We start from the raw sequence: 72,089 nt of genomic DNA, 5'->3' as shown, positions 1-72,089 counted from the left end.
GGGCAAGTGGGAGATTGTAAGAGTGGGTGCCCAGTGAGCCAACTGTGTGGCTATGGGCTTTGTTGACTCTTTGTATAAACAATCTTTTGTTTAATATTATTTACACTTTTATGGCAATGACTTTATATTACTTCATATTGTTATATTATGATATACTATTGTTGTTTTGATAAAGACCTTGAATATACTATAGTGTATGTAAGATGTGGTAGAACATGGAGATGTCTATCATGAAATACATCTTATAGTCACTGTATATTCTAAAACCGTTCCTAGTCGATTGAGCCGTCCGATAATAAGGATAAGGATCGCTCGAGTTTGAGACTAGCATTTGCGATGCGGAGTACCACGTTTCATTGGTAGGGAACATGGAGATGTTCGAAGCATGCAAATGGATATTCATAGGATGAATAGTCGAACTACCCTATCCGGACTTTCCAAGTGGTTATCACTTATCGAGTGGATAAAGTCCGCGGTTTTGGTTGTACACCATTAGTCCTTACGACTTGAAACATCATGGAGACTCTATATGCTAGTACTGTGCTTTGACTCGTTTACCGACTCTGAGGGGGTCATCAGGTGTCGAGATTGGGTACAGTTACGACACATATAGGAGTCAATGCATTGTTGTCAAGGATTCACCACATACTTGCGAGTGTGGATATCCTATGCGATCTGAGGAGATATTAGTGTGACAAATCTCTGGCCAGAGTACTTGATGTGATTTAAGAAATGGTTTCTTAGTAGCACATGCGATGTCACTAATTTGATCTTCAAGATGCATTGCATAGTTATCGAATCTTGAGCGACTCTCGATATACCAATGGTTGTTGATTCGATCGGGATATATGGATGAAGGGACCGTACTGTACGCTAACCAAAATCTACTGGTTCTTGTAGGCACTATCAGTGATACCTAGGGAATCATGGGGCGATGTTGCTAGGCGCTTTACCATGATTCGTTGGGCAAGTCGGAAAGTGTTGTTCCGAGTCACAAGGAGTTGTGAGCCCACGGCTAGCTGTATCCCTGAACCATTGAGGGTCACACAGTGTAATGGAGTTTTAATCCCCGTTGAGATAGTTAAATTTAAAGAGTTAAATTTAATGAACTAAGGAGTTGGACTTCTTAAATAAGAGTAAGGGAGTAGGATTTCCTAAAATGACATAGGGATGGACATTTTTGGAAACCACTGAATTCGGATTCAGGAAAATTTATTTTGACTTTAAAACGTGCAGAAATGGTTTCTGTGCACATTGGTGAAATCGTTTCATCAATCGGAGTCACGATGAATTTTATATTAATTTCTGAACGAGCGGGCTTTGCTTGTCGGGCCCCAGCTTATGACTAATGGGCCCTAAGGTGTTAGTGGCCTGCATTATAAATAAGTTATTTCAGTACAGAAATTACACACAACAGGTCATTATTTTGAGAGCAATTTTCGAAAACCCTAGCCTCTCAAAACGTTTTTTGGCCGCCCCCTCCCTACTCTGTCAGAGAAAATTCCGGTCTGTGATTTTGAATCGCAGTAAGGAATAACGAATCAAATTCGTGTATTCTCTTCGCAGAAAACTTCTGATAGATTTTCTAGTGCAATCTATCAGAGGGATTAAACCTCTGTTCGTGGACCTGATTGAAGGCGTTCATCGGTTCCAGGGAGAGACAACAAGAGCAGAATTGTTCTGTTGGTGTCCATTAATCTCGTTGCGAGATTTGAGGTAAAATTTATTTAATTGTTATTTAAATTTTACACACACGTAATTCAATCGATGAACGGTTGATACCCATACCATGGAAACGTTCCATGAAAAATTTTTAAACTTCCGCTGCACCGGGTATCAATCGCTATTGGTCTGGGAACTCGCCAGTTTTCCAACAAACAGGTGGGGCAGGAGCTAGTCTGAGACGACAAGGGTAGCTTGGGAGAGAGATTTAGCATGTGTGGACTCGGGTTTTAGATGTTGTATTGCTGTCACGAATTGAGTTGGAATCAAGTATAGCATGTTTATATACTTGTAGAACTTGTTGTATAACTAGTTTTTTGATAGTTTTTGCATCACTTGTTAATGTATAAATGCATGACATGGTTATTAGACTTGATTTACATATGTATACATGTTTTAGACTTGAAATAACATGTATTGGATTGATGAGTTGTAGTTAAGAATGCTTGGAATCAAATTTTGCAACAACAGAACAAGAGCAATTCTGCTGATTTTTCGAACAGAGCATGCCCGCTCGATCGGTAAGATTTGACCGATCGAGCGAGGCCTGTTTTGGCTGGAACCCGAGACTCGAGCGGTTGAAGTTTTTTAAAAAAAAAATTTGTTTTGCTCTTTTGTTTTAATTTACTCTTTAATGATATGATTAATTGTGATTAATCGTTAATTTCCCTAAAAACGAGATTAGCAACCCGAGGTCCCCACATACACTGTCCTGAATAACCACACACGATGTTATATAGATCTAGTGGGTGTCACACGGTTAAAATAAACAAGAGCTAAGCGACCCTAGCTATCAACTGACTATCTCAAAGGATATAAGGCTCAACGTGATTAGCACATGTTCATACATACATGACAAAATAAGCATGCATCATATGACAGATAATACTGCAACATATAAACATGCATACTCAGTTGAATATCGCATTCAGTACTTACGTACCTTTAAAAAATTGGTTTAGTAGCATAGAGTCTATAAAGTCCTAGCTTAAAGATAAGTGAATATCATATCACTATTTTTTAAAAGTATTCGAGACTATACTTTCATCTGTCGTCAGTCCGTAGAAGTCGAGAGCCCCGAAACTGAGCACAATTTTGTTACGACCTCAGTAGCACACTGTTCCTTGCTAGCCCTCGATAATATGGCTAGAAATACTCAAATATAGACCGAATAACTAATGAAACTCTGTTGCATTTAGGCATAAAAATCTCACATGTATTTGAACTTATGTGTTTAAATTAAAGGTTATTGCAACCAACATTTTGTTTTGATTTTTATTTATAAATCACTTAAATAAAACATAATAAAAGATCGTTTTGATATGATTTTTTTTAGAGTTTTTAATTTTATAAATTATCATTTTTTTTCCAACCAACGTTTTATTGTGATTTAAATTTATAAATTACTTTAATAAAACATGATAAAATATCATTGCGATAAGAATATGACAAAAGAAAATGATACGATAAAAACATATATGATAAAGAATTTAGTAGTTCAAATCTTTTTAAAAAAAACTAAAAAAACATGTTTTTTTTTCAAATTGGTTAATATGAGTAATTAACATGAATTGTTGAAATTTAATACTATTGTTGTTATCTTTTGTTGAGTTATTTAATTTTGGCGTAGGTCTTTTATGAGATGGTCTCACGGATCTTTATCTTTGAGACCAGTCAATCTTGTTTATATTTACAAATAAAAATAATATTTTTTACATAAAAATTAATTAGTAATTTTTCATGGATGACCTAGATAAGAAATCAATATCACAAAGTTGACTCGTGAGACTGTTTTACTGGAGTTTTGTTTTAGTTTATTTCGATTTTTAATTACTCCATCATATGTTCCCCACGTGCAACGCATGTGCGCGTTTTTAATATATATATATATATATATATATATATATATATATTTAGAGTTTTAGAGTTTTAATATGGTGAGCAAATATCTTATTAAAGTTAAGGATTTATATAACTAACTATCTTATTAAAGTTAAGGATATAAATAACTAAATTTTGTATCTTGATATGTTTTTTTAATAAAAAAAATATACATATTTTCTCAAAATAATAAAACATTCTAATTTTATTTAATAAATTTTTTTTTATTATGCTTGTTTTAATAAATTTTCATCTTTATCTATATCTATCATATCCTAATAAATATATGTTTATCTCTATCCGTATATAATTTTTAAGTCACCATTACTTGACTTAAGTAGTGTTTGAGAGAGCTTTTAAAAATCACTTCTCAGTTTTTCCTTCACAAAATTTCAGAAAAGTTGAAAAGTACTTTCTAGAAGTTATATCAAACACTACCTTAGAAATGCAAACATCTGGGCAAGGAAAAGCCCAGTGCAAGTGGCTTTCTTTTTTCATGATACACCCATCAGAATGGAGGGTCCTCCCTATCCCAATGTACATGATTGATAGAATCACTACGTAGTGAGTACAGGTATGAGTGTGGTTCTATCTTGGGATGTGTTTATAGTAGTGAGCAGGGCCTCTTTCTCGTTGATCAATTCACCTCCGCTCTATTGAAAAGTAGGAATTCCTACGTTGTCAACGAACACGTTTCGGGCCGTATTGCCTAGAAGAATGCAGCTCAGTGTATTTGCCTAGAAAAAATAAAATAAAAATAACATCAATCATAAGCATATAAAAATAATAAAAAAAAAATTTCAATCGCAAACAATTAGAAAAAAAATTAATATTTTTTTAGGGATGGTCATGTATGTTTGTCACTTTACGATTTCGATCTTCTATGTTTTATATTTCAGTTTTAGTATCGCATGTTTTGAATTTTGCAATTCAATCTTTTTTTTTCGAAAATGGTTACGTGGCACTATACACGTCAGCTCCACATCAGCGCTGCATCGGTGCCAAATCAGAAAAAAGTCTAAAATTTCCAAAAAAATAAAGATAGCGGACTAAAACTGAAATATGAAAAAATAGAGGACCGAAATCGCAAAGTGACAAATATACAGGACCAAAAAAACAATTTTTCCCTTTTTTTTTATAAAATAGTTATCCAAACTCATTCTTTCTAACTTATTAATAGGGTGGCAAATTTTTAAAAAATCCCAACCCGTCCCGATTCCCAACTCGTTCTCGTCCCGAATTTTTTCCGTCCCGAACTTTTTTCAACCCGAGTGTTCAGGATTTTTCCCGACCCGATCAATGTCGGGATCGGGATCGGGATAGGCAACCCTTCCCGACGGGATTCCCGACCCGACCCGAATATAAAAATAATATTTTTTAATAATATTTTTTAATTAAAAAAATTAATTTTTTTAAATTTTATGTTTTAATATTAATGTTTTATAATTATATACCATATAATTTTTTTTATATTTATATTTTTTAATATTAACATTGAGTTAGAATTTTTTATTTTGTTTTTTTTATTATTATGAATAATTATATGTTTTTTTATTAATCAAGTAGTTGTTTTAGTTTATTTGTAATGTACTAAAAAAATGTTTTAGTTTTTTAATGGTTATATATAAAGAAATTTTAATTTATTTGTAATGTATTAAGAAATTGTTTGATTTTTTTCATAAATTTTTTTCAAAAAAATATTTTCATAGAATTTCTTTTTAAAAAAAATATTATTCGGGATTACCCTCTCCTGACCCGACGGGATCCCGAATATCTAGAATCCCGAACATTCGGGTCTCGACACATCTCGGGTGCGGGATCGAAAGAAAAAAATATCTCAATTTCTATCGGGACGGGAATCGGGTAAGGGGGTTACGGGTCCCGACCCGATTCCACCCCTACTTATTATAGTCTAAAATAGTTGTCCAAATATCTTTTTAACTATAAAAACATTTTATAAAATAGTTATCCAAATGTTTTTATAAAAACTTTTTGAAAAATAATTTTATAAAAATATTTTTAAAGTTGTACGTTGTCTAGAGCCAAAGTTTTTTGAAAGCCACAACACCTTGTACGAAGTACGATCGAAGGTCACATTGCGAAAACTAGCGAACAAAATCACCAAATAAATAAAATAACAAAAAGGTATAAGATCATGGATGACCAAGAAAGTACTAGCACTGAAATTGAATATGATGATATATCATTTCTATTCACACTGGACAAAAAAAAAGGGGTTAAAATTTAATAACAAAAAAAAATAATGCAGGTTTTCAAAATTAGTGACATACTAGCTAATTATTACACTGATTACGCAATTGACATTTTCATTCATAGTACTAACTAAACATTTTTTCCAAATGAAGTTGTTCCAACGTGCAAGACACGTACATATATTTCTACATAAATAATCGACTTAAATTAGTCTATAATAATTAATCTCATAGCAATAATTTATCACTGACCAAAGCATACAGCAATTTGATGTGTTATGTAATTTTTTTGGAATGTAAATAAGTTTCTCGATCATGAGAAAGTAAAAGTGCTAAGCATTAATAAATACATTGAATATTTTAAATATATTTTACTGTTCTTGAGCAGATTCCAAATCTTTATCATTTGGCCAAATTGAGTTTAATTCAAATGTTATTTAATGAGATTAATATTAGCCATAATTTCTTGCAAAATATAATCTTAAAAGATTAGAAAATGAAAATCCCAATTGCTGCGCTTTGAAAATCAGTTTTGGTAGTCACTGTACTGGTGGCAGGTATTATGATATTAAAAGTTTTGATTGATATGTCATTCAAAATGCTCTCTTAAATATTTACATAAATGGCCCATGTTTGATACTAGGGTTTTGACAGTTTCGATCAGGAAATGCCAACTGATCAATTTCAGAGTAAGTGTTATCTCTTAGTATTTTTAACATTTCAAGACAAACAATGCAACGAAATGATTAACTAAAAATAAATAACACAAAGATATTTATGCACAAATACTAAGTACTTGCGCGATATCTCATGGAAAAATAATCAATAAAAAACAAATTAGTTACACAAAAACCAACTAGTGATTGTATATGAAAAACTATTTTTCTCAACAAGTTGAGAAAATAAACAACATCATAAAAACTAGTAGAAACTAGAATAGAAAAACCAATATAATGTTGAACACATGTGCCGAAAACAAACACCAAGGTTCCACTTTCAGAACAACACTTCACTCGCGTGTTTTTCAAGTGTCTCCAACACTTCACGGCAACACGGTTATTCAGCAACGATCGGTGATAAAGCTTCTTCAGGAAAATCTCAATCAACTCTCAAATATTGTAAGGCCCGAGTTTATTTGATTTAATTCGAGTATATTTAATTTGAGAATATTTAGAGTTTCAATTTAAATTCTAATATTCTTAAATTATTTAGAATTGAAATTAAATTAAAAAAAAGGCCGAGGACTGAATTATAATTTTTGAAGTATCAGGGGTTAAATTGCAATTTTACTTGAACATATCAGATTATTATTGATTATTCAGCATGTATGCGTGTGAAACTCTTGGTCCATTCAGAAAAGTAAACAGAGGAAGCCGAGATCTTCGTTTTCTTTTGATTTCAGATTTTCAAAACCCCGTAACTTTTGATCCGATTGTTCGTTTCGATTCCGAAAATAGTTCTGGAATCCTTGCGACGAGGACTTCGATTTGGTGTAAGTTTCTATTTATTTCGGCATGTTTTGAAGATTGAAATATTTCAAAAATCAGATTTTTATGCCTTGTGCATGTTCTTGAACGTTTATACTTTGTATATTCAAAACCGAATCGACGAACGACTATCGTTTGTGTTTGTTATGATTTCCAGCAGGTATTTCGACTTGTATAGTTTATGATTATGCTGGTTTTGATGGTTTATGACTGAGATGAATTGATTAGAAGTTGCATATGAAGTTAGAATAGTTTCGATATTATGTCGGTTACCGATTTTCAATCGCTACGCCGTCGATTCATGTTTTGAGACCGTTTTGATAGCCTATGATTGAGCTGAGATGTTCTTTGAGATGTTGTTGATGTTGTAGCATTTGTATTCTTCAATTTCAGAGTAGTATTGAAGGCTAACAACTTGAGAACATTATATTCGAATAGAAGAAGAAGCGATCAAGGTTTGAAGTCATTTGGTTGAAGATCTAATGATGATTTTGAACAGATTTTGGAATGATAGAATTGAAGGAAGATTGATATGAATGTTTTGATGTTATGTTTCAGATTTGAAGCGTTCAAAATCGAGAAAACCAGAAGGTATAAAATGACACACAAGTCAGGGATTTGAAACTCAAGAATGAAGCTTCTTGAGTTGTCCCGCTAAAATCACATACTTGGTTACTGTTTATCGTTTTATAATTGATGTTGTCGATCCATCACATGTAGTGGATCTTTGAGTTTAAGTCGATACGATGATGATATGATATGATATTGAATTGATTCTATGACGAGGTCTGAGGCAACCTTATTTTCTAGTCAAGAATGACTACGATAGATGGATATCCATATCAAGATCGGTTACGAATCTTGATGGCAACGACGTTATATGAATCAATTCTTGATCGATATATGCATTATTTACTCTACTGTTGAGTCGATTATGATTAGAGTTGATATAATTTATTTAACGTTTTATATGTCGATTATACTGGAAATGATTTTTCACCGGAGTTTATCCAGCTGTTGCTTTGTTTTGTATGTGTGCAAGACAATAGAGGGGGCTGGAGCTGGTCAGAGACGACATTAACAGCTCGGGAGAGAGTTTAGCACGTGAGGACTCGGGTTTTAGTTGAAGTTGTGTTGTCTAGAAACATCAAACATGTTAAAAACTCTTTTGGTTTGAAGTTCATGTACTAGACTTGATGTAGTTGTGTATTGTATCACCTTTTGAATGATCTGTTTGATGTAATATATGCATGAATTTATGCTCAAGATTTAATACATGTATATATGCATGTTTTAGAATTGTTAAACCATGATTTGAGTTGGTTTTTGAAGTGTTAGATTGGAGTTTACAATCTTTGACAGCAAAATGTTTCTGTTGTTTTTCTGGGCAGAGAGGCCGCTCGATCGGTTGAATTGTTCCAATCGAGCGAGGTCTGTATTTTGCAAAAAACGAAGTTCAATTTTGTGCCCGATCGATCGGTTGATTTTAACCGATCGAGCAAGGCCAACCTTTGCTCAAACCCGAGAAATGGATTTTCTTACCTGATCGATCGGTAGGATTTAACCGATCGATCGAGGTGCCCTTTTAAAAAAAAAAAAATTTAGTCTTGGTTTGAGTAATCTTTTTGTGTATGATTAATTGTTTATTAAGTGTTAATTGCTCTAAGATGAGATTAGCAACCCGAGGTCCCCACAAATATGTTCTGAATTAATCTCTTTGTTGATCTCGCTCCGTTGCCTACACAATAAGGAAACCAAGTTCATTAGGAAGTAAACTCTTTTAAATACAAAGGAATAATATCTTATTAATCAAGGATAATTATAAATCTAGAAAATAACAAGTCTAGAAAGGAAAAACTCATAATAAAATCTCATTAAAATTAGAAAAATATCATTAAGGAATTTATGTCTTGCATGACAAGTCATATTTCTTTTAATCTCCCCCTTTTTGCCTTTTTGGGACAAAACACGCACAAACGAGTTCCAGTAAACTCCCTCTTAGTTGAAAACCATTTCTCCCCTTGAATAAGTAAGTCTCCCCCTGAATTTAAAACATACACACAATGTTGTCACTCGTGTTGGCAACACAAGGGATAACATGTGTAATAGAGCAGCATGGGGATCCTATTCATATTAGAGCAATATGGAAGTATCATCAGAGTATTACTTAGGGAGTTAAAATTAAAGCATAGTAAAAAGATATAAGATCATAAAAATTAAGAGCAATGAGATTAGAGTAAAAGAATATAGAGACTAAGGATACTGCTTCTTCATCTTTAGCATTTTTGTAGTTACCCACACTATGATCACCTACTAATCAGAATCTTAAGCATGCATTTAATTACTTAATCAAATACAGATCAGAAAGTAACATCGGAAAACCATAAATAAATCCCAAATAATAAAATTATGATACAACCATATCAAAATTTGTATCAACTCAAATATAACATGAACAAAAGCCTAAAAAAAACTCTGCTGGCCATCCATCACTTAAGCCCTTCTGAAACCACCCGCCTCATCCAGTTGCAGACCTGCCTCATGGAATAGGGTGTCCAGATACAACAAAGTACGGGACGTGAGCATGATAAGCTCAGTACGAGAGTATGCATATAAAGTATTATATGTGCATGTATGCAAGTAAACTGGGTACCAAGACACTCAGGTCAAGAAACTGTTGGAAAACGTGTTCAGATCAATCAAGAATTGATACCCGGTGCAGCGGAAGTTTAAAATTTTATTTTATTATATGGAACGATTCCATATCAAGGGTATCAAATCTTTTACGATTAAATATGTGTAAGTAAAACAAATAATCACAATTAAATATTTTACCTTAAAATCTCGAAGCGAGATTATGGACACCAACAGAACTTAATCTGCTCTTCTTGTAAATTCCGGGAACCGATGGCGTCATGATCAATCACCGGAATTAGGTCCACGAACGAAAAACAGAAACCCTCTGATTTACTGCACTAGAAATCAATCAGAAGTTTTACGTAGAGAATAAACAGATTTGATCTGTTAATTCGAATTGTAATTTTTCACAAAAAACACAGTCCGAATTTTCTCAAAAGGGACAGAGGAATTTTCAAAAAACCTCTTGAATAATATAGACTGATTTTCAAAAATTGCTAGACTGAAAGCTTGTGTAATTTTTGAACACAGTACATATATTTATAGATAATTTCTAGACTAGATTAAGTTATAATTGCATTAGGACTCTAACTCCTTAGGGCCCACAATCCATAACTTAAGCCCAATAAGCCAAGCCCGTTGTTCTAGAAATTAATATAAAATTCATCGTGACTCCGATTGATAAACTAATTTCACCAATGTGCACAGAAACCATTTCTGCATCTTTTAGAGTCAAGATAATTTTTCTGAATCCGAATTCAGTGATTTCCAAAAATGCCCATCCCTATGTCATTTTAGGAAATCTCACTCCCTTTAGTTAAGAAGTCCAACTTCTCTTTCATTAAATTTAACTCTTTAAATTTAACTATCTCTACGGGTTTTAGTAATCCATTACTTGTGTAACCCTCAATGGTTCAGGGATACAGCTAGCTGTGGGCTCACAACTCCTTGTGACTCGGAACAACAATTTTCGACTTACCCATCGAATCATGGTAAGAGCGTCTAGCAACATCGCCCCATGATTCCCTAGGTATCACTGATAGTGCCTGCAAGAACCAGTAGATTTTGGTTAGCGTACAGTACAGTCCCTTCATCCAAATATCCCTAACGAATCAACAACCATTGGTACATCGAGAGTTGTTCGAGATTCGATAACTATGCAATGCATCTTGAAGATCAAATAGTGACATCGTATGTGCTACTAGGAAACCAAGTAACCTAAATCACATCGAGTACTCTGGCCAGAGATTTGTCACACTAATATCTCCTCAGATCGCATAGGATATCCACACTCGCAAGTATGTGGTGAATCTTTGACAACAAAGTATCGACTCCTATATGTGTCGTAACTGTACCCAATCCCGACACCTGATGACCCCAATAGAGTCGGTAAACGAGTCAAAGTACAGTACTAGCATATAGAGTCTCAATGATGTTTCAAGTAGTAAGGACTAATGGTGTACAACCAAAACCGCGGACTTTATCCACTCGATAAGTGATAACCACTTGGAAAGTTCAAATAGGATAGTTCGATCATTCATCATATGAATATCCATTTGCATGCTTTGAACATCTCTATGTTCCATACCAATGAAACGTGGTACTCGGCATCGCAAATGCTAGTCTCAATCTCGAGCGATCCTTATCCTTATTTGCGGACGGCTCAATTGACTAGGAACAGTTTAGAATATACAGTGACTATAAGATGTGTTTCATGATAGCCATCCACATGTGCTACCACATCTTACATACACTATAGTATATTCAAGGTCTTTATCAAAACAACAATAATATATCATAATATAACAATATGAAGAAAAATAAAGTCAATGCCATTATAAAAGTGTAAATTATATTAAACAAAAGATTGTTTTACATAGAGTCATAAAAGCCCTTAGCCACAAGTTGGCTAACTAGGCACCCACTCTTTCAATCTCCCACTTGCCCTAAAGCCAACTAGTCATACTACATAATCCCATTGCTTCGCGATGTTTGTCAAACAATGGTCCTGGCAAGGGCTTAGTAAGCGGATCAGCGATATTGTCTGTAGAGGCCACTCTCTCGACAGTGATGTCTCCTCTTTCCACAATCTCCCGGATGATGTGGTATTTTCTCAGAACGTGTTTGGACTTCTGATGAGACCTTGGTTCCTTTGCCTGAGCAACGGCCCCCGTGTTGTCACAGTACACCGGGACTGAACCAACTGCTTCAGGAATTACACCCAACTCTTGGATGAATTTCCTTATCCAAACCGCCTCTTTAGCAGCAGCTGATGCTGCAATGTATTCTGCCTCAGTGGTGGAATCCGCTGTGGTGTCCTGCTTGGAACTCTTCCAAGAGACAGCACCGCCATTGAGCACGAATACAAATCCAGAGGTTGATTTCAAGTCATCCACGTCACATTGGAAGCTAGAGTCGGTATAGCCTTCCAACTTCAATTCTCTCCCTCCATAAATCATGAATAAATTCTTAGTCCTTCGCAAGTACTTAAGAATATCCTTCACGGCTTTCCAATGCATTTGACCGGGATTGGCTTGGTATCTGCTCGTGACGCTCAGAGCATAGGCCACATCCGGTCTGGTAGATATCATCCCATACATGATACTACCTATGGCTGACGCATATGGCACGTGTGTCATCTTCTCTATCTCTTCGTCAGTCTTGGGACACATAGACTTGGATAGAGAAACTCCATAACACATAGGTAGATGTCCTCTCTTGGACCCATCCATTGAAAACCTTTTCAATATGGTGTCGATGTAGGTTGATTGAGTGAGTCCTATCATTCTTTTAGATCTATCTCTATAGATCTGAATTCCTAGAATATAGGATGCCTCACCTAAATCCTTCATCGAGAATCTACCTGATAACCATATCTTTGTTGACTGCAACATCCCTACATCATTCCCCATGAGTAGGATGTCATCAACATAAAGTACTAAGAATGTTACCGCATTCTTAACTACTTTCTTGTACACGCATGGTTCCTCCGGGTTCTTGATAAAACCAAAATCCTTTATCGTTTCATCAAATTTCTGGTTCCAACTTCTTGATGCTTGTTTGAGACCATAGATTGATCTCTGAAGCTTGCATACCTTATGCTCGCTTCCCATGGATGTGTATCCCTCAGGCTGCATCATATAGATCTCTTCCTTAATGTTTCCATTAAGAAATGCAGTCTTTACATCCATTTGCCATATCTCATAGTCATACCATGCTGCTATGGCAATAAGGATTCTTATGGACTTGAACATTGCGACTGGTGAAAAGGTTTCATCATAGTCAACTCTTTGTCTTTGAGTATAACCTTTTGCCACCAATCGTGTCTTGTAGGTCAATACCTTTCCATCATGCCCAAACTTTCTCTTGTAGATCCATTTGCACCCAATTGGAACAATTCCATCGGGAGGATCTACCAAAGACCAAACTTGGTTAGAATGCATCGAGTCTATTTCCGATTGCATAGCTTCAAGCCATAAATTCGAATCCGCATCAGAAATTGCTTCCTTGAAGTTTCTTGGATCACATCCAATGTCGGCTTCACTTTGATCCCCTTCAAGAAGAAGACCATATCTAATAGGAGGCCTAGAAGTCCTCTCGGATCTCCTAGTAATAGGCGTGTCTTGTGATGATTCTTGAGGTGTAGGATCGCTATTTTGTATCTCGGGTTTTTCTCGAATTTCTTCAAGTTCCATCATCTTGCCTTTCTTATCCAATAAGAACTCCTTATCCAAGAAGGTGGCATTCCTTGAAACAAACACTTTTGTTTCAGCAGGATGATAGAAATAATATCCGATTGAATTCTTCGGATACCCTACAAAATAACATAAGGTGGATCGACTATCCAACTTATCTCCCACTATCCGCTTCACGTAAGCAGGACATCCCCAAACCCTCAAGTACGAATACTTAGGAGCTTTGCCATTCCATAACTCGTATGGTATTTTATCTACTGCTTTAGTGTGGACGTTGTTTAACAACAATACCGCCGTTTCAAGCGCGTAGCCCCAAAACGAAGGTGGGAGCTCAGTGAAGCTCATCATGGATCGAACCATGTCCAACAAAGTTCGATTGCGATGCTCCAAAACACCATTCAGCTGAGGTGTCATAGGAGGATTCCACTGAGAGAGAATCTAATTCTCTTTTAGATAGTCCAAAAACTCGGTACTTAAGTATTCTCCACCTCGATCCGATCGAAGTGCCTTAATACTATTACCTAGTTTGTTTTCTACTTCAGCCTTGAATTCTTTGAACCTTTCAAATGCTTCAGACTTATATTTCATTAAATATAAATACACATACCTAGAATGATCATCAGTAAAGGTAATGAAGTAGGTGTTGCCACATTTAGTACCAATCCTAAATGGACCGCAAACATCTGTATGGATCAAATCCAACAGATTTTGACTACGCTCAGGTTTCCCTTTGAAAGGAGATTTAGTAATTTTTCCCTTTAGGCAGGACTCACAAGTAGGTAGAGAGTTAATATCAGACATATCAAACATGCCCTCTCCCACTAGCTTGTTCATCCTCCTTGAGGAAATATGACCTAGCCTAGCATGCCAAAAGTTTGTCGGGTTTTGACTATCGTTTTTCCTTTTAATTGTTGTTACCGGTTTATCAACATAATTAATTGGAACGTCTTTTAATTTTAAGTTATATAGATCATTTTCAAGTTGTCCATTTTCAATCAAACATTCATTCTTGTAAATATTGCAAATCTCATTCACAAAATTGCAAGAAAAACCATCTCTATCAAACATAGAAATATATATAATGTTTTTAACCAAATCCGGAACATATAAAACATCTCTCAAAAATAACTTAAAATTGTTCTGCAAAACTAAATAAATGTCTCCTATAGCTTTGGCTTCGACTCTAGAACCATTCCCGAGCCTTAGCTGGGTCTCACCCATCCTTAGCTTACGACTTCTTGTCATCACCTGCAAATCATTGCAAATGTGAGATCCACATCCGGTATCCAATACCCAGGAAGAAGTATTAAGCGAAACATTTATTTCAATGTAAAACATACCCTTTGCAGTTCGCAATTGTTCGAGGTATTCCTTGCAGTTACGTTTCCAATGACCGGGTTTCTTGCAGTAGTGGCAAACGTTATCATCTTTATTCACATTTGAAACCTTGGCCTTTCCCTTCTTATTTGGTACAATCTTCTTGGGCGGGGCAGAACGTTTCTTACCCTTTCCACTTGGCCCCTTCTTGGAGTAAGAAGAGGAGTCAACCAAGAGTACCGGTTTATCCTTCTTTAATGTGGCCTCATAAGACACAAGCATATTGACCATCTCTTCAAGGGTGGCATCTATCTTGTTCATATTGAAGTTCACCACAAATCCGTCAAACGACGAAGGAAGTGAAAGAAGTAATAAGTCCGCGTTTAGCTCATGCTCCAATGTAAAATCGAGTGTTACCAACTTTTCAATGAGCCTAATCATGTGTACCCCATGCTCACGGACCGAAGTCCCATCTCGCATGCGGCATGTCATGAGCTCTTTGACGGTGGCATACCTTTCCGACCTTGACTGAGCTCCAAAAAGTTCCTTGAGGTGCACGTGTATGTCAGCAGCATTCACGGCATCCTCAAATCGCCTCTGGAGTTCATCAGACATTGAAGCTTGCATATAGCATTTAGCCTTGATATCATGGTCCCATCATTGATCAAGTTTTGCCAATTCTTCCGGACTTATATTAGCCGGTGCTTCCTTTGGAGGATTCTTTTCTAACACGTAGAAAATTTTCTCCGAGTTTAGAACAATTTTTTAATTTACGAAATCATTCCGTATAGTTTGCGCCAGTCAATTTGTTTTGTTCGAGAATTGAGTATAGTGGATTTCGCGAATTCATCGTAATGAAATACTGAAAAGGAAACAGACAATAATCAGTGATTTGTTTAATTAATTTACTAATACATAAAATATGGCAAATTTTAATTTTATGAATTACACTCCCACTATTTTAACGATTTCACTACCCTCTAGTGAAAACGGAAAACCCTTTCCTTAGTGGGAACATGGAGTCCAATTGACAAATCATAGTCCCGAATAATATCAGTCAACCATAATTTTCAAAAGGTAGAGCCCAATTGCTTCCAAAGCAACCCCCATGTTTTCACCTCATGTCCAATAAGGGCCCAATAATATGACGCTGTTTATTGTGACATGTCAAGATGACCCATCAATATTAAGTTGTGATGGATGGTCGCCATGTGGATCCCCAATAATATGAGCCAATCCCATGGGAGTTTCACCCAACTTACAACATGTGCCGATCCAATGTACAGCTTTCCGACGAACGGGCCCCCCCAATAATATGAGCCGGACCGTATCTGCGGGTAGCATCTCATACATTGATCGTTGATGGAAGGTAGGAATATTTAAACAATATTTAAATTTCCTTTGTTTATCTTGATATCAATTTTAAATCATATTTAAAATGAGGGATTTTATTTTGAAAATTTGTCTCATCATGAAATTTATGTATGCTTGCGGGATTCATACAATTTAGTCTAAACATGCATACATCAATAATATCATATATTATTTAAGGATGATCGATCCCATTAACTAATCGACCCGTGGTTGTCAATCACGAGTCTAAGTCCAATCCTAGGTGATATGCAAGTATGCAATGCAATCCTATTACATTGAGCTTCCAATTTACATTTCTTTGGTCTTCATTGTCTGCTGGGCCCACCATTTCTTCAAATCTTTGTCTCCCACTAAGTCTAATTGTTGGAGAACGGCGATCAGATCAATCAGAATTGATACCCGGTGCAGCGGAAGTTTAAAAATTTTATATGGAACGATTCCATAATGGGTATCAAAACTTAACGATTAAATTGTGTGTGTAAAAATTAAATAAAAATTATAAATTTTTACCTCCAATCTCGAATCGAGATTATGGACACCAACAGATTGCTCTGCTCTTGTTGTATATCCCTGGAACTGATGGACGAACTGTTCTTCAATCAGGTCCACGAACGGATATTTAATCCCTCTGATAGATTGCACTAGAAAATCTATCAGAAGTTTCTACGAAGAGAATTAACAAATTTGATCCGTTAAACCAGACTGTAATTCAAAATTCACAGACTGGATTTTCCCGAGCAGAGGGGAGGGGGGCGGCGGCCACACTTAAGAAAAACAGGGTTTTCGAAAATTATTTTGTGACCTGTGTTGTATAATTTCTGTACTGCAATAACTTATTTATAATGTAGGCTGCTAACAGCTTATGGCCCATTAGTCATAAGTTCAAGCCTGACAAGCAAAGCCCGCATGTTCAGAAATTAATATAAAATTCATCGTGACTCTGATTGATAAACCGATTTTACCAATGTTCACAGAAACCATTTCTGAACCTTTTAAAGTCAAGATAAATTTTTCTGAATCCGAATTCAGTGATTTCCAAAAATGCCCATCCCTATGTCATTTTAGGAAATCTTACTCCTCTACTCTTAAATAAGAAGTCCCACTTCTTTGTTCATTAAATTTAACTCTTTAAATTTAACTATCTCAATGGGGATTAAAAATTCATTACTCTGTGTGACACTCAATGGTTCAGGGATACAGCTACCCATGGGCTCACAACTCCTTGTGACTCGGAACAACAATTTCCGACTTGCCCATCGAATCAGGGTAAGAGCGCCTAGCAACATCGCCCCATGATTCCCTAGGTATCACTGATAGTGCCTGCAAGAACCAATAGATTTTGGTTAGCGTACAGTACGGTCCCTTCATCCATATATCCCGATCGAATCAACAACCATTGGTAAATCGAGAGTCGTTCGAGATTCGATAACTATGCAACGCATCTTGAAGATCAAATAGTGACATCGCATGTGCTACTAAGAAACCATTTCTTAAAACACATCATGTACTCTGGCCAGAGATTCGTCACACTAATATCTCCTCAGATTGCATAGGATATCCACACTCACAAGTATGTGGTGAATCCTAGACAACAAAGCATCGACTCCTATATGTGTTGTAACTGTACCCAATCCCGACACCTGATGACCCCAATAGAGTCGGTAAACGAGTCAAAGCACAGTACTAGCATATAGAGTCTCAATGATGTTTCAAGTAGTAAGGACTAATGGTGTACAACCAAAACCGCGGACTTTATCCACTCGATAAGTGATAACCACTTGGAAAGTCCGAATAGGGTAGTTCGATCATTCATCGTATGAATATCCATTTGCATGCTTTGAACATCTCTATGTTCCTTACCAATGAAACGTGGTACTCTGCATCGCAAATGCTAGTCTCAATCTCGAGCGATCCTTATCCTTATTAACGGACGGCTCAATCGACTAGGAACAGTTTAGAATATACAGTGACTATAAGATGTGTTTCATGATAGCCATCCCCATGTGCTACCACATCTTACATACACTATAGTATATTCAAGGTCTTTATCAAAACAACAATAGTATATCACAATATAACAATATGAAGAAAGATAAAGTCATTGTCATTATAAAAGTGTAAATTATATTAAACAAAAGATTGTTTATACAAAGAGTCATCAAAGCCCTTAGCCACAAGTTGGCTCACCGGGCATCCACTCTTTCAATCTCCCACTTGCCCTAAAGCCAACTAGTCATACTACGTAGACCCATTGCTTCGCGATGTTTGTCAAATAATGATCCTGGCAAGGGCTTAGTAAGTGGATCAGCGATATTGTCTGCAGAGGCCACTCTTTCGACAGTGATGTCTCCTCTTTCCACAATCTCCCGGATGATGTGGTATTTCATCAGTACGTGTTTGGATCTTTGATGAGACCTTGGTTCCTTTGCCTGAGCAACGGCACCCATGTTGTCACAGTACACCGGGACTGGACCAACAACTTCAGGAATGACGCCCAAATCTTGGACGAAATTCCTCATCCAAACGGCCTCTTTAGCAGCAGCTGATGCTGCAATGTATTCTGCCTCAGTGGTGGAATCCGCTGTGGTGTCCTGCTTGGAACTCTTCCAAGAGACAGCACCGCCATTAAGCATGAACACAAATCCAGAGGTTGACTTCGAGTCATCCATGTCACTTTGGAAGCTAGAGTTGGTATAGCCTTCCAATTTTAGTTCTCTTCCTCCATATACCATGAACATATTCTTAGTCCTTCGTAAGTACTTAAGAATGTCCTTCACGGCTTTCCAATGCATTTGACCGGGATTAGCTTGATATCTGCTCGTGACACTCAGAGCAAATGCTACATCCGGTCTGGTAGATATCATCCCATACATGATACTACCTATGGCTGACGCATATGGTACATGTGTCATTTTCTCTATCTCTTCATCAGTCTTGGGACACATAGACTTGGATAGAGAAACTCCATGACACATAGGTAGATGTCCTCTTTTGGACCCATCCATTGAAAACCGTTTCAATATGGTGTCGATGTAGGTTGCTTGAGTGAGTCCTATCATTCTCTTAGATCTATCTCTATAGATCTGTATCCCTAGAATATAGGATGCCTCACCCAAATCCTTCATCAAGAATCTACCTGATAACCATATCATTGTTGACTGCAACATCCCTACATCATTCCCAATGAGTAGGATGTCATCAACATAAAGTACTAAGAATGTCACAGCATCCTTAACTACTTTCTTGTACACGCATGGTTCCTCCGGGTTCTTGATGAAACCAAAATCCTTTATTGTTTCATCAAATTTCTGGTTCCAACTTCTTGATGCTTGTTTTAGACCATAGATTGATCTCTGAAGCTTGCATACCTTATGCTCGCTTCCCATGGATGTGTATCCCTCAGGCTGCGTCATATAGATCTCTTCCTTAATGTTTCCATTAAGAAATGCAGTCTTCACATCCATTTGCCATATCTCATAGTCATACCAAGCAGCTATGGCAATAAGGATTCTTATGGACTTGAACATTGCAACTGGTGAAAAGGTTTCATCATAGTCAACTCCTTGTCTTTGAGTATAACCTTTCGCCACCAATCGCGCCTTGTAGGTCAATACCTTACCATCAAGCCCAAGCTTTCTCTTGTAGATCCATTTACACCCTATTGGAACAATTCCATCGGGAGGATCTACTAAAGACCAAACTTGGTTTGTATGCATCGAATCTATTTCCGACTGCATAGCTTCAAGTCATAAATTTGAATCCGCATCAGAAATTGCTTCCTTGAAGTTTCTTGGATCACATCCAGCGTCGGGTTCATCTTGATCCCCTTCAAGAAGAAGACCATATCGAATAGGAGGTCTAGAAGTCCTCTCGGATCTTCTAAGTATAGGTGTGTCCATCAATGGTTCCTGAGGTGTAGGATCATTATTTTGTATTTCGGGTTCTTCTCGAATTTCTTCGAGTACCATCATCTCGCCTTTCTTATCCAATAAGAACTCCTTCTCCAAGAAGGTGGCATTCCTTGAAACAAACACCTTTGTTTCAGCAGGATGATAGAAATAATATCCGATTGAATTCTTCGGATACCCTACAAAATAACATAAGGTGGATCGACTATCCAACTTATCTCCCACTGTCTGCTTCACGTAAGCAGGACATCCCCAAATCCTCAAGTACGAATACTTAGGAGCTTTGCCATTCCATAACTCGTATGGTGTTTTGTCCACTGCTTTGGTGTGGACATTGTTTAACAACAATACCGCCGTTTCAAGCGCATAGCCCCAAAACGATGGTGGAAGCTCAGTGAAGCTCATCATAGATCGAACCATGTCCAACAAAGTTCGATTACGACGCTCCGATACACCATTCAGCTGTGGTGTCATAGGAGGAGTCCCCTGAGAGAGAATCTCATTCTCTTTTAGATAGTCCAAAAACTCGGTACTTAAGTATTCTCTACCTCGATCCGATCGAAGTGCTTTAATACTTTTACCTAGCTTGTTTTCTACTTCAGCCTTGAATTCTTTGAACTTTTCAAATGCTTCAGACTTATATTTCATTAAATATAAATACCCATACCTAGAATAATCATCAGTAAAGGTAATGAAGTAGGTGTGGCCATATTGAGTACCAATTCTAAATGGACCACAAACATCTGTATGGATCAAATCCAACAGATTTTGACTACGCTCAGGTTTCCCCCTAAAAGGAGATTTAGTCATTTTTCCTTTCAGGCAGGATTCACAAGTAGGTAGAGAGTTAATATCAGACATATCAAACATGCCCTCTCCCACTAGCTTGTTCATCCTCCTTGAGGAAATATGACCTAGTCTAGCATGCCAAAGGTTTGCCGGGTTTTGACTATCGATTTTCCTTTTGTTTGTTGTTACCGGTTTATCAACATAATTTATTGGAACGTCTTTTAATTTTAAGTTATATAGATCGTTTTCAAGTTTTCCATTTCCAATCAAACATTCATTCTTGTAAATATTGCAAATCTCATTCACAAAATTGCAAGAATAACCATCTCTATCAAGCATAGAAACAGAAATAATGTTTTTAATCAAATCTGGAACAAATAAAACATCTCTCAAAAGTAACTTAAAACCGTTCTGCAAAATTAAATAAATATTTCCCATAGCTATGGATTTAACTCTGGAACCATTCCCGAGCCTTGACTGGGTATCACCCATCCTTAGCCTAATACTTCTTGTCATCATTTGCAACTCATTGCAAATATAGATCTACATTTGGTATCCAATACCCAAGAAGTAGTATTAAGAAAAACATTTATTTCAATGTAAAACATACCCTTTGCAGTTCGCAACTGCTCGAGGTATTCCTTGCAGTTACGTTTCCAATGACCGGGTTTCTTGCAGTGATGGCAAACTTGTTTAGACTTGTCCAATTTTGCATGTAACATTTGGCCTTGAGATCATGGTCCAACCATTTCTCTAGTTCGGCCAACCTTTCGGCAGTTACATCAGCCGGGGCTGTTTTCGGAGAAGCCTTTTCTAACACTTAAAAAATCTTTTCCGAACTTAGGACAATCTTAACTTATGGAATCATTCTGTATTGTTTGCGCCAGTAAGTTTGTTTTGTTGGAGAATTGAAACATGTGGATTACGAAGATTCATCATAATGATATACTGAGATGAAACAGACAATTATCGATGATTGTTTAATTAATTTACTAAGACATAAAATAGGCGAAATTTATTTTATGAATCTCACTCCCACTATTTTAACGATTTCACTACCCTCTAGTGAAAACGGGAAACTGTTTTCCTTAGTGAGAACATGGAGTCCAATTGACAAACTATGGTCCCGAATAATATCAGTCAACCATAATTTTCAAAAGGTAGAGCCCAATTGCTTCCAAAGCAACCTCCACATTTTTACCTCATGTCCAATAAGGGCCCAATAATATGACGCCGTTTATTGTGACATGTCAAGATGACCCATCAATATTAAGTTGTGATGGACGGTCGCCATGTGGATCCCCCAATAATATGAGCCGATCCCATGGGAGTTCCACCCAACTTACAACATGTGTCGATCCAATGTACAGCTTTCCGACGAACGGACCCCCCCAATAATATGAGCCGGACCGTATCCGCAGGTAGCATCTCATACATTGATCGTTGATGGAAGGTAGGAACATTTAAACAATATTTAAATTTCCTTTATTTATCTTGATATCAATTTTAAATCATATTTAAAATGAGGGATTTTAATTTTGAAAATTTGTCTCATCATTTTAAAATTTTGTATGCTTGTCGGATTCACACAATTTAGTCTAAAACATGCATACAACAATAATATCACATATTATATAGGATGATCGATTCCATTTCTCATCGACCCGTGGTTGCCAATCACGAGTCTTAGTCCAATCCTAGGTAATATGCAGTATGCAATGCAATCCTATTACATTGAGCTTCCAATTTACATTTTTTCTGTTTTTATTGTCTGCTGGGCCCACCTCCATCTTCAAATCTTCATCTCCCACTAAGTCTAATGTATTTACAATAAATAACCATGACAAGTAGGGGATACATTTCAAGAGGTGGGAACGGGCCATAAACCAGGCCCACTTTTATTACATATGACAATTCATATTGGGCTATAAACCAGGCCCATTAATAAATCCAACAACAATAAAAACAAATGTAAATTCCTAACATACACCTACAAAATTGGTCATGGCAATCGATCATCCTTATCCAATAACATTTAATTCAAAATTAATTTATTGGATAACATGCAATGGCAATTTAAATTAAAAGGATAAAATCATATTCCATATATAAAATCTTATTTTACATACAAAATCATATTTTATCTTTTTATCAAATAAAATCATATTTTACATATAAAATCCAATTTTATACATAAAATCATATTTTACTCAATATTTCCATAAGATCATATCTTATCATCAATTGTACCAAAAATAATTAATTTTCATAAAATCTGATTTAGCGGATAAAATATATAAATTTTCCATAAATTCAAATTTATCCAAAAATCAATTTTAAAATTTTCGGACTCGAACAATTCGATCCGACGCCTCGTGAACCAATCAAAAACAATTTTCGATCGGACCAAAAATAGAATTTTAACATATTAAAATTTTAATTTTAAAATTAAAAATTAATTTTTCGCGGGCCGCCCGGGACACTCCCGGGCTGCCCGCGCCCCAAAGGGCTCGGGCCGGGCAGCCCGGCTGCCCTGCGCAGCGCCCAGCGCTGCCCTGGGCAGCGACCATCGCTGCCCCCCCCGGGCAGCGATCCAATCGCTGCCCGGGTTTTGCCCGGAAAAAATTTTTATTTTAAAAAAATTTATTTTGTTTCAAAAACCGAGGCTTAAAAATTTTTGTACAATCGATTAATTTAATCGCTTGATCTGAGCAACCTGGCTCTGATACCACTGTTGGAGAACGGCGATCAGATCAATCAGAATTGATACCCGGTGCAGCGGAAGTTTAAAAATTTTATATGGAACGATTCTATAATGGGTATCAAAACTTAACGATTAAATTGTGTGTGTAAAAATTAAATAACAATTATAAATTTTTACCTTCAATCTCGAATCGAGATTATGGACACCAACAGATTGCTCTGCTCTTGTTGTATATCCCTGGAACTAATGGACGAACTGTTCTTCAATCAGGTCCACGAACGGATATTTAATCCCTCTGATAGATTGCACTAGAAAATCTATCAGAAGTTTCTACGAAGAGAATTAACGAATTTGATCCGTTAAACCAGACTGTAATTCAAAATTCACAGACTGGATTTTCTCGAGCAGAGGGGAGGGGGGCGGCGGCCACACTTAAGAAAAACAGGGTTTTTGAAAATTATTTTGTGACCTGTGTTGTATAATTTCTGTACTGCAATAACTTATTTATAATGTAGGCCGCTAACAGCTTAGGGCCCATTAGTCATAAGTTCAAGCCTGACAAGCAAAGCCCGCATGTTCAGAAATTAATATAAAATTCATCGTGACTCTGATTGATAAACCGATTTTACCAATGTTCACAGAAACCATTTCTGCACCTTTTAAAGTCAAGATAAATTTTTCTGAATCCGAATTCAGTGATTTCCAAAAATGCCCATCCCTATGTCATTTTAAGAAATCTTACTCCTCTACTCTTAAATAAGAAGTCCCACTTCTTTGTTCATTAAATTTAACTCTTTAAATTTAACTATCTCAACGGGGATTAAAAATCCATTACTCTGTGTGACCCTCAATGGTTCAGGGATACAGCTAGCCGTGGGCTCACAACTCCTTGTGACTCGGAACAACAATTTCCGACTTGCCCATCGAATCATGGTAAGAGCGCCTAGCAACATCGCCCCATGATTCCCTAGATATCACTGATAGTGCCTGCAAGAACCAATAGATTTTGGTTAGCATACAGTACGGTCCCTTCATCCATATATCCCGATCGAATCAACAATCATTGGTAAATCGAGAGTCGTTCGAGATTCGATAACTATTCAACGCATCTTGAAGATCAAATAGTGACATCGCATGTGCTACTAAGAAACCATTTCTTAAAACACATCATGTACTCTGGCCAGAGATTCGTCACACTAATATCTCCTCAGATTGCATAGGATATCCACACTCGCAAGTATGTGGTGAATCCTTGACAACAAAGCATCGACTCCTATATGTGTTGTAACTGTACCCAATCCCGACACCTGATGACCCCAATAGAGTCGGTAAACGAGTCAAAGCACAGTACTAGCATATAGAGTCTCAATGATGTTTCAAGTAGTAAGAACTAATGGTGTACAACCAAAACCGCGGACTTTATCCACTCGATAAGTGATAACCACTTGGAAAGTCCTAATAGGGTAGTTCGATCATTCATCGTATGAATATCCATTTGCATGCTTTGAACATCTCTATGTTCCTTACCAATGAAACGTGGTACTCTGCATCGCAAATGCTAGTCTCAATCTCGAGCGATCCTTATCCTTATTAACGGACGGCTCAATCGACTAGGAACAGTTTAGAATATACAGTGACTATAAGATGTGTTTCATGATAGCCATCCCCATGTGCTACCACATCTTACATACACTATAGTATATTCAAGGTCTTTATCAAAACAACAATAGTATATCACAATATAACAATATGAAGAAAGATAAAGTCATTGCCATTATAAAAGTGTAAATTATATTAAACAAAAGATTGTTTATACAAAGAGTCATCAAAGTCCTTAGCCACAAGTTGGCTCACCGGGCACCCACTCTTTCACTAATAAATTTAAAATAAATTTCGATGACAAATATGGGATACATTTTTAGGGGTGGGAACAGGCCATAAACCAGGCCCACTTTTATTACATATGACAATCATATTGGGCTATAAACCAATCTCATTAATAAAATCCAACAACAATAAGACAAATGTAAATTATCTAACATACACCTAAAACATTGGTCATGGCAATCGATCATCCTTTATCCAATAATTAATTTAATAATTAAATAATTGGATAAACATGCAAAGGCATCATAATTTAAAAGATAAAATCATATTTTATCTTATCCATCCATAAGATCATATCTTATCATCAATTGTACCAAAATAATTAATTTTATAAAATTTAATTTAACGATAAAATTTATAAATTTTCCAAAAATTCAAATTTATCCAAAAATCAATTTTTAAAATTTTCGGACTCGAACAATTCGATCCGATGCCTCGTGAACCAATCAAAACAATTTTCGATCGCATCAAAAACTAGAATTTCAAAAAAATTAAAATTTTAACTAAAAATTAAAAATAATTTTTCCGGGCTGCCCGGGACAATCCCGGGCAGGGCAGCCCGTTGCTGCCCCTTGGGCGCTGCCCTGGGCAGCGATAATCGCTGCCCCGGGCAGCGACGATCGCTGCCCGGTTTGCCCATTAAATATCAATTTTAAAATTTTTGTTTTGTTTCAAAAACTGAGGCTTAAAAATTTTGTACAATCTATTAATTTAATCGTTTGATCTGAGCAACCTGGCTCTGATACCACTGTTGAAAAACGTGTTCAGATCAATCAAGAATTGATACCCGGTGCAGCGGAAGTTTAAAATTTTATTTTATTATATGGAACGATTCCATATCAAGGGTACCAAATCTTTTACGATTAAATATGTGTAAGTAAAACAAATAATCACAATTAAATATTTTACCTTAAAATCTCGAAGCGAGATTATGGACACCAACATAACTTAATCTGCTCTTCTTGTAAATCCCGGGAACCGATGGCGTCACGATCAATCACCGGAATTAGGTCCACGAACGAAAAACAGAAACCCTCTGATTGACTGCACTAGAAATCAATCAGAAGTTTTACGTAGAGAATAAACAGATTTGATCTGTTAATTTGAATTGTAATTTTTCACAAAAAACACAGTCCGAATTTTCTCAAAAGGGACAGAGGAATTTTCGAAAAACCTCTTGAATAATATAGACTGATTTTCGAAAATTGCTAGACTGAAAGCTTGTGTAATTTTCGAACACGGTACATATATTTATAGATAATTTCTAGACTAGATTAAGTTATAATTGCATTAGGACTCTAACTCCTTAGGGTCCACAATCCATAACTTAAGCCCAACAAGCCAAGCACGTTGTTCTAGAAATTAATATAAAATTCATCGTGCTCCGATTGATAAACTAATTTCACCAATGTGCACAGAAACCATTTCTGCATCTTTTAGAGTCAAGATAATTTTTCTGAATCCGAATTCAGTGATTTCCAAAAATGTCCATCCCTATGTCATTTTAGGAAATCTCACTCCCTTTAGTTAAGAAGTCCAACTTCTCTTTCATTAAATTTAACTCTTTAAATTTAACTATCTCTTCGGGGTTTTAGTAATCTATTACTTGTGTAACCCTCAATGGTTCAGGGATACAGCTAGCCGTGGGCTCACAACTCCTTGTGACTCGGAACAACAATTTCCGACTTACCCATCGAATCATGGTAAGAGCGTCTAGCAACATCGCCCCATGATTCCCTAGGTATCACTGATAGTGCCTGCAAGAACCAGTAGATTTTGGTTAGCGTACAGTACAGTCCCTTCATCCAAATATCCCGATCGAATCAACAACTATTGGTACATCGAGAGTTGTTCGAGATTCGATAACTATGCAATGCATCTTTAAGATCAAATAGTGACATCGCATGTGCTACTAGGAAACCAAGTAACCTAAATCACATCGAGTACTCTGACCAGAGATTTGTCACACTAATATCTCCTCAGATCGCATAGGATATCCACACTCGCAAGTATGTGGTGAATCCTTGACAACAAAGCATCGACTCCTATATGTATCGTAACTGTACCCAATCCCGACACCTGATGACCCCAATAGAGTCGGTAAACGAGTCAAAGTACAGTACTAGCATATAGAGTCTCAATGATGTTTCAAGTAGTAAGGGCTAATGGTGTACAACCAAAACCGCGGACTTTATCCACTCGATAAGTGATAACCACTTGGAAAGTTCGAATAGGGTAGTTCGATCATTCATCATATGAATATCCATTTGCATGCTTTGAACATCTCTATGTTCCATACCAATGAAACGTGGTACTCGGCATCGCAAATGCTAGTCTCAATCTCGAGCGATCCTTATCCTTATTTGCGGACGGCTCAATTGACTAGGAACAGTTTAGAATATACAGTGACTATAAGATGTGTTTCATGATAGCCATCCCCATGTGCTACCACATCTTACATACACTATAGTATATTCAAGGTCTTTATCAAAACAACAATAGTATATCATAATATAACAATATGAAGAAAGATAAAGTCAATGCCATTATAAAAGTGTAAATTATATTAAACAAAAGATTGTTTTACATAGAGTCATAAAAGCCCTTAGCCACAAGTTGGCTAACCGGGCACCCACTCTTTCAGAAACAAGCTCATAGACCAGGCTCAGGGTATATAGCACACTGCGCCGTCGCATTAGGAGGTGACTCCTATACCCAGTGGATAATGGTGACCTGATACTAATACAAGTGTCCAACCATCACGGTGACCTGACACAAGACTTACATATTCAACCATCCACAAACTCGTAGGGTGAGCACCCTACTACAGGATACCTCTAAGATAAAGACTCATTATGCTCATGTATGCAACATACAGTCATGAAATTCTGTATATAAAGGCATATAAAACATGCTATCACATAATAATGCAAACACATAATACATGCATACTCAATCTGGATATCTTGAATATTACTTCTGTGCCTCATATACTAGGCAAGCTAAACCAGCTCTATGTCCAAGCCTATAATCCGCACTACAATACAAAGTACTCATGCATTATAATCTTATTCTAAAAGTCTTAACTATGCTATAACATATTCTTCCTATTTATTATAAGGAGTCAGAGCTATACATGTGTTCGTCGTCAGCCCGCTGATGATGACTGCCCTGGAACTTGGGCACCGCTCCGCAGCAACCCCGGAGAATCTTTCCAACCTCCGGACCAAGCCTAGGAAGGCTGAAAATCACCTAGGAAGCTCCTAAACTGAGAGAGAAAAAGTTGGATTGGTGTGAGAAATGAGATCTCGGAGGGTCTATTTATAGGCAGAGTTCGGACGATCCGATCGGGGAGTTTGGACGGTCCGAACCTTGCATGCACAACACGTCACAGCATGCACAGTTCGGAAGGTCCGATCCCGACTTCGGACGCTCCGAAATTGCTACGTGTTGGTCAGTTTTGACACCTCAACCCTTGCATGGCCTAACTGGGTTCGGACGGTCCGATCCCTCCGCATCCTCGTATCCCCAGCTCAAGCCTCCAAAGGGTTCGGATCCTCCGATCTTATAGTTCGAACGCTCCGAACTCACCTTGATCAAAATTTTGAAAATTGTCCAATTAATTCCAAATTAAGCCCTTAATCCATGATTAGCCATTTTTAATTAATTAATCTTATAAAATGAAACCGAGCTACTACAATTTACATCTTCAGTACAACATCCGAAGTCTCCAGTATCCAAAGTTTGTGAATTTGTGCCAATTATATCTCCATTTTTTTTTTCAGAAACATCCAATTCAAGCATCAATATATACTGAGTCAATAAGGCTTCATAGTACACAATGAGTTATCTGGAGAAATAAGTGGCAGGAGCAGTGTAGCGCAGAGTTTCAATAGTATTGGCATATTGTGTTGGCAGCACTCGACTCAACACCGAATGCAGACCAAGTTAGGTCTATATTTTTCAATGACAGCAGTAGTAGGCACAGGTTTAAAACCTTGTCCTTTTTCAAAATGATCAGAATTTACTTTAGTAAAATTTCCTCTCATCAAACAAACGAGTTAGTATCTCATGAGAGTAAAAACATTTTTCTTCCAAGTAAATGAAATAGAAATATTAAGCAGTGAGATAGAGATCAAATTGAACAACACAAAACAATGAATGTGATGTTAATCAAATTTGTGAAAAATATAGGGTGAACAAATCATCCAAAAAATCTACTATCAACCCTTCACCTTCCAAAAGACCCACGCAGAAACACTTTTAAAAAAAAACAATGGGTAAACCTTTGAATTTAAAGAAATAAAATCCAACCCAATTATGATAATAATCCAAGATTCAAAGAAACCCAAAAGTTCTCATAAATAACTCCACATCGACTCAACTCCACTAAATCATTACCAATCACATAATATCAATTTTTAGCAAATAGGATATTTCACTATATTTTGTCCGTTTAGAACTTACAATCCTGAACAAAAAAAATATTCACAATTTATGACATATGCATGACCTAAGTTATGCCTAAAACAGAATGTAATGATATTAGATCAACAGTAAAATGCATGTAGAGTGTCTGCAGAGTACGTGTTAAGAACTAGTGCTGGCAACACTTTCCAACAACACTATAGTCTTCAAAATATTTTAATGAATTTTTTTTCCCACTTCCAGAGCCATGTATCATTTTTTTTATTCAAAAGTGGTAGCGTGCATACTAAAATAACGATCTTCATTGGACTCCTTTAGGTAGCTTTTTCCAATTTTCTTCCATTTTTAGTTTGATTTTCAAGACATTGGTCACTGAAATTTTATCAAACTATATTCTAAATTTGCGAAACCACTTTTCACATGGGACAAGATCATGGAATACACGAATATCCCTCAACTACTTTGTGATTTAGTTAGAGCAAAATATCATGGCAAGTGTTTTTCTAAAATAACTTTTTCAGAATACTACAGTATGCTAGTTAGTGTTAACAATCAGTGCAAAACATAGGACAAAATGAAAATGCAGTATGCCTAAAGTCATAAAAATGCACATGCATGTTTGGTGTTGTTCTTCAGTGTTGGCAACACTTAGGAACAACAACCGTGAGTGATTATAATGAACACATGCTAAAAGATTTCCTTAGGTTGAAGAATCTCTCAAAATCTAATGATTTTTGTGAATATATCTGACTTTTGGTTATTTGTTCCAACAAACTCAATACGGATCAAACCATTCTCTACTAAATCTTGAATAAAGTGATGTCAACGACAATGTGTTTTGTGTGAGAGTGTTGAGATGATTTCTTTGAAATGTCATTTTCTCTCGAATTATCACAATAAACACTGGCACACAAACACATACTGAGCATAATATCGGGACGACTAACATTCAAATACAAAATACTACCAAAATCTTGCAGTATCCAATGTTGTCAACACAGTCTGAAACACTGTTCTTGCACATCTTTTTATTTGAATCCATAGATTTTTTCTTTGGCGCAATATCGGAGATAAAACAGGAGTGACTTACCTATGAGTACACGGAACTCATGCATACTAACCCACTCATCTTTTGATAGTCAACCTTTTATTTGGTGTGCTTGCAAGAAATATCCTCTCCAAGTTGATAACAATTGTCCGATGATCTGGTACTTGTCAAAACACAAGAATTATTCTTATCAAATACTTGACAAATATTCTTATCAAATTTAGCATAAAGATCATCATCACAAAGTTGACTAATGCTAATAAGATTAACATTTAATCCTTCAACATGTAGAATATTGTGAAGCTTGGACAGCCCTTCTACGTTCAATATGCCTCTACCAATAATCTTTCCATTGGCTCGTCCTCTATATGTCACTTTTCCTTTTTTCTGTTCAACATAATCCGAGAGGTACTTCTTCAACCCTGTCATGCGGCGTGAACTTCTACTGTTGAAGTACCAATGACCTTCAACATTAGTTTTTAAGGAAGTATAAACATCATTACAGTTGGATTTAGCTTTTGGTACCCAAACCTTTTTCTCAGAATTTTTCCTCCTGGCAGTGTTCTGGTTCAGTGTTGGCAAAAATGATGGCAAAACTTACCTGTTATTCCAGTACATATAGTCATACCTGAGCTTAAAACAGTAAGGCTTGATGTGACGTTGCTTGTGACAGTAATGACAAACAAACCTACACTTCCTTTGTTTGGTCCTCTGAACAGGAGCTTGTACTTTCAATGAAATTGGTTTTGCCTTAGGAGTTGCACTTGGAACACCAGTAGAGTTACTGTTCTCCTTGACAAAAATGGTTTTTGACGACTCCCCTACTTCAAACTTGTTGTTCTCAAATCCTAGACCAGCTTTGTCATCTTTTCCCATCATAAATATTGATTTCAGCTTGGTCTTGCTCGAATTAAACTTTGCGAGAGTTTCATTAGCTCTTCCAAGCTCTTTTTTGATCTTGCATAGTTTCACATCCTTTTTGCTCAGAACAACTTCAAGTCTAGCAACTGATGTCTTCAGTTCACTGTTTTCTTTTGATAAAGCAGAATTTGACTTGTTCCTTATCACCCAATCTGCGAATAGCTGTTCATACATCTTCTGGGCATTCTCTAAAGAAAGCTCTTCCCCACCAGCATCTTGATTATTCGAGTCTTCAATCAAAGATGCATTCAGACAAAGTATCTTTTGGACAATGTTGTGGCCAAGTGTTGTGACACCTGCAACAACACTGCTTTTCTTCTGCATCAGAACTAACAGTGCATTGTGAGTCTCTTCTTATTCTGGTTCATGATCTTCTTCAGACTCACAATCACTCCAAGAGGCATTCATACCCTTGCTAAATCTGTTGACACACTCATTTTCATAGTGCCCATATCCTTTGCGCACATGACACTGTACGGAGTCAACTCTCTTGGCTATGGTAAGGACACTTCCCTCAGTTTTTGGTTGAGATTGACCTTTAGCTGGTGACTTATTTTGATCTGGTACACAAATTCTCAAGGGAATGTTAGGAGTAGGAGAGACCGGGACTTTGGTTTTTTGTTCTGGTTTCTTGGTATCTCCCATCCTTCTGAGATAATCACCAAACTTTTTGGTAAGCTAGAAGATGGATTCATCCCCTAGATCAGACTAAATGACATTTTGTGTCAATTCAACAAGTGATAATTCTATCCTGTCAAAACACAAAAACCAGAATCACACTTAGTATCGTCAAGTGAATGGCTCTGATGCCACTTGTTAAGGTTTTGACAGTTTCGATTAGGAAATACCAACTGATCAATTTTAGAGTAAGTGTTATCTCTTAGTGTTTTCAAAACTTCAAGACAAACAACGCAGCGGAATGATTAACTAAAATTAATAACACAAAAATATTTATGCACAAGTACTAAGTACTTGTGCGATGCTTCATGACGAAATAATCACTAGAAAACAAATTAGTTTACACAAAAACCAACTAGTGATTGTATATGAAAATTATTTTTCTCAACAAGTTGAGAAAATAAACAGCATCATAAAAACTAGTAAAAACTAGAATATAAAAACCAATATAATGTTGAACACATGTACCAAAAACAAAAATCAAGGTTCCACTTTCAGAACAACACTTCACTCGCGTGTTCTTCAAGTGTTTCCAACACTTTACGACAACACGGTTATTCAGCAACGGTCGGTGATAAAGCTTCTTCAGGAAAATCTCGATCAACTCTCAAATATGTTCTGAATTAATCTCTTTGTTGATCTCGCTTCATTGCTCCCTCTTCTCTTCTATTCTATGCGTGCAGTAATCTTTAAATAGATAAGTCTTTAAGTCTTAATAGGATTCCTTAATTAGATTCCTACACAATAAGAAAACCAAGTTCATTAGGAAATAAACTCTTTTAAATACAAAGGAATCATATCTTATTAATCAAAGTATCTAGAAAATAACAAGTCTAGAAAGGCAAAACTCATAAATAAAATCTCATTAAAATTAGGAAAATATCATTAAGGAATTTATGTCTTGGAAGACAAGTCATATTCCTTTCAATACCAATGTTCTAAATTTGAGACGATATCTGGTGTTAATTATGTACATATTAGGTTACAATCGTTCGACGTTTTCTTTGTTGATTAGCTGATGCAGAAGGCCTAGTGCAAGGCAGAGTTTGCGAGGTTGAATTTAAGTATCCATGCATCAAACATATGTCTGGATCATGTGAAGCCGTCTCCAAGAGCTATATTATTTTCGCAAGTAATCATTTATATATTTAGTCGATGCTTCGTTGGGTCAGATTATACGACCTTTTTTTGCCGATGTTGGTTCTATTGCTAGACCAAAGGAATTTGTTATGCTTACAGTTTATCTATCCTCTTTGTTGATTTACTTTCATCTAGCTTGAAACTCTTCTTGGCCGGTGCTTAATCCACGCGGCTTAGCATTCATTTCGTCGTTGAACTAGATCCGAAGTTGAGATTGGAACTCTCAGATGATCCCAAGAATTTCAAGCATTCATCTCGAATAGTACTTGGAATTTTTCCAACTCTTACTTGTAACCACATTTGCTGGTTTCTCTCAAAATGAATTACTGTTACTGCTTCTTAACACAAACTTTTTGAGTGGAAGTAACTTTGTTTTTGAAAAATAGGCGTGATTTGGCTTCAAGAAAGATAAACGCCTAAAAAGGTCAAAAGCCAGATACTACACTTGATGGTATCTCCCAAAGTATATACATATTAGGTTACAATCGTTCGACGTTTTCTTTGTTGATTAGCTGGTGCAGAAGGCCTAGTCCAAGGCAGAGTTTGCGAGGTTGAATTTATGTATCCATGCATCAAACATATGTCTGGATCATATGAAGCCGTCTGCAAGAGCTATATTATTTTCGCAAGTAATCACTTATATATTGAGTCGATGCTTCGTTGGGTCGGATTATACGACCTTTTTTTGCCGATGTTGGTTCTATTGCTAGACCAAAGGAATTTGCTATGCTTACAGTTTATCTATCCTCTTTGTTGATTTACTTTCATCTAGCTTGAAACTCTTCTTGGCCGGTGCTTAACCCACGCGGCTTAGCATTCGTTTCGTCGTTGAACTAGATCCGAAGTTGAGATTGGAACTCTCAGATGATCCCAAGAATTTCAAGCATTCATCTCGAATAGTACTTGGAATTTTTCCAACTCTTACCTGTAACCACATTTGTTGGTATCTCTCAAAATGAATTACTGTTACTGCTTCTTAACACAAACTTTTTGAGTGGAAGTAACTTTGTTTTTGAAAAATAGGCGTGATTTGGTTTCAAGAAAGATAAACGCCTAAAAAGGTCAAAAGCCAGATACTACACTTGATGATATCTCCCAAAGTATATACATATTAGGTTACAATCGTTCGACGTTTTCTTTGTTGATTAGCTGGTGCAGAAGGCCTAGTGCAAGGCAGAGTTTGCGAGGTTGAATTTAAGTATCCATGCATCAAACATATGTCTGGATCATGTGAAGCCGTCTGCAAGAGCTATATTATTTTCGCAAGTAATCACTTATATATTGAGTTGATGCTTCGTTGGGTCGGATTATACGACCTTTTTTTGCCGATGTTGGTTCTATTGCTAGACCAAAGGAATTTGCTATGCTTACAGTTTATCTATCCTCTTTGTTGATTTACTTTCATCTAGCTTGAAACTCTTCTTGGCCGGTGCTTAATCCACGCGGCTTAGCATTCGTTTCGTCGTTGAACTAGATCCGAAGTTGAGATTGGAACTCTCAGATGATCCCGAGAATTTCAAGCATTCATCTCGAATAGTACTTGGAATTTTTCCAACTCTTACCTGTAACCACATTTGCTGGTATCTCTCAAAATGAATTACTGTTACTGCTTCTTAACACAAACTTTTTGAGTGAAAGTAACTTTGTTTTTGAAAAATAGGCGTGATTTGGTTTCAAGAAAGATAAACGCCTAAAAAGGTCAAAAGCCAGATACTACACTTGATGGTATCTCCCAAAGTATATACATATTAGGTTACAATCGTTCGACGTTTTCTTTGTTGATTAGCTGGTGCAGAAGGCCTAGTGCAAGGCAGAGTTTGCGAGGTTGAATTTAAGTATCCATGCATCAAACATATGTCTGGATCATGTGAAGCCGTCTGCAAGAGCTATATTATTTTCGCAAGTAATCACTTATATATTGAGTTGATGCTTCGTTGGGTCGGATTATACGACCTTTTTTTGCCGATGTTGGTTCTATTGCTAGACCAAAGGAATTTGCTATGCTTACAGTTTATCTATCCTCTTTGTTGATTTACTTTCATCTAGCTTGAAACTCTTCTTGGCCGGTGCTTAATCCACGCGGCTTAGCATTCGTTTCGTCGTTGAACTAGATCCGAAGTTGAGATTGGAACTCTCAGATGATCCCGAGAATTTCAAGCATTCATCTCGAATAGTACTTGGAATTTTTCCAACTCTTACCTGTAACCACATTTGCTGGTATCTCTCAAAATGAATTACTGTTACTGCTTCTTAACACAAACTTTTTGAGTGAAAGTAACTTTGTTTTTGAAAAATAGGCGTGATTTGGTTTCAAGAAAGATAAACGCCTAAAAAGGTCAAAAGCCAGATACTACACTTGATGGTATCTCCCAAAGTATATACATATTAGGTTACAATCGTTCGACGTTTTCTTTGTTGATTAGCTGGTGCAGAAGGCCTAGTGCAAGGCAGAGTTTGCGAGGTTGAATTTAAGTATCCATGCATCAAACATATGTCTGGATCATGTGAAGCCGTCTGCAAGAGCTATATTATTTTCGCAAGTAATCACTTATATATTGAGTTGATGCTTCGTTGGGTCGGATTATACGACCTTTTTTTGCCGATGTTGGTTCTATTGCTAGACCAAAGGAATTTGCTATGCTTACAGTTTATCTATCCTCTTTGTTGATTTACTTTCATCTAGCTTGAAACTCTTCTTGGCCGGTGCTTAATCCCTGCGGCTTAGCATTCGTTTCGTCGTTGAACTAGATCCGAAGTTGAGATTGGAACTCTCAGATGATCCCGAGAATTTCAAGCATTCATCTCGAATAGTACTTGGAATTTTTCCAACTCTTACCTGTAACCACATTTGCTGGTATCTCTCAAAATGAATTACTGTTACTGCTTCTTAACACAAACTTTTTGAGTGAAAGTAACTTTGTTTTTGAAAAATAGGCGTGATTTGGTTTCAAGAAAGATAAACGCCTAAAAAGGTCAAAAGCCAGATACTACACTTGATGGTTAAGAGCTTCCGCTTTAGTCTCCGTAAACCTTCGAAAAATATGCCATTTTTTGTTCTATTTATTTTGAAAAAAAGGAAAATGAAAAAATTACTTTTTAGGGAAAATGCATTTTTTTAGATGATTTCTCGAATCAATTTTGTTAGATGAATCTCTTATTTAGATTATCCATAAAAAAATTACTTTTTAGGGAAAATGCATTTTTTGACTGAAATTGCTGACTTAACACGATAAATGTCAGCTACATTGGTGCCACATCACTGTCACATCGAGAAAATGACTGAAATTGCCAAAAAAAAACAAACAAACAAACAAACAAACAAACAAACAAAGATAGCAGAGTAAAACCGAAATCTGACAACATAAAAGATCGAAATCGCAAAGAAAAAACATATATGACTAAATTCTCATTTGTTATTATAAATATGAGCAGCATTTGTCCATCTCACGAATAAAGATCACACAAAAGACTTACTCTTGTATAAAATGTCTTCAATTACATAATAACACCAAGGATACATATAGCAACAACGTCAGGACTCCAATAAATTCTGAATAAAAACGCATTTTTTAATTACCCTCCCAAGATATGCAACATAATGGCCAATAAAATGTGCTCTTCAATCAATACAAACACATTCCGGTCATTGCTCATAGCATGATCCTGGACCACTCGGAGGACTTCGAGCATACCAATTTCTAACCGGGGCTGCTTCAACCCCACGCCTGGTTAACCGGCATCGAAAATTCTCCAACCTTGGCAGTACAGTGGAGTTTGTAGAAGATAACGTCGCCTCGGCACTCCATAAGCGCTCTACAGGATGAAGCCAGAGAAATCAGAAAGTACTGGGTCATCAATAAATACTAATTTTTAATTGAAATAATCCCAAACCTGTACATGAGAAAACTTATAACATTAATGCCCATTGTAAAAAGACAACGTTTTACTGATTCATATCAGCAGAAACACCCCAAACTCGCAAATCGAGTCACACCAGTCATAAGTAGAACAGTGTCATTTGTACAACCATTTTCTACACATACTTGCGCAAAAAGACAAGGAAAAACTAGCACCAGATGTAAACCAATAGATAAAGATTTCAAACAATAAGCAAAGAATCTAACCACCTAGATCTCTTCACAACATGAAAGGTGAACTTCTGAAACGGATAGTGATTCTGGAACACTTTGATCCATATTTTCTTACTTAATACATCCAAAAATAACAAAGCTTGCAGTAGCTACCACAAAATCAAAAGTTTCATATCTCCATCAGGTAAATTAATTGGGCCCCTTGTTCATCAAAAGCAGAACACACATAAACAATTGATTACAAAATAAAGACAAATCCAACAGCAAATGTCTGCAATTGGAATGTTGTGTGCTGCACTGGCTCCGTGCCTCCGCCCATCCATATTTATTTATCAGTAAATATCATGAATATTTTAAATCAAATATAGGAATATTATCGAATAAATAATCATTTCTTTCCAAAGTTTATGTACCTTTTTTTTATGAATATCAATCCTAAATTTAATTGTTTTCTTTAGTTATATTGCTTCAAATATATGTATTATTTATATGAAAATCACAAAAACTAAATTACTGTGGGTAAAAGATATTTACGAAAGCTAAATATCAACGTTAGTTATGAATATTTGTACCGTGAATATTAAAATTTGGGGACAGTAACCGATGTAGTCATGAACAATTGAGTATATTAGATTTTAAATCAATAATTTTGTATCTAAATAAAAATGGGAAACTTAAAAGATACAATTGGATAGCTGATAAAGGCAATTATACCTTTCCACAATTGGACAACACTTTTAAAGAGGATCACAATAGCAACAAGTTCTTGAAACTGAAGTGCCAATGCAGTATTCCAACACATACCTGCTGCAGCCGCTGCACGAGGCCATATTGTTTGTAGAACATTTGAGGGATCAGCTGTTTCAGCCCACATGCAAACCTCTCCCCCAAGCACAAGCTTTTTCTCTGAAGCATCGGTTATCCCTTCTATAGGATCAGCATAGTAGACAGAATCCCAAGGAACATCCAAGTGATCAAGATACCAAAAACCTTGATTGCTATAAATGCATTTAAAACCTTTTGCAACAGCCTTTGGACAAACTCCAGACCCCAACCTGCATTGAGTACACAACAATGTTTTTGTCCAAAAAGGTGCCAGTACATTTTGAAATTGTCTAATACCAACCTACACAACCAAATACTAACCAGTTATGCACCACAGTTTTGGGGTTGAGATTCACAGCAAAGGAATTGAAGGTTTCTTCCCTGAAGTAACAAAATTAGATGCAAGTATCACAGTTATCATTGGATTAGAAAGTACATGAAAAAATCAAGAAACATAACCTTGATTGAAAACATTAAATTCTGATATCAGAAAAAGTCAACATGAGTATTTAAATAACATGAAATCCAGTAGTCTAATGAATCCTGGTATCTAGACAAAAAAAATTTTGTCGACAAACAAAATTCATTTTTCAGTTCAGGAAATCACAAATCAAATAATTTACCAGTTAACTGGTGTCCAATTGAATGATATTGCAATCTCCTGAGCCCTGAGAACAAAATACTTGTATGCATCTTTACCAGTAAAATTATGGTCTTGAAGCCTGCATATTGAAACTGTAACCATAAGAAGAAAGGTAGGGTAGAAATAGTATGCAGATAACTGGCTCAGAATAAATATAGAAGAGTCTGCTAACTATAGAGCATTAAAAGCAGAATGTACCACAGAAAAAAATACAGTAACCAGTCAGATCAGCATAAGCTGTATCTTTTGGAAGACAGCTGAGGAAAACCACCCACTTGCAGTCCCAATATCAAAATAAAACTTCAAATACCCATCAAACTATTAATTAATTATTAAATACAGTAAAAAGACTACTATAAGATACATCTACATTCAACTCCAAGATATATGAAGATAAACAAGAACGAGAGAAATAGGGACAGCCATATGTGCGGTAGAAAATATTCTTTTTTGAATGAATAACAGTACAACCCTACACTATATATACAAAACTTATTTCTATATTCTATTCACAATCTAACCTTAATTAATAGACAAGACATAAGGAATAAATATAAGTCAAATATTCTAACACTAAATACAATATTTCTTTCCTTTTTTCTACAATATAAATGAGATATTCTTATGGAAGTAAAGGATACTAGAAGAGTTAACAATGTGAATCTATGCCTTAGCATAAAATAAGGAGCCAACATGGCAAATGGAAGTAACGGAAAAGGGACAAAAAGTACCACTGCTTCACATGTGGAGTCGAGTTCCAACAATCTGCACAGATAAGTGAGAATGGTAAACCAAATGGAAAACGTGGAGAGTGTAAAAAGTTAGAACACAAGTGTCACTAACTACATAAAGTGAAATCATCATATTGCTTTTCTTTAGCGAGACAATCATTAAATGCAAAATGTTTCAGGATAGAGTCAGTTATGCTACAACTTGCAGAATCTGGTCTTCGGAATCGTAACATATCAATATAGCCGAACAACAAAAAAAAGCCCTACGAATCAACCAAAATGTTGGTGTTAAATAACGTGTAGAAGATTTTCGTACAATGGGAAACAAACCATACGAAAGCACCATGAGTAAGTCCGAAGAACTAAAATGCAGTTCACAGAACAAAATGCCACTTTTCTCCAAGAGCAGACTAAAATTAGCATGCTCTTGAGTTCCAATCACTAAGAAAAAATACCTAGTTTGTAAATCATCAAGCAAAAGAAGTAACTTGATTCCTTCGGTAAGGCTCCGTCACATATAAAAACCTCAAAAAGGTTCCATTCATATGCATAATCATCAACATATTATATGCTTCGGATACATACAAAGGCCACACAGGTTTCCATTTCCAGGCATAATCATTAACCACTCATGTTTCAGAACCATACTCAAGCGAGTGGTTTACGCTGTACAACCATCTTCATCACAGTGTACATATAAAATGATATTCTTACCAACTCTGGTATATAAAAAATAATATCATTTAAAGGAATTTGCTCAAACTTATTTAAAAATACCCTACGTACGCAAGCGCACACACAATTATAGGGAATGTAAGTCTAATGCCTCTAAAATGAAGGCAACTGATTTCATTTAAAAGAAATACGATCTAACTTATTGTCTTAGATATTTTTTAATATATATATGTATATGTATGCACATATATATATAAATATTAAAATATAACTTTTCTTTAAACAAAAAATGGGGGAAATTGTTCTCTGAGCCTAAAGATCTTGCACCCTCAATCATGAGGAGCGTCCACGGGAACAAAATAGATACGATGATACTTGTCGAGAAGGGATAGGTGAATTGAAGATAAGTATGATCAAAGGTGATACATACACGACGAGACAAGAAATATGGATAGATGTGAGAGAACGAATTTTGATGTGACTATTTAACAAAATATACACAATACATATTATTATGTTACACACAAAGTGTGTGCGTAGTGACTAGTAATAATTATAGTTATACTAATTATTATTAATCATAACAATAGTAGTAATCTATATCTCTATATCTATATATATATATATATATATATATATATATATATATATAGTTTTGATCTTCTGCATCCTAGGGTGTAGGAAATTCATGGATGTCTTGCACACTAGGGTGCAGGGGATCAAAATTTTATATATATATAAGCAAACTTGTCTGCCAAAAACAGAAATAATACATTTTTCCCAAAATTATATTCCAAAAATATACCCAGGACCTTACATCCAGTCTTCAATATAAGCTCTCTTATACAATTTCAGAAATTAATTTGTGCCCAGTTGCACAAGTGACAAGGTCAAACAATAAATCAATCATGCCAAGACTAAAAAAACAGCACATGTACAAGACAAAATACAATGCCAGAGATTTATCATGCTTATCATGCTCACAATATAAAATATCATTCAAATTAATGAGTTCTTATTTTCCTGAGATTTTTCCCAGAACATATTAAGCAACCATCATAGATATCTCCAAGAAAATAAAAAATATCATATAGGAAGGCACTGGTAATGATAAAAAGTACTGGTTTTTACCTGTATGGACCTCATCACCACCTAAATGAAAAAGTTCAAAAGGAAAGATTTTCCTGATGTCTGCAAAATGGAAATTTATGCCACAATCACAAATAGAAGCAGATTCTCCAAACACAATAGTTTATGCAGATAGCGGGCCTAAGAGTATCAAGGATCCAGTGTCTCCTGATGGCTCCAATCAAATAAAACTTTAAATTTAGAGATATCTTTGGCCTCATCGTGACTTGTCTTGAGTTTATATTTCATACCGAACAAAGATCTAGCCCAAGAGAAGAACTTGCAACTAACAATCATACGATAGTGAATTCTTAGTAAGCTACGTCAACAAAAACCTAAGCCAATATAGTAAAACTGGCATATGCTACATTGATAAATCATGAACGTGTGAGTTGCTGTTTGCCATTACTCTTTCACTACTTAAAAGGAAAACTCTCTTTCTAGAGAACATTTTATATAAAGATTTCAAATAAAAAGGATTGGCCACGGATAGATGTTACTCGATGAAAACTTAATGCAGCGACCGACTGGCAAGATAATCATAACAGTTCAACAGAAATCAAGAATCACAAGTTTATTTACCAACTCATGCATGATTTTGACTAAAGAAAGGTATACTGTGACCTGCCAGGATGCCAGAGATCAAATCAAATGTAAAGTTCTTTGAGACATCCAAAGGCTCTCTGCAGGAGGGAGAAGGCCAAAGATCAGGATATCCTATCCCCCTGCATTAAATAAAATCTATTTGATGTTATATACTTGAAGATACTATCAAAGTTAGCAGATGCAAACAAATAAATTTAGCTTCTGAAGAAAAATAAACAGTCGACGGAACCTAAAAATATGTATTAGGTAACCAGAGACGAAAACAACAATGAATTCTCTCCAAATAGCTTCCATTGTTCAAACGAAAGCAGAATTCATACACAGGAAGAAGTGAATCTGGCCTACTAGAAAGTATGCAGACCACAAATGTCCATTTAGCCTTCTGAAACATTTTAACATGAAATAACGCTAATCATAAACATGCAGTCTGATAGATATGCCTGCAGCCTGCTTAATACATAATGTGCAATTGTGTCGTCCAAGTGGCTTCCATTTTGATCCAAACTTAATAAAAGCCAAAATTAAATCACCTAGTTGCTTCCAAACGCTGGTGCTATAAAACCTGAAATTCTAATATATTGTTCCAAGTAGAATTCACAAAAAAATCTTGGAAATGGATACCATAACTGTAGCCTCACTATGTGAGTCATTTTGGTATGTAAACCCATGCCAAACTAGGGGGAATAAAAATGTTAACAGACAAGTTTTTTGTTATTAAGAGTATAATTTACAAGAGAAATTTTTTTGTATTTCATGATCTCGTTGGCTGTACCATGATTCTGCATGCCCAGGAACATCAACTTCTGCCATAACATTTATGCCTGAAATAAAGACAGCTTGAAGCAGTTAGCTGTTAATCCATAGAAATTTAAGTTACATTATGACTTATGGTTTAAACACGAGGAATGACTGGAGATCGGATAGATTTGAATACCACAAGTTGATATTCAACTATTAAGAACAGAATTATTGAAATTGGTCATCTTGAGGGGAAAATATTAACAGTCACTGAAAGGATTAAAATGGTCTCGATTTTGGCTGATTTCAACTTCATCACATTGATTCTACATAGCTCAGACAATTGCTCCACGATTTCAAATCAATCTTATCAGAAAGTTGAGATTCTCCAACACTGAGTAATCATGAATACATATTAGAATCTACTAGTAAAACTCATGGCATGCAACGTACCTCTCAATTTTGCGTAACTTCATTTACGCCATATGCAGTAGACATGAGAGATAAAAACATCATTAGTATTTATAACAGGAGGAAAAATGCCCACATATGAAAATAATTATAGTCCAAGCTTCTATATCAAGGTCATAAGAAATATAACTTTTATCAATTACTGCGAGCTTAATAAGCTGAAACTCTGGCTTTCATAATCCATGGTCCTGCTAATGGGATCAATGGGGATAATTAAACAAATACGTGCCATTCCATAAATATTCTAATAGAAATAATATATTCCTCGTGCAATATCCGCCAAGTTAGAGAAGAATATGACAGAAATATAACAAGTACATACTTAACAATGTCGTAAGCATCATCCATGGTGTATCGCTCCCACTTAGTATATGCGCCTTTCCACAAATTTGAATAGCTTGGCACTTCAAGAGGAAATGACTCTTCGTCTATGACGTGCCAGTGTAGGACATTCTACTGAATGCAATAAAAAAATATTTATATTCCACAGAGAGAAGGAAACAAATTGATCCAACAAAGAGAACTGAAATGGTTAATAACAGATCTCACAAGTTTAGCATATGACATAGAGTCTATAGCTTGCTTGATTATTTCAACCGGCAAATAGTGCCTCGAAGTATCTGCCAAAACATGAGAATGTTGCAGTCATTCATAAGAAAACCAGTATAAGAATAATAATAGATGACCAGTCAACAAAAAACTCCACTTACCTAGCAAAAGCCCACGGTATGTGAATCTCGGCTTATCCTGAATGTACCACGGCGCCTTATATAGTTCTATGTTTTTTGTTTCATAATCAAAATCACATAGCTGGCTCAATGTCTGGACAAACAGCAAATCCACTAAGTGAGAGGATAGCCTTTAAATTCAACTATTTTAATCTTCTCCATGTTTTAGTAAGACATTAGGACCAAGCAAAAACGAATTCCAGAAAACACTCTTGTCAACCCCTCGTCTGATACACAAAATAAACCCAAGGCTGTGTTTCTTCATTTTCCAAAAATACAAATAAATTATTTTATAATTCTTTTTCCAAAAGCACATTCAAAACACTTTTTCATTCCACATTACAATCATTATGTTGATTCAAATGATCACAACTCCCAGAAATAGGTCATTGTTGTATTATATGTTAATCCAAATACCATATCTTCAAACTTAAAATACCCAGTTAATATCAATATTAAAATATTAAATAATCCAATAGATTTTGACATGACATGAAATCTACAGTAGAATATCTTGATCCAAAATATTAACAAACATGCATAATGTTCCCCGATTCAACTTCTTGAAATACATTTCCAGAATATTTACACGAAATATTATCTAAAACTTTTCACCTTGTTTTGTTTCATTTTTTATCTTCTGTTTTCCTTCACCCAAAGCAAATTCAAAATAACAGAATGTGTTATAATCAAACAGAACATAATGTTATATAATTTTTATACTACAGCATGGCACCACTATGTGGAAATTCCTAGCACGATTAAGGATCTTCAGTAAAAAATCTATTTCAATGACAAACCAACACACATCCTATTCACACAACAATTTCTCAAACTATTTCCCTGAAATTCTTCCTCCATAACAATTAAGAAAATGAAGCTATCAAGGTCTTCATTTCAAAGTCAAACAAACACGAAAAAATTAATCCCTCACCCCCACTTTTGGCACTTATCCTTGGTGTCCGGCTTTATTAGTGATATTTCAAGAATGTGTTTTCCGGAAATATATTCTTATGTGACGTAAGTTTTTTTGCTTTGTGAAGGATGATCTCGTGTGACGCTCAGGTACATGAAATGAGTGAAGATATAGTGGCAACGAATAAAAATAAGATAATATTTATGCGAAAAAAAAGCCCCAAAAAGCCGTTCTTTTTTCAGTACATTCAAATGTAAATCTAGCAAACACATTTACAAGAAATCAACTATCACCACTTCTCCAGTACTAAATAAAACTATAATTAGTATCCAAGACTACTTACCTCTAGGCCACGTATAGCCCCATAGACGGTATTTGCCTGCAACATGGCAGAGTAGCTACGCTTAGAATTAATAACATTGGAATAGCGCTACAGTAGGTTGAATAAGAAGCACAAAACAGCTTAGTTTTGGTACTTCAATAATGAACAATAAGAAGATAAAGCTGTATCCCAAATTCATGCCATTGTAATTCATAACAACACTGACAAGTATAAAAGATACAGAGTTCATTAAGCACGATAACACAACCTTCATTCCCCATCAGCCATTTGAAGATTTCTATTTTAGAAAGGAAAATGCATAAATACAATGATCTAGCCTATCTTGTGGTTCAATTCCATGATTTCCATCACCAGGTAGTTAACATAAATGTAGAACAATAAAACTGGCCCCAACATAAATAGCCAGGAAAAATCAGATTGTCTGGCTCAAATAGATTCTCAGAATAAAAAAAAGATATATCATTGTCTTCCAAATCATATACAGTAGGAGTGTTTGATGAAGTGTTCAGAAAACTGATTTAAAAGAGATAAGATGATCTCTGCAGTCAATCGTTCCATACACAAAACTCCACCACGGAATGCCTGCCACCCATAAACCATTATGAAAGGAATCAAAACTGCATCCTCATTGGCTTAACCAAGCTCATTAAACCAATCATAAGTCATGTAGCTCAAAGTTTTCAATGGTTTCCATATTTTCCTGCGGCTTCACCCATTTCATGAGCCCGTTTCGTTAAAAAAACCAATTAATTAAAAGCTTTTTTAAAAAAAAAAACACTTTTCTTAAAAATAACTGTGTTTTGTTAATTGTTACAAAAATTGTTTTAAAGAAATACTTAGGTAGTGTTCGGGAGAGCTTCTAGGAAACATTTATCAGCTTCTCTTTCACAAAATTTTTGTGAAGGAAAAGCGGAGAACTGCTTCCTATTGTAGCTCTGCCAAGCACTACCTTAAAAAATACATTTATAGAAGCTAGACTCAAAGCTGTCAATCTTGCTCTGATAAGGTAATTCAGGTACTTCAATATGCAGGGCTTGTAAAACGCATACAATCAACAGGAGACATTAAACATTTAAGAGTCGTGATTCAACATCCATCGCACTGCGGGTCAAATTCCCAGACGCATGGCCCATCCAACTATTCAAACTCGGGCATTATCAATGCTAGAAAAATGTGTGTTGGAATTATATTTATTAATGAATTATCTGTGATAGGAAAACCCAGTACATTAAATATATAACTTTCACCTCGATTGTGATTTCTCCAATTATCGACAGCTCATCTCTTCCCGCCACCATCAATGAGTAGCTTTCGTCTACTCCGAGTTGAAGCTAAAACACCCAAACCACCCCCCCCCCCCCCCAAAAAAAAAAATTACAAGTTGTCAAGAAGCTGGAGTCAAAGAAGCAAGCTTTATAAAAAAAAATAAAAAAAAAAAATCGAAAAACACCTCTTCATCCTCCGAATGAACGATGACAATGACTTTCGTGAGATCATAATCAACCCCCGTCCTCGGAAACCTAGAACTGTGCTTGAAGATGATGCCTTTATATCTGTCGAAGGCTTGCGATACGATGGAAGAACCGGCACCATTCCCACTGGTAACAAGCGAGAGATTGGGGTCTACGATGAGAGTTTGATTGCCGAAAGTGTAATTCCAAGGCAGCGGCCAGATATAGGTGAGAGAGTCGGCCTCCCCATCATCGAGCTGCTGCTTGAGCTTCCGATTAGCTGAACTGCGAGCCAGGGATGGCGAAAACAGTAGCAAAACCAGTAGAGGAAGAAGATAGCCATAGCTGTTGGGGCTTGAAGAGTGAAGATTCATGTGGCTCAGAAATGGAGAAAATGATTCGTTTACCTACCAACCAGAGAGAAAATCTGAATATGAATATATTACACCATTTGGAAACTATCTTGTCTTCAAATCATTGCTATGGTTTAGTATGAGTCAACTAATGTGATGATAAGTGGATCAATGTGGTTCAGTCATATCATACTTACTCATATTCATCGGAACAACATTTTAATAATTAAATTAAATATATACTAAAAATAAAATAAATAAGAGTCAGTCGTGACTCGTACCAACATATAAACTTCTCAATTTTAATAAGATAAAATATTTTATATATATATATATATATATATATATATATATATATATATATTACAAAAAGATATATTCATTTGTAGCGTCAATTTTATTACTTAGAATTTCAATGTGTGATCCATGAAAATATTATTTTCATATTAAAAATATTTATTTTAGTATATATTGGTGTCCACTGCATGCTCGTGTTACAGTTATATAACTCTTTTTTGGCTAAGTATATAGAGTTATTATTAAAATTGACGTGGGGATAAATCATCGTTATAATATTGTTAAGTTTAAAATGTCATTTCTTAAATTTTCAAAAGTAGTATTTGTGAAAGTTAAGAGTTAAATGATATTTTATTACAATGAGCATGGATGATTTTGCAATTACAAATAAAGTTATACCAAACTTACAAATTTGTCACTATTCGGCGACCGAGGCGGAGTTACGGCGGTTTGAAATTCCCGTGAGAGAGAAAATGATACCAAAAATTGAAAGAATATGAACGACAATAATGATGATGAATAGTGATCTGAGAGGGAGATCAATGTGATATACATACATACATATATATATATATAAATATATATTTATATATATATATATATATATATTTCAATGTAATCGTGTACACGTGTTTACATATGTGTACTCTTTTTTATTTTTTGGAATTAAATCTTGACCCGATTTTAATTATTTTAATTTATAGTCAGTATGATTTTTTCTGAAATTTTTTTTATAGTCACTATGACTTCTTCTGAAAAATTTTTATAGTCATTATGACTTCTTCTGAAAAAATTTTGACAGTCGTTATGACTTCTTCTGAAAAAATTTTATAGTCGCTATGACTTGATAAATTTTTTATAGTCACTAAAACTTCTTCTGAAAAAAATTTTATAGTATCTATTACTTTTCCTGAAAAAATTTTATAGTCACTATGACTTCTTTTGAAAAAAATTTTATAGTCTCTATGACTTTTTCTGAAAATTTTTTATAGTCATTATGACTTCTTTTGAAAAAAAATTTATAGTCGCTATGACTTCTTGGATTATTTATAGTCGTTATGACTTTTTTGAAATTTTTTTTATAGTCACTATGACTTCTTCTGAAAAAAGTTTGACAGTCGTTATGACTTCTTCTGAAAATATTTTTATAGTCTCTATGAATTTTTCTGAAAATTTTTTATAGTCACTATGACTTCTTTTGAAAAAAATTTTATAGTCTCTATGAATTTTCCTGAAAATTTTTTATAATCACTATGACTTATTTTGAAAAAAAATTTTATAGTCGCTATGACTTCTTGGATTATTTATAGTCGCTATGACTTTTTTGAAAAAAAATTTATAGTCACTATGACTTTTTCTGGAAAAAAGTTTGACAGTCGTTATGACTTCTTCTGAAAATTTTTTATAGTCGCTATGACTTGATAAATTTTTTATAGTTACTATGACTTATTCTGAAAAAAATTTTATAGTCTCTACGATTTTTCCTGAAAATTTTTTATAGTCACTATGACTTATTTTGAAAAAAATTTATAGTATCTATGACTTTTCCTGAAAAATTTTTATAGTCATTATGACTTCTTCTGAAAAAAAAATTTTATAGTCGCTATGACTTATTCTGAAAATTTTTTATAGTCGTTATGACTTCTTGGATTATTTATAGTCGCTATGACTTTTTTGAATTGTTTATAGTCTCTCTGACTTTTTTTGAATTGTTCATAGTCGCTATGACTTCTTCTGAAATATTTTTTATAGTCGCTATGACTTGATGAATTATTTATAGTCGCTATGACTTTTTGAATTGTTTATAGTTACTATGACTTTATTAATTATTTATAGTCACTATGACTTTTTTGAATTGTTTATAGTCACTATGACTTTGTGAATTATTTATAGTCACTATGACTTTTTGTTGTGCTCTAAGAGAAATAACGTAGTGCTTAACATGGAGTACTTAGGAGTGGATCAAGTTCTTAAAATTTTGTCTCATGGAGAAGTCCTGAACCCACTCTATTTGCTAGGTGGTGAGGTATCCCGGGACTGTATTTTTGTCGTCTTGACCTCTTACAGCATCGTGGCTTAGGTAGTCCTACCGGGCTGGCCAAGCCTCTAATGGATGAGTAGCCTCAATGAATGCATGGGTCGTGGAGTATGAGTTAACCATTCGTTAACGGAACTGAGTTTTTTTCTATATAATTAAATAGAAAAGTAAACAAATCAACGTAAGTTTATAATTAAACTTAAAATAAAAGAAAATTAAATAAAAGTTTTGATCTGCAGAGTAAATAAAGTAGCGGCAAGCAATTTATTTTAGCTTGCAGGTGTTTGCTCTATGAGTATAGAGTTTCTTTTGTAACGCTCCGAAAATTTATTAACGAATTAATTGGCAATTAAAATAATTATTGAGTGGATAAAATAATTATTATTGCCAAATGAGTTATAGAATGTATTCATAAAATACACTTGACAATTATTCAATGAATTTGACTATTTTTGGATATCTGAAATATTGGCATTCGGAAATTATTATTAAGATATTGAAATAAAAATAATTATTTATGCCAGATAATTTAATTTAGAAAAGTATTTGACAAAGTTAACTGGTCATAGTCTAAGTTTGACTCAATAATTAATTTGAGAAATTATGAGTTCAACTGAGTCAAAATCAATAATTTCAGAAATTTAAATTTATAGATGTTGGGTGTATACCGGAAAAAAAATATCAGATTAGAGACTAATTTTACCAGTTGAGTATCAAATAAATTGATCCGGGTCAGGAAATTATCAAGTTGCTATAAATAGCAAAACACACACTGAAACACCATGAAGAAAACACAGATTCGGATTTTTCCCCATTTTCAAGGGATTTTCTCGACTTGTACTGTAGCAGGTCGCAAAGATCACATCGCCGGCCGTTCATCGGTTTTACGATCGACGATCCGATCGGTCACTTTGTAGCCAACATCAAGAAGAAGCTATTTGTGTAAAGAAATCGACGATCGGACGGTTGGATCGTTGGGAAATTGAGTTAGAACATACGGATTCTGCACAGAATTTGGTTTCACTATAGCAGTCCACGTTTTTTATTTTTCCGGCCATTCACCGGAGCTCCGATCAAAGATCCGAACGGTCAGATTGTATAAAATATCAAGACGAATCTATTGGTATAAATAAATCGAAAATCCAACGGTTGGATCGCCGGGAAATCGACAAAGAACAGATGGGTTTGGTTAAGGTACTATTCATCATCTTCTTCGCCGAGATTTTCACGATTCGAGCTTGTTTTTGTTAGTTTTTGAATTTCTAAATGATAGTAGGTGATGTGTAGAACATTTCCCGAGCTTATTGTAGTATTTTTGGTGAAGAAATCGAGCTAATCGGAGCTGTTAAAGTTCGCCGGAACCGGACTAAAATTTTAAGATTCCGGCCGCGTCGGAGCTCCGTTTCGGTCGTGGATTAGATGGTTGGAATCGTCTCGTCGAACTCTACAAATATGGAAAATTTCATAATTTTTGGACAAAGTTTCGCCGTCGCCGCCGTCTTCTCCGGCGAGCCACCGGATTTTGACATGTTAACCATTTTTTATCATCTCGACGTGATAGATCCAAATATCCAAGTTTCGAGTCGAATTTCAAAGCCGTGAAGCGGTGAGAACGCAATAAAGTTTGCGAAATTTCTTTGGTCAAAGTTTGACCAGAGTTGACTAAGTTTGACTTTTGACCATTATATGATTTTTCGCATATCGGAAGCTAATTGAGGATATTAAGAGGCATAAATCAGCAGTTAGGGATTTGAGCTTTCCAGAATTGAAAAGTTATGAGATTCCCGAGTCACGATCTACGAAACCGGTTAAGTTTTCGTGCGTTAGAAACGCAAAGGCATATTTTTATCCATTCTTGCTCACCATTTAAATCATATGTACAAGGTTTTATGCATTAAAAGTATGTTGAAGTGCATTGTATGTGGTTTAGAACAAACTCATGAAAGCATGCATATGACTCAAGTTATGATGTATTTCTGCCATGTACTCATTCAAGCCTGCTGATCCATGGGTTGGAGTTTGAGTTAGGGTCCTTATGGTCGGGTTATTTTATTTTTGAGTTCGAATAATTTAATTAGTTGTTTAAATGGCTAATTATTGGATCATGTACTTGGTTAGCTTTAATGCATAATTGGGCTAATTTATGATTCGGGCCAGATTAAGAGTTTATGGGCTAGATTAAGTTATTAATGAGCTAGCTTAAGTTGATGAATAAATTTTTAAATTTATAAGTCAGTCTAAATTGATAACGGGTCATTCTAGCAATTTATGGGCTTAAGTTAAGGGGGGTCAGCAGCTCGAACAAGTCTATGGAATTAAATGGTCCGTAAATATATATTTAATTCATGCATGTATTTTTTTAGATATATATATATATATAAGTATGAATTTTATGAAAAATAATTAAATATATATTTACGGGCAATTTTTCATGAAATAAAGAAATAATGATAAATTTTAAGTACATGCATACATGAAATATTTTTATGATGTGTTTATGATTGAGAATTGAGCATGAAAAATATTTTTATGGAAATTGAAGTGATGTGGCGGCACAGAGGTGGTTTACCACGGGCACAGAGGTAGTTCTACTACCGGCATAGAGGTGGTTTTACCACTGGCACAGAGGTAGTTTACTACCGGCATAGAGGTGATTATTCACCGCCACGTACGTTGGTTCTTTTAGACTGATCAGTCGGCACAGTTATTAGTCACATTCATGGATATGACCATACTCAGTTTTTATAATTATGACATGCTTATGTATGATTAGTTATGATGTATGTATGACTGATGATGACATATTTTCTTATGATGCATTATTTTAAGATCATGCATGTATATAATATATTCACGATATTTTATACGATATGTGTTTGCATGTGGTTTTATATTGCTTATTACTGGATAGAGCATGCTGAGCCTCTAGGATCACTATATTTAGATGGTGCAGGTATTATGAGTATGATGATGATGAGGAGGTCCCTACTGGCAATGAAGGCGTATGAGTGTCCAGTGCAGCTAATACACCCGTGACCGATGCTCAGTTTATGTTCAGTGATTTTTTTGAGATTTAAAGCAGTTATTTTCGCACATGTTTTAATATTTTCTCTTTTCACAGTTTATTGGTTTTGAAATGTTTTGCGTATGCATGGATTTATGAGAGTATAATATTTAAGTTTTTATGTTACGAATCTTGCATGCAAGGATTTAAAAAAAATAAAATTTAGTAGTAGTATCGGGTCTTTTCAATTGGTATCAGAGCATGGTCCTTGGAGGGTGACTAGCCTGCTACGTGAAGCTCAGAAGCCGCATTGCCAGTCTGTAAGATTTAAATGCTTTAAGGTATGTTTTACGTATGAGACACATGAGTTATGTTTTCACTAAAATATGTTATAAGATTTTTAAGTTAAGATACTTAGTTATGCATAGCGGTTGCGTGTGGAGTTTATGGAAATTGCAGCGTGCATTTGAAACGTGTTTTACTTGAAGGATGTCAGGATGACTGCGAGAACGATAGATCGGAGGAAACTATAATTTAGAATGAGAATTAACCACTTGAGATTATTATTTTATATTGCCTATGCAATATAAAATTTGAGATTGAATTTTTATTTGCCTATAAGTTTGATAGATTTCGAGAATAATTTCTTTGGTGAAAGCTTGATATAAGTTGCGTTGATCTCAAGGTTTGTACGTAAAGTTCATTATGGATATACATATTTAAGACATGATTTTTAGGATTTATGATGTATTTTATGAGTAATATAATTTTAGTAAGTGGCGAACCAAATTTGGGAATCGAGTATGTTTAGGTTCGGACTTTAGATGCTAATTGGTTCGTAATAGTTGCTCTAGAACTATTGTCTTTATCTGCTAGAAAATCTTCTGCGTGCAGGGAAGATTAACGTTAGAGGTATTTCTACAATTCCAATGCTAGATTCTGGAACTACGCATTCACTTATCTCTCAGAAGTTTATTAGTATGGTTGACATTATAACCGAGGTATTTAATACGGGTTATGATGTTATCGTACCTTCTCGGAATATTCTATTCACTTTCAGCGTGCTCAGTGGGTTAGAGTTAGAGCAACAGAGGAATGTTGTGGAAGCTTATCTGGTTGTACTATCGATGACATGATTTGATCTTATTCTAGGTATGAACTGGATGACAGTTAGAAGAGTTTCGGTTGACTTTCAGAAGAGGACAGTATCACTGAATTCTAAGAATGGATACCCAATTATTTTTTTTTATGCAGCTCAGAGCAACAGTACCCTGCACGTCATCTCTCGTGTACGTGCGAGGAAGTTATTACTTAGAAGTTGAAAGGGGTTTCTTTACTAATTCTACTGAGAATGTAGAAATTGTATGCGACTTTCCAGACGACTTTCAGGAGAATGTTTTCAGAATTCCCCAGTTCGAGAGGTTGAGTTCAGCATGGAGTTTCTGCTAGGCACTGTACCATTTCTAAGACACCTTAGCGACTTGCTCCTACTGAGATGAAAGAGCCGAGGGAACAGATTCAGGAGCTATTGGAGAAAAGCTTCATTCTCCCTAGTTTTTTTTTTTCCTTGAGGAAAGCCAGTGTTATTTATGAAGAAGAAGGATGTCAGCATGAGACTTTGTATTGACTACCGGGAGCTTAACTGGGTTACAGTTAAGAACAAGTATCCACTGCCGAGGATAGAGGAATTATTTGATCAGTTGCAGGGAGCCTCGGTATTCTCCAAGATCGATCCATGATCTGGATACCGTCAGTTGAAGATCAGAGATTCTGACGTGTCCAAAAATATTTTCCGGACACATGATGGGCATTATGAGTTTTTGGTGATGCCATATCTAGACAAGTTCATCATTGTGTTTATTGATGAGATCTTGATCTACTCTAGGAGTGTAAGACCCTGAAATTAATTATTTCGTGATTATCTTAGTTGATTATTATTTATTTTGGAATTATTGGAGATTAATTGAGCCGAGATTGAATTGATTTAATTTGGAGTTTCAGGGACCGATTTGCAAATAAGTCGGTTGACTAGTCAATGAGGATTAATATATTATTGTTATATACATAATATCTATCCTATCCCCTACCTCTCTCCACCATTCCTTCTCCCTCCTCCATCACGCCGAGACCGTGAGAAAGCCATGGATGGCCTTTCAAGCTTTCTTTCCGTATGATTCGCTCGATCCGACCGTCAGATTTTAGATTCGAGTTGAGATTCACGATCACCGCAACGAAGGCTTCGTTTGGACGTAAGTTTTGCTACGATCCATGAACTTTGATTTTTGTTGGGTTGTCAGAATTTGATAATTTTCGGGTATGATGTACTTGAGCTAGCATAGACCGTGTATTCGAAGTCGGTTCGGATAAAGATCGAAGTTTGTGTTTTATATGAATTTTTGGAGCATATTTCGAAAATGGGTCTTGGAATTTTGGTTTGGATTTAGTTGTTTTGATGAATTGAAAGATGATATGAGTTGTATAGAATTGTTTGATGATGTTGATGACTTTTGGTTTGAACGTTTATAGCCGTTATGCCGTCGAAATCGAGTTTGGATTATCGGTTGTTTTGTTTCGGTTTGATTTTCGGGTTTGATTTGAATTGGTAGATTGATATCGAATCCGTATATTCTTCATTTTCAGACTTGGATTGGAGTTTCGGGTTTGGATCGGACTTGGGAGTTGAATCGAATTGAGAATTGAAGACGATTTGAATCCTCGACGAACTTGAAAAGGTAAGAAGACGACAATTGAATGAATGGGACGATTAACTCGAATTTGATTTAATTCGAGTGGCCAAAAGAAATCACATACTTGTATGCTATTTGAATTATTTGATTTTAACTTGGATGAGTTTATTTCCACTTGCATACATCTTGAGCCGAAGATTCGATTCGTTTTGAACTTAGACGATTTAGGGAGCTATAGTGAAGTGGCTTTGAATTTCTAGTTTTTCCAATTGCTAGAATACTTCTTATAGTTGCTCTGAAGTCTAGGGGTTTGAGTTGAGCGACATCCACCCCGAATGGGTGTGTCGGTGAGTTGTTCGTAAAAACTTAACCCCGTGATCCCAACCGAGTACCGATTGATATTCGATTATCCGATTAGATAATCCCAAGTTTTGAAGTCATGCATTGCATTTTAATGCATTTTGAGTTGAGTGCTGATATGCCTTTTTAAATTGATTGACTCGTTGTTTTATATAACATAATTTAATATATTATTTGGAATTGCTTGAATTGTCTCTTTTACTGGGAATTATATTCTCACCGGATTATCCGGCTGTCATTTTGTTTGTATGTGTACTTGACGGCAGGTGGGGCAGGATCGAGTCAGAAGCTGCATGACTAGATCGAGTGAGAAATGATAGATTGAGGACTTGGTTTTAGAACTCATACCTTGTATTCGAATTCTCTTGTATTCATTTTGAGTTGTAGAACTTAGAATCGATGCTTGTTCTACATTTTTATGTATTTGAATACCTCGTTGCTGGAAAATTATTAGTTGGATCATGTTAGAGTCCTTATTGTTATGATATTACACTTTTGGAGTCATTTTTGGTGCAGAAACAGATGGCCATGCGCGCCCGCGCAGCCCGGTAGGCGCGCCCGCGCGTCCTGCACTCTCTCGGAGGCCCGGACAGGGCGTTATGCGTGCCCGCGCCTCGTTTGGCGCGCCAGCGCGTCCCCCCCTGAAAAAAAAAATCTACCTTTCGCGACGTGGTTTTGTGTCGCCGAATGTAAGGTATGCGTCTCTAAATGTCTTATTGATTATTTTTATTTCTTTTGATTACATTATTTATTTATGTTTGAAAGATTAGAATCCGGGTCCTCACATTAAGTGGTATCAGAGCGATAAGATTCTTGGAATTGAATTAGAGTGAGCGGGGTAGATCGAGTCCGCATGGATTGAATTCTTGCATGTGATTGATTTATTTAAATGATTTATTTAAGATACATGCGAGCATGCTTTATTGATTGAGAATTATTTGAATTACATGGCTATGTGATTTAAATTTTAAAGCATGAATTACTTGAAATATGAATTGTATTTTAATTTTGGATCCGAGTTCCACCATCTGCTTGAGCTAGCAGATCAGAGATTGTTTGCGATGTGAATTAGAATCCGATTGAGATCTGAAATTTAGTAATCTGTAGTTGAACGAACTTACCGAATAGAGATGTGGAACACCGAATTTTGATATGGAGATTTGGTGTCCTTTTCACACCGAATATCAGAATTGTCTCATGAAGAATTTTAGCAGACGACAACCAGCACTAACTCCTTCGACTGATCTAGATTGTACCACTAATGCCCTGATAGATGTCACTCTGACACCGATGGGAGTACTACCGAGGAGGTTTTAGTCGTTTAGATTATCGATTTTGAAGAATACCGAGAATGTTGTTGGATGCAGAAGTCAAATAGAAGAGATCGATCAGTTGGGTGATTCTCTGAACTACACAGATGACCGGAGAATTCGGTTAGTGTGGTACCAACTTAGAGGATCGATAAAAGTTGGTAGAATTTGAAGAAGAGAGCATTAGGGAATCAAGGTTTGATCACTTTTTGGAATCCGTTTTCATCCAAATTTCTTCGACATATTCCTTTTCACCGTTTGATCAGAGTTAGAGGGACTTGGAGATCATCTTTAATTGAAGAGAAAACAGTTTATGAAATCAGTGAGTAGTGCCTTGAGATCAGAAGATGCTGTCAGGTCTGTCATCAGCCCGGACACTATGCCAGAGTTCGTCATCATGATATTATCAAAAGATCTCCGAAGGGATTTTCCTTGTGTCTTTAACTCCGACAAAGGTACTAGCCATTTCAGTTGTTCCTTTCGTCCGCAATAGCAGAATCTATGAGAATTTAATCATATGATGAATCAATCTTCGAGGCAACAGATTCTAATTGTACTCTTATCGAGGATCAGACTTATATTTCACCGATGATGACCGCAGGAAACAGTAGAGTATGGTTTTTATTCTTATTCTGATATGATCGGTTACGCACCTTATCTTTCTTCTTATCGATATTCATTGATGCATCTCGGTTGTTGAATTTTGATTAACAGTAGTCGCATTTCTTTGAATTGATGGGATAAGTTGGAACCGAACAGTATTGTACTTCAGATTCAGATTTGATTGAGATTTTGATTTGATTGTAACTGAGCAGTATCGTACTTCAGTTATCAGATTTTGATTTGATTGTCTGTTAGCTGCTTTATCCAGTACAGGACTACTGTGGATTGTTTCAGGAAGTTGACAGATTCAGATCCGAGTCAATAGACAAACGGAAATCCTCCGGTAAGGATTATCGATTTCAGGATTCTTTGTTCGTTGATCTGCCGAATGACATTATGATTTTAGAATTTTGCGGAGAAATTCTCTTGTTCACAGCTGATGTTCTAGAATTTAACCTGAATTGGTTGATAAACCAGTGGTTAGAGAGTTGTTGTTATCATCCAGATGAGATTTCTGGATTACCTCTGAGTCATGAGGTTAGATTCAGCAATGACTTGAGATCAGAAGTCATCAGCTGAGAGTTTGATAGAAAGAATTATTGAAGACTGGACTTGGATCGAGGTATGACTGCTTTGGAGTATAGTCGTACCGTTTGTAGTGAAACTCGTCTATAGTATTGTAGATCTTTTGAACTAAATCTATCAGATGTATTTAGATGAAATTAGAAATTCTTACCGATATTTTCGGTTCTGTTCAAAGAATAGTACTGATCATACAGAGTATTGGAGAATGGTCTTACAGAATTGAGTGCCGAGACTTTGCATGCTATACTATTGAAGTCTGAATTTTGATTGTATCGAGATGTCCTTTTCTCGATCATATTAATTCTAGAGCTGGAATTTCTGTGATCATTGCATGACCGAAGTTGTTTTGATTGAAGCCAAACCGACATCTGTACCTGAGAATTGAAGATTTTGAGTTCTATAGCAGATTTTCGAGAGATTCTTATCGTCGTGGAGCCAATTTCTCATCTAACTCCAGAGAATGCACTTGTACCTGAACCGAATCTTATGAGATCAGTTTGTTTGGCATGAATAAGAGATCGACCCGAGATCCAATATTTCTTATTTCCGCTGTACTGATAATCTTCAGTGCATTGCATCTTCTTATCCAGATTCTGGAGGTATTCTTATTCAGAGGGAGTCTGTGATAGCTCAGTCATAGTAGCAGCTGAAGCAGTACGAGACTCAACATCCGATTTATGATATTGAATTGACAGTAATCTTATTGCTTGTAAGATCGGGCATCACTATCTCCAGTGATATTTTCGAAGTCTTTTCTGAACTGAGAAGTCAAAGTATGAGTTTCACAACCGAACTGATTTTGAGATTGAGGAAAAGATTGGATATGATGAAGAATCTAATGGTGAATTCCAGTATGATCTGAAGTAATACAATGCAGCAACTGAGGTTTGAACATAATGATCTATTATTATTTTATCTACTACCATTATTCTCTTTGAGCCGATGGATCTGTTCTTATTTTATCTACTATCCTTGACTTCGCCGACCGATGAGTGTTGCACTTTTGATTTAGAGTCTGGAACAGATATGAAGTCTATCAGAATTATTTTATCCAAACTGAGCCAGAATTAATTTAGAAGATGAAGATAGCGCAGAAAACAGATTTGAATTGGAGAATTTAATGAAGAAGAGTCAGAACTGGGCACAGTATGAGTTTCAGGACAGTGACGATACCTCAGTTGTGAGTAATTGTTTTGTTGTGTCAGAGATTTTGATTGAGACAAAGTATCTTGAGATTGACACTTTGCAGTTATTCATTATTCTTTCAGACGACCGAAAGATATTCAGAGGATTGAGGAATCGACCTTTATAGGAACAAATGAAGAATGAGGTTCGAAGTATGATTTCGTAATTGCTAGTCTGTCCACTTTTGATAGCTGATAGAGAGAAGGAACCGACTGTCTGTGGTACAGTTAATTGTCAGAATGAAAAGAATATTACTTTTCAACGAATACCTTTCTGAAGCTATCGATCAGTTTGGAAATTTGAAGCCACCTGAGCTTTAATAGACCGATTGCAGAAATCTGCTACTGTACTCCATACGGAATGAATTCCAGACTCGACCCGATGTTGAGAAGTGGTCAAAAAGAATTTCAGATTGTTTTGCTCTGTCGCATTTTATCCGTGCAGAATAGAATTGGGAGTGTTCGGCATGCGGTCACGGAGGTATAGAACTGTCTGATTTGGAGATTCTATCTGATTAGAATCGAGATATTGCTGTAGTCTGCTTCTGTTTTCGTACAGAATGGATTCCAGACACGACATTATGATTGGGATTTTTGTCAGGAGGATTTTCAGATAGTTGACTTGTCAAAGTCTGTCCTTTCAGAATGAGATTTTGAGTTAACTCTCACCTTGAACTCAGTCTTTAAGAGACTTTTGTTATTGGAATATAATTGGGTTCAGTTTATTATCCTCAGAATGACGGACAACCAAGAATAAGAGATACATACTTTTAGAGTATATGCTGAGCTGTAGTGCTTGATTTTGGCACTAGCTGGATGGATTTCTCATCTTTTGCAAAGTTTCTGTACAACAGCTATTAGACGAGTATCTTGATATCAATTTTTTGTAAATGAGTTGTACGAGAAGAAATGAGAATCCCAATTGAATTGGGATGATTTTCTGAGTTCCCTGACTTGGGATCAGATTTGATTCGAGGTTCGATAGATGGATGGAGATTTCATGTCTAAAATGAAGACGACTTGAGGAGAAGGATGAACGAAGTACTCGGATTCCGACGCAGATCTCTGTACTTATGTTCAAGGAAGCCGAGTAATTCAGAAGATTCCTCCGTTTAGAGGTTGTGGCAGTTATGATAAGAGAGAGAATTGTCTCGATGAACTCACGGGTTCCTTTGAGATTCTAGAGGAGATAGGCGATCTCGCCTACCGACTTTTACTCCTTCAGTTCTCCTTGTTTTCCACTAATTTGTTCTTCCGTATTCTTTGGGTATTCTCGACGTACTTCACGTCTTTTGTTGCCAAATTCACAGATTTTCTTTGATGTTGAGAAGGAATTGATGAGTCGCCAATTTTGTTTGAGACGACCGATTCAGAGTTGACCGAGCATAGTGGCAGATCCTTAGCGAAACCGATTCAGTTGAGTTTGTGCAGTTGAGCCGATACGGATTTGAAGAAACGGTGCAAGAAGCGGAGTTTGATTAAAACCGCGATTACAGAGTTATTTTGAGAGAAGAATTAGTATAGCAGTCTTTGAACTTCATCTTGTTTTTATGAGATTGAACTGCTTTGATTTCGAGGATGAAATCGATTCTTATAGGGGGAGAATTGTAAGGCCCTGAAATTAATTATTTCGTGATTAGCTTAGTTGATTATTATTTATTTTGGAATTATTGGAGATTAATTGAGATGAGATTGAATTGATTTAATTTGAAGTTTCAGGGACTGGTTTGCAAATAAGCCGGTTGACAAGTCAATGAGGATTAAATATTTTTGTTATATACATAATATCTATCCTATCCCCTACCTCTCTCCACCATTCCTTATCCCTCCTCCATCACGCCGAGACCGAGATAAAGCCATGGATGGCCTTTCAAGCTTTCTTTTCGTCTGATTCGCTTGATCCGATCGTCAGATTTTAGATTCGAGTTGAGATTCACGATCACCGCAACGAAGGCTTCGTTTGGACGTAAGTTTTGCTACGATCCATGAACTTTGATTTTTGTTGGGTTGTCAGAATTTGATAATTTTCGGGTATGATGTGCTTGAGCTAGCAAGACCGTTTATTCGAAGTCGGTTATGATAAAGATCGAAGTTTGGATTTTATATGAATTTTTGGAGCATATTTCAAAAATGGGTCTTGGAATTTTGGTTTGGATTTAGTTGTTTTGATGAATTGGAAGATGATATGAGTTGTATAGAATTGTTTGATGATGTTGATGACTTTTGGTTTGAACGTTTATAGCCGTTATGCCGTCGAAATCGAGTTTGGATTATCGGTTGTTTTGTTTCGCTTTGATTTTCGGGTTTGATTTGAATTGGTAGATTGATATCGAATTCGTATATTCTTCATTTTCAGACTTGGATTGGAGTTTTGGGTTTGGATCGGACTTGGAAGTTGAATCGAATTGAGAATTGAAGACGATTTGAATCCTCGACGAACTTGAAAAGGTAAGAAGACGACAATTGGATGAATGAGACGATTAACTCGAATTTGATTTAATTCGAGTGGCCAAAAGAAATCACATACTTGTATGCTATTTGAATTATTTGATTTTAACTTGGATGAGTTTATTTCCACTTGCATACATCTTGAGCCGAAGATTCGATTCGTTTTGAACTTAGAAGATTTAGGGAGCTATAGTGAAGTGGCTTTGGATTTCGAGTTTTTCCAATTGCTAGAATACTTCTTATAGTTGCTATGAAGTCTAGAGGTTTGAGTTGAGCGACATCTACCCCGAATGGGTGTGTCGGTGAGTTGTTAATAAAAACTTGACCTCGGGATCCCAACCGAGTACCGATTGATATTCAATTATCCGATTAGATAATCCCGAGTTTTGAAGTCATGCATTGCATTTTAATGCATTTTGAGTTGAGTGCTGATATGCCTTTTTGAATTGGTTGACTCGTTGTTTTATATAACATAATTTGATATATTATTTGGAATTGCTTGAATTGTCTCTTTTACTGGGAATTATATTCTCACCGGATTATCCGGCTGTCATTTTGTTTGTATGTGTACTTGACGACAGGTGGGACAGGATCGAGTCAGAAGCTGCATGACTAGATCGAGTGAGAAATGATAGAGTGAGGACTTGGTTTTAGAAGTCATACCTTGTATTCGAACTCTCTTGTATTCATTTTGAGTTGTAGAACTTAGAATTGATGCTTGTTCTATATTTTTATGTATTTGAATACCTCGTTGTTGGAAAATTATTAGTTGGATCATGTTAGAGTCCTTATGGGTATGATATTACACTTTTGGAGTCATTTTTGGTGCAGAAACAGATGGCCATGCGCGCCCGTGCGTCCTGCACTCTCTCGGAGGCCCGGACAGGGCGTTATGCGCGCCTGCGCGTCCCCCCCTAAAAAAATATATATATACCTTTCGCGACGTGGTTTTGCGTCGCCGAATGTAAGGTGTGCGTCGCTAAATGTCTTATTGATTATTTTTATTTCTTTTTATTACATGATTTATTTATGTTTGAAAGATTAGAATTCGGGTCCTCACAAGGAGCATGGAGGAGCATAGACAGCACTTGCAGACAACTTTGCACATCCCGATGGAGCATCTATTGTATGCGAATTTCAGCAAGTGTGAATTTTGGCTTGAGCAGGTGGCATTTCTTGGGCATATTGTTTCTAAGGATGGAATAACAGTGGATCCACCTAAGGTTGAGACAGTTGTCAGAGATTCGCAGTTTCTTGGGTCTAGCAGGATACTACAGGAAGTTCATTAAGGGCTTTTCATCTATTGCAGTACCCTTGATATCCTTGACCAAGAAGAATGCGAAGTTTGTGTGGAGTTCTGATTGCCAGAGGAGTTTTGATCAGCTTAAGGAGGCACTCGCTTCTGCGTCAGTGTAGAATCCAGTAGCACACGAGGAGTTAGTGGTGTACACAGATGCGTCTAAGATGGGCTTAGGCATCGTACTTATGCAGTGTGACATAGTGATAGCTTATGCGTCGAGATAGCTAAAGATACACGGGCAGAATTATCCGACGCATGATCTGGAACTAAGCATTCGTTCATATCACATATGCTATTAGGTGAGTATGCATTGTACCTGAGGTTTCTAATACATGTTATAATGTTACCATACCTTCTGGAGAGGTTCTCTCTACCACATGTGTGCGCAGTGGAGTGTAGTTAGAGATACAAGAGCAGACAATGAGAGTTGATCTAGTTGTACTGTCGGAGTCAGGATTTTGATTATTTATCATATGAGGACTATAATTTTTACTAAGTGGCAGAGCCAAGTATGAGTTCTAATGCCATATGAAGAATCCAGTCGTAGTAAATAACAAGTATTTAATGACTAGAATCGATGGTTTATGTGATTATTTTTAGGAGTTTCAAGGATTGACAGGGTCGATTTGCTATTTGGATGCCATCTGGTGCAAGTCACGGAGAAAGACGTTGTTAAGCTTGAATTTTGAACACATTATAAACATAATTTAGCTGGTATTATCATAATACTCGAACATTAAATCGAACAATATGAGGATGCTACATGGGTAAAATCAGAGTAAACTATCGGAAACACTGAATTCATACCAGGATCTATAACATATTACATGACAAGAACTGAGAATTTGACTGAACTTAGAAAAATTCTATCATTATGACAACCCAATATAAGAGAAGAACAATGAGTACAAGCAAATCCAAGAATAGAAAAAAATGTTAGGGTGGATATTCACTGGAAAATAGGAGGTACATGAGAAGGATTATCAAGATGGTTATGATGCAAAACATCGAAAATGCCATCTTTTTCTTCGAGATCTTGAGGAAATAACTGAGCATAGGAAGAGTGAGCCGAATGGTCATATTTATATGGCAAAATGAGGAGACAGCCAGCCGTTTGGGTACCGTCTTCTTTGACTTTTGGCTTTTGAATCATGTGTCTGAAGATATTGAGGATTTTGCTGACCCGAATTAGATCTTAAAGCGGATTTTCAGCCGACTCGGAAAGTTATGTTTTGATCAGATTTAAGTTCGATATTAGAATCAGAAGAGTTATGCTAACCGACGATGAAGAGACCTCGAGTTGCCTTTGTTGACCACTTCTCTGTGAGGAATTCACCTATGAAAGAAGTGATGCGTTTTTGTAGGAGCGACAAGCTCATTCCGAAGTTTATTGGTCCTTCCAAAATTCTGGAGAGGATTGGTACGTTATTCTACCGTATAGCACTACTACTTGTGCATTGTATTCCACGTATCGATGTTGCGAAAGTATATCTCAGATCCATCTCACATACTAGACTAAGAACCTCTGCATTTGACACCAGACTTGTCGTTCGAGGAAAGACCAATGCAAATCTTAGCACGTGAGGAGTGGAAGTTTAGGTCGCGAGTTCTTCTCATGGTCAAGGTTCGATGGCTGAATCATTCAGAAGTGGCTACTTGGGAGGCCGATGCTGATATGCGGACACGTTATCCAGAGACTTTCAGTTTGCATTTCAATTTCGAGGACGAAATTCCATTTAAGGGGGGGAGAATTGTAACGCCCCGAAAATTTATTAACGAATTAATTGGCAATTAAAATAATTATTGAGTGGATAAAATAATTATTATTGCCAAATGAGTTATAGAATGTATTCATAAAATACACTTGACAATTAGTCAATGAGTTTGACTATTTTTGGATATCTGGAATATTGGCATTCGGAAATAATTATTGAGATATTGAAATAAAAATAATTATTTATGCCAGATAATTTAATTTAGAAAAGTATTTGACAAAGTTGACTGGTCATAGTCTAAGTTTGAATCAATAATTAATTTGATAAATTATGAGTCTAACTGACTGGTCAAAGTCAATAATTTCAGAAATTTAAATTTATAGATGTTGAGTGTATACCGGAAAAAAATATCAGATTAGAGACTAATTTTATCAGTTGAGTATCAAATAAATTGATCCGGGTCAGGAAATTATCGAGTTGCTATAAATAGCAAAACACACACTGAAACACCATGAAGAAAACACAGATTCGGATTTTTCCCCATTTTCAAGGGATTTTCTCGACTTGTACTATAGCAGGTCGCAAAGATCGCGTCGCCGGCCATTCATCGGTTCTCCGAACGAAGATCCGATCGGTCACTTTGTAGCCAACATCAAGACAAAGCTATTGGTGTAAAGAAATCGACGATCGGACGGTTGGATCGTTGGAAAATCGAGTTAGAACAGACGGATTCTGCACAGAATTCGGTTTCACTGTAGCAGTCCACGTTTTTTATTTTTCCGGCCATTCACCGGAGATCTGATCAAAGATCCGAACAGTCAGATTGTAGAAAAGATCAAGAAGAATCTATTGGTATAAAGAAATCGAAAATCCAACAGTTGGATCGCCGGGAAATTGACGAAGAACAGACGAGTTTGGTGAAGGTACTATTCATCATCCTCTTCGTCGAGATTTTCACGATTCGAGCTTGTTTTTGTTAGTTTTTGAATTTCTAAATGATAGTAGGTGATGTGTAGAACATTTCCCGAGCTTATTGTAGTATTTTTGGTGAAGAAATCGAGCTAATCGGAGCTGTTAAAGTTCGCCGGAACCGGACTAAAATTTTAAGATCCCGGCCGCGTCGGAGCTCCGTTTCGGTCGTGGCTTAGATGGTTGGAATCGTCTCGTCAAACTCTACAAATCTGGAAAATTTCATAATTTTTGGACAAAGTTTCGCCATCACCGCCGCCTTCTCCGGCGAGCCACCGGATTTTGACATGTTAACCATTTTTTATTATCTCGACGTGATAGATCCAAATATCCAAGTTTCGAGTCGAGATTCAAAGCCGTGAAGCGGTGAGAACGCAATAAAGTTTGCGAAATTTCTTTGCTCAAAGTTTGACCAGAGTTGACTAAGGTTGACTTTTGACCATTATATGATTTTTCGCAGATCGGAAGCTAATTGTGGATATTAAGAGGCATAAATCAGCAGTTAGGGATTTGAGCTTTCCAGAATTGAAAGGTTATGAGATTTCCGAGTCACGATCTACGAAACCGGTTAAGTTTTCGTGCGTTAGAAACGCAAATGCATGTTTCTATCCATTTTTGCTCACCATTTAAATCATATGTACAAGGTTTTATGCATTAAAAGTATGTTGTAGTGCATTATATGTGGTTTAGAACAAACTCATGAAAGCATGCATATGACTCAAGTTATGATGTATTTCTGCCATGTACTCGTTCAAGCCTGCTGATCCATGGGTTGGAGTTTGAGTTAGGGTCCTTATGGTCGGGTTATTTTATTTTTGAGTTCGAATAATTTAATTAGTTGTTTAAATGGCTAATTATTGGATCATGTACTTGGTTAGCTTTAATGCATAATTGGGCTAAGTTATGATTCAGACCAGATTAAGAGTTTATGGGCTATATTAAGTTATTAATGAGCTAGCTTAAGTTGATGAATAATATTTTTAAATTTATAAGTCAGTCTAAATTGATAACGGGTCATTCTAGCAATTTATGAGCTTAAGTTAAGGGGGTCAGCAGCTCGAACAAGTCTACGGAAATAAATGGTCCGTAAATATATATTTAATTCATGCATGTATCTTTTTAGATATATATATATATATATATATATATATATATATATATATATATAAGTATGAATTTTAAGAAAAATAATTAAATATATATTTACGGGCAATTTTCATGAAATAAAGAAATAATGATAAATTTTAAGTACATGCATACATGAAATATTTTTATGATGTGTTTATGATTGAGAATTGAGCATGAAAAATATTTTTATGGAAATTGAAGTGATGTGGCGGCACAGAGGTGGTTTACCACCGGCACAGAGGTGGTTCTACTACCGGCATAGAGGTGGTTTTATCACTAACACAGAGGTAGTTTACTACCGGCATAGAGGTGATTATTCACCGCCACGTACATTGGTTCTTTTAGACTGATCAGTCGGCACAGTTATTAGTCACATTCATGGATATGACCATACTCAGTTTTTATGATTATGACATGCTTATGTATGATTAGTTATGATGTATGTATGACTGATGATGACATATTTTCTTATGATGCATTATTTTAAGATCATGCACGTATATGATATATTCGCGATATTTTATACGATATGTGTTTGCATGTGGTTTCATATTTGTTATTACTGGCTGAGCCTCTAGGCTCACTATATTTAGATGGTGCAGGTATTATGGGTATGATGATGATGAGGAGGTCCCTACTAACAATGAAGGCGTATGAGTATCCAGTGCAGCTAGTACACCCGTGACCGATGCTCAGTTTATGTTCAGTGGTTTTTTTGAGATTTAAAGCAGTTATTTCCGCACATGTTTTAATATTTTCTTTTTTCACAGTTTATTGGTTTTGAAATTTTTTGCGTATGCATGGATTTATGAGAGTATATTATTTAAGTTTTTATGTTACGAATCTTGCATGCAAGGATTTAAAAAAAAAATAAAATTTAGTAGTAGTATCGGGTCTTTTCATCTTTAGATTGACATGACTATCTGTCCTGCGTTATATTTCATTGTATTCTTCGTTTTGTTTTCTTTTTCCCGAGGAGTGCAACTCATCAGTTTCTTCGATGCGGATGTATTTTTCCGCTCTAGACAACAGCTTCTCCAAGGTGTTCGGAGATTTTCCTGCTATAGATTCCTTGAACCTTCCAGGGCGCAAGTTCTGCTGCATTATTCCAGATAACATATCATAGTTCACGTGTGGGACTGCGTGAACCGCGTGAGTAAATCTCTTAACATAGTCTCGCAAACTTTCTCCTTCTTTTTGAAGAATTGTGAATAAGTATGCTGCTGTTTTTTTGTATTTTTGGTTAATTGAGAATTGTTGGATGAAGCGCTGGATGAGTTGCTCCAAGTTGGCGATGGATTCGGACTGTAGCTTATTGAACCACGTAAGAGCTTGCCATGATAACGTTGTTCGAAATATCTTGCAGTAAGCTGCATCTGTGATGTCATATAAATTTGTCTTCGCGTAGAATTTGTCAATATGATCTTGAGGATCACCAGTTCCATCGAACTCAAGTAGGTTGGGGATTTTTACTCCCTTAGGCAATGCTTCAGATAGAATGACATTAGTGAACGGGCTCCGACGTACAGGTAAGATTGCTGACGAATTATCTCCAGTTACATATGTGTGAGATCCATCTCCACGGGTTGGATTAGTGGTTTTGTTTCGTCAGAGACGTCGCGAATTGTGTGAGCACTTGTTTCACCCTCTTTATGAAAAGTATTTTTTTTGGTCCCCTCAAGATCTTTGTCTTTCATTTTAAAATTAGTTTTCTTTGGGTCTTTGTTACCGGGGTCATGAGATGAGATCCCTCTTCTATGAGCTCTCTTGTCGGTGCATCGGCGTTGATGGGATTCCACGAACTGAGCGACCGCTTCAGTCGCTGCGCGTGTGGCTGTTCCTTCCATTAAGACTGTCAACGTTTTTGGGTGAAACTAAATTCAGGCGATGGTTCGGAGATGGGAGGTGAGTCTCCATTGCGATTATTTTCTTGAGATGTTTGTAATGGAGTATGCATTCTCAATGACGCAGTGAACAAGTTCTCACAGACGGCGCCAAGCTGATGTAGCGAAAAATTGATATAACCCGATTGGAGGAAATATGGGTAACTGGTGGAGATCTGGATAACCGGATTAATACTCGAGTTGTTCTAAAGACCGAACTTCGTGAGTTGTTACCTGCATCACAAAGCAAAGTGAGTGGTGCCGGGGGTTGCCCGGCGAAGACACTCTGACGCTCAAGTCAGTATTTATCAAATAAAAGTTCTAGAAAACTAGAGCATGTGACTATAGAGAGCGTACCTTAATAATGAGAGAACTTGAGCTATTTATAGATAGTCAGAGAGTTTCATGAGCTTGAGCCTCTTATGGGCTTTTAGGTATTTATGGGCCTTGATAAAGTGTCCAAATAAATATCGGAGTATATTTTACTCATATGGATTGAGTCATTGGGCTTGGGCCGGGGAGAAAGTCAAATTAGATAATAACCCATCATATAGATTTTCAATTAATATAATTTTGATTCAAACGAATGCGATATGAAGCAATAAAACTGAAAACAATCATAATTTTATTTTTCTCATCATACTTAAAAATAGTGGAATATTTGATAGGTAAATAAGCACGTGACAATAAAATTATTTTCTTATGTTGTTTCAATTACATATTTCATCACAATCACAATTTTCTGCTTAATAGCAAGAACCATACAAATATGGCAATATCCATTTACAACAGTAATCAACAAAATTGTAGTGACAAAGATTGTTTCTTTAATTTCATAATACATTGTCAACAATAATTTGTTTATCATTGTTGAGTTTCCCTTGATTGTTCTCATATGGGTTTTTCACGTTTGTTTATTTAGTTTTTGATTAATCAATTTGTGTAACAACGACATGCCAAAAGAGACCTCTGTTTGTGCTTTAATGCTTAATTTTTTGGGTAAAAAAAATACAATCAATTTAGGTTTGTTCAATTTTTTATAAAAGAATTGAGTCACGCTCGGTGATAATTTTTTTCTATACAATAGCAAACATTTGATCGTACCATTTGTTTTATAACAAAAATTTACTCTATTTAATTAAGTTGCATGATGTCATGAGTAGTAATATATATATATATATATATATATATATATATAGTTTCTTTCAAGTGCCCACCTATCATGCCCACCAATGATGTGACACTATTCTATTGGATGTGATAAACTGTAGGTCCAATAGAATAGTGCCACATCATTGGTGGGCATGGTAGGTGGGCACTTGAAAGAAACTCTATATATATATATATATGAGTTTTGTTATGCTGCCCCACCAACTATGTCTAACTATGTGTCCATCATGTACAGGACAACTCACCTATTCTAGTGGTCAACTCATGACTTGTACATGGTGGGCACGGAGATGGGCATCGTTGGTGGGCAGCATAATAAAACTCATATATATATATATATATAGAGTTTATTTCAAGTGCCCACCATCATGCCCATCAATGATGTGACACTATTCTATTGGACCTATAATTTATCACATCCAATAGAATAGTGTCACATCATTGGTGGGCATGGTTTCTAGTGGTCAACTCATGACTTGTACATGGTGGGCATGGAGATGGGCATCGTTGGTGGGCAGCATAACAAAACTCATATATATATATATATATAGAGTTTCTTTCAAGTGCCCACCTACCATGCCCACCATCATGCCCACCAATAATGTGACACTATTCTATTGGACCTACAATTTATCACATCTTTATCACATCCAATAGAATAGTACCACATCATTGGTGGACATGGTAAGTGGGCACTTGAAAAAAACTCTCTATATATATATATATATATATATCATCATGTCATGAATTTATAGACTACTATTTATATTATTGTAAAGATTAATAATTCATAGGCTGATAGGCATCTTAAATTGCTATCTCGTTTACAAACAATTTCAACTTCAAAAAGTAACTTTCTCTCCACTAAAAAAAAAAATAAAATAAAAATAAAAATGTAACTTTCTCACAATTAATTTATGATTTCCAATAAATATGCAGCTCAAATATTCGAATATGAAAATTTCCAGAGAGTTGAAACAAAAGCATAGTTTCAAATGACAAACGTATCTAAAATTTATAATTTTTAACATTTTTTAGAACATCATGCTCTTTTTTTTACCCCAAAATAATATAAAATCCAATGAAATGCAACCAAAATTAAGTACACACACAAAATAGATTCCAGACCAGATGAGTAAAAAGCAACGCAGTTGTCACAATTGTTGCAGAATATGGATCATTTTCACATCACTTTGTTCTGTTACACAACAAGTATAAAAACAACAATAATATACAGATAGGAAGAAAGCAAGGGTGCCATTAGAAAATGAATTTTAACAACCTCTGATGAATGAATGCATATACTAACAGCAACAACAACAATAGTGATAAAAAGATTTAGATGTCCAACAACTTAAAGGAGTCGGCCACTACTTTAAGTTGGTTCCGAACTCTTCTCCATCGTCTTTCGTTTGCGCCAACAATCAATGTATAGTATCTCCCTGCATATACATACATAGCTAATCTGAGTAATAAATCAAATACACATGTGAGCACGCACACATACATACATGTGTGTGTTTGAATGCACGCGCATGATAAATCACCGTACCATTTCCGATGGCTATTGTTGCAAAAGCCGCTCGTGAAAAATTTGGAGACGTGAGTACGTATTCGAACGTGCAGTAGCTTCTACCATCGATGTTTTTCTGCACCCACGAGTCATCTTATATCAAATTAGGCATCACACATACAAAAAGAAGAACAAAGTATATCATTGTCGAGATAGTACCGACAGGGTAGAAAACAAAGACAAACAGATGAGACTTTAATCACCTCTTGCATTCCCAATATGGTTGCAAATTGATTCGGTGCAGAGTAAATGTTGCTTGTTAAATTTTCAACAACCTTTTTCAGTAGTAAACAAATAAAAATTTTGT

General features: G+C 35.9%; 3 protein-coding genes across 3 annotated transcripts in view; all 3 read right to left on the bottom strand.

Annotated features, from left to right (window-relative positions):
* Nucleotides 1–37,222: 37,222 nt before the first annotated feature.
* LOC140870715 (beta-hexosaminidase 1) lies at nucleotides 37,223–47,672 on the bottom strand. Its single transcript, XM_073273103.1, has 15 exons — nucleotides 47,175–47,672; nucleotides 46,972–47,055; nucleotides 45,725–45,760; nucleotides 44,448–44,559; nucleotides 44,287–44,357; nucleotides 44,060–44,190; nucleotides 43,720–43,736; nucleotides 43,301–43,349; nucleotides 42,547–42,647; nucleotides 41,926–41,985; nucleotides 40,120–40,153; nucleotides 39,369–39,467; nucleotides 39,067–39,126; nucleotides 38,725–38,975; nucleotides 37,223–37,642 (listed from the first exon to the last, which is right to left on the bottom strand). The coding sequence occupies exons 1-15, from the start codon at nucleotides 47,547–47,549 to the stop codon at nucleotides 37,473–37,475; spliced, it is 1,650 nt and encodes a 549-aa protein (XP_073129204.1). The 5' UTR covers nucleotides 47,550–47,672; the 3' UTR covers nucleotides 37,223–37,472.
* Nucleotides 47,673–68,089: 20,417 nt separating this feature from the next.
* LOC140870722 (uncharacterized) lies at nucleotides 68,090–69,003 on the bottom strand. The gene is made up of 2 exons (XM_073273111.1): nucleotides 68,802–69,003; nucleotides 68,090–68,694 (listed from the first exon to the last, which is right to left on the bottom strand). The coding sequence occupies exons 1-2, from the start codon at nucleotides 69,001–69,003 to the stop codon at nucleotides 68,090–68,092; spliced, it is 807 nt and encodes a 268-aa protein (XP_073129212.1).
* A 2,496-nt stretch (nucleotides 69,004–71,499) lies between these two features.
* Nucleotides 71,500–72,089, bottom strand: part of LOC140870738 (photosynthetic NDH subunit of lumenal location 1, chloroplastic) — a 2,766-nt gene continuing 2,176 nt past the window's right edge. The window contains exons 6-8 of the mRNA XM_073273138.1: nucleotides 71,986–72,057; nucleotides 71,762–71,858; nucleotides 71,500–71,651 (exon numbers count right to left, since the gene is read on the bottom strand). Of these exons, the coding sequence (XP_073129239.1) occupies nucleotides 71,548–71,651; nucleotides 71,762–71,858; nucleotides 71,986–72,057 (273 nt within the window). The 3' untranslated portion in view covers nucleotides 71,500–71,547. The remainder of the gene's footprint in view (nucleotides 71,652–71,761; nucleotides 71,859–71,985; nucleotides 72,058–72,089) is intronic.

The sequence above is a fragment of the Henckelia pumila genome, unplaced genomic scaffold (genome assembly GCF_033568475.1).
Source record: "Henckelia pumila isolate YLH828 unplaced genomic scaffold, ASM3356847v2 CTG_19:::fragment_3, whole genome shotgun sequence".
In the NCBI taxonomy this organism is placed as follows: domain Eukaryota; kingdom Viridiplantae; phylum Streptophyta; class Magnoliopsida; order Lamiales; family Gesneriaceae; genus Henckelia; species Henckelia pumila.
The sequence above is the reverse complement of the archived record's forward strand: the minus strand, read 5'-3'. Positions and strand labels throughout refer to the sequence as shown.

Excerpts from the sequence above, each read along its gene's own strand:
- LOC140870715 (XM_073273103.1), bottom strand. The coding sequence starts at position 47,549 with ATGAATCTTCACTCTTCAAGCCCCAACAGCTATGGCTATCTTCTTCCT. Across the intron at positions 47,056-47,174 it reads TTCATTCGGAGGATGAAGAG|CTTCAACTCGGAGTAGACGA; the intron begins GTGTTTTTCGAT and ends TGGGTGTTTTAG. Across the intron at positions 41,986-42,546 it reads GATCTCTGGCATCCTGGCAG|ACATCAGGAAAATCTTTCCT; the intron begins GTCACAGTATAC and ends TCCATTTTGCAG.
- LOC140870722 (XM_073273111.1), bottom strand. The coding sequence starts at position 69,003 with ATGGAAGGAACAGCCACACGCGCAGCGACTGAAGCGGTCGCTCAGTTC. Across the intron at positions 68,695-68,801 it reads AAATACTTTTCATAAAGAGG|CAATCTTACCTGTACGTCGG; the intron begins GTGAAACAAGTG and ends ATAATTCGTCAG.